This window comes from Perca fluviatilis, chromosome 13 (assembly GCF_010015445.1).
Source record: "Perca fluviatilis chromosome 13, GENO_Pfluv_1.0, whole genome shotgun sequence".
Classification (NCBI taxonomy): domain Eukaryota; kingdom Metazoa; phylum Chordata; class Actinopteri; order Perciformes; family Percidae; genus Perca; species Perca fluviatilis.
In genome coordinates this window covers 38,391,983-38,464,071 of record NC_053124.1, presented here as the reverse complement: position 1 = coordinate 38,464,071, position 72,089 = coordinate 38,391,983, and the positions used below count along the sequence as shown (strand labels likewise).

Here is a 72,089-nt window from a genome sequence, read left to right as displayed (position 1 = left end):
ATCAGCTTCTGTTTCCATCGGACCAACACATTTATGTCTTTTGAGTTCAGACCGCTGGGCAAATCGTCTGTTACAAACTGAGCAGCTGAAAGGTTTTTCTCCTGTGTGGACTACGGCCATGTGTGACTTTAAAGCTCCACACTGTGTAAAAGATTTCTTACAGACTGAGCAGCTAAAAGGTTTTTCACCAGAATGAGTCATCATGTGGGTCTTCAGGGTTCCACGTTCAGTGAAAGCTCTACCACACTCAGAGCAGCTAAAAGGTTTTTCTCCTGTGTGGACTATCATGTGTCTTTGTAAACTTCCACTTTGTGTAAAAGATTTATTACAAACACTGCAGCTGAATCTTTTCTCTCCTGTGTGGACTACGGCCATGTGTGACCGTAAACTTCCTCTCCGTGTAAAAGATTTATTACAAACTAAGCAGCTAAAACGCTTCTCTTCTGTGTGAGTTCTCATGTGTGACAGTAAATTTTCACTCAGCGTAAAAGATTTATTACAAACTGAGCATCTAAAAGGCTTCTCTCCTGTGTGGATTCTCATGTGTTTCTGTAAATATCCACTCTGTGAAAAATATTTCTTACAAACTGAGCAGCTGAAAGATTTCTCTCCAGAATGAGTTCTCATGTGTCTCTTCATGGTTCCACCATCGGTGAAAGCTCTACCACACTCAGAGCAGCTAAAAGGTTTTTCTCCTGTGTGGATTCTCATATGTGTCTTCAGACTATACTTGACGCCAAATCTTTTCCCACACTCAGAGCAGCTGAATGGTTTCTTACATCTTGAATCATGTTTCAGAGAGTTTAAAGCTGACTGAGGTTCTCTGGTCTCCTTCCAATCAGCACTGTCATCAGTGTCAGGTTCAGAAGAGTCTCCAGTCTGGTCTTCAGTCTCTGGTTGTAAAAGTGGATGTGAGTTCCTGGCTGGTTCTGGTCCTCCATAGTCCTCTCTATCAGCTTCGGTTTCCATGTGTTGAGTTTGTCTTTGATGAAGCTGTGAGGACTGAGCTTCCTCTTCATCATCTTCACTCTTCACAGGGACAGGAGTGAATGGGAACTTGGTGATATCAGCCTCCTCCAGCCCTTGAAGCTGCTCTCCTTCCGGACTGCTCCACAGTTCCTCCTGTTCCTCTTTAATGTGTGGGGGGGGCTCTGGCTCCTGCTGGTCCACACTGGAGCTACACTCCTGCTGCTCAGGGGGGACCTCTTCTTTAACCACCAACAGCTGCTCAACATCTGCAGGAAACACATACAGAGAAATGTTGTGGAACTGTATCTTATCACCTGGATTGTGATTGTTATAAAGAAATACTGGTTGTTCAGACAGTTACTTAGGTTACATCTACACTATTAGTCTTCCTTTTCAGCCTTGGGAAACTGTTGGAAAGGCTGTTGACTGACATATTAGGGTCCTCTTGTGGTGAAATAATGCAACTGCGCTGTTGAGCACAAATTGGCGCAGTCGGTAATTAAAGTGACTATAAGTAACTTTAGTGTTTCTGTAACTGTCATTTTTCATAATATGAACTTAAATGAGCTGTAACAGCAAATGAGACGGAAAGGAAGTGGAAAAAACACTATTTTTAGGTTGTTTTTATTAGTGCCGTTGCTGGTGCTCGTTGCAACAGTAACACATTCTTAAGGGTCACAGATGTTTTTGTAACACCGGAAAAGCCTGCGTTAGCGTATCAAGCCAGGTGAAAGGTAGCAGAAGATTTATTGGTTACACTTCAGACCCAGGGGGATCCATTTCACAATAATAATAAAAAACACACATTAAAACATAAAAATACAAAGCCTTCCACAATGTTGATTGTGTAATATACAGACATGTTCGCCAAATGGTTCCACAGTCTGGAAGAAAATCTGACAGAACTGCGTACAGGGTTAGCCAAAACAGCAATTAGGCATTTTCTGACTCAGATATGCTACACATAAATCTATACATCAGGTTACGTAAAACAGCAGAGCATGTAGGTACCCCGACACTGACAAACATATGGCTTGCACTGGAGCTTCTTGGAGCTCTCAGTAGCAGCCTCACATTGTCATAAAATGCCATTATGAGTTTTCTAATGCCCCCATGCTTATAACGACACCACAGGTAGGCAGTATACAAAGGTGTACAATACGCTCTAAAGAGTGAGATCTTCACAAGTAGAGAGCACATGCTAAACTTACGACACAGCATGTTCGCTTGAGCATACAGCTTCCAACGCTGCCTATAGATATCCTTTTCATTTGTAATAATATGGCCCAAATATGTAATTTCACTACACACCCTAAGTGCAGTATCAGACAGATAGAAGTCAGGGAAGGTTTACTGTCCGTCTTCTCTACTTCTGATGATCATGATCTTACTATTTTTAGCATTGTATTTTATATCAAAATCAGCACCATACTGTGTGCATATTCTCTGAAGCTGTTGGAGACCAGGAGTCTCATTTATGAAACTGTGCGTAGGATCCTTACTATAAGTGTACGTACGCCCAAAAGCCCAAAATGGCATACGCCAAAAAAAAGTCAGATTCATAAAACCGTGTGTACGCACACCTGTAAGCAATGTTCCCTTTATAAATCACAGATTGACTACAAGTGTAGTATGTTAATGACCCTGGCAGTTGTTCTTTCGTTACAGCGAATCATGCCAAATCATGACGACTGGCAGAGAAAAAGCAAAAAACCTCTCAGAAACTCGGGAATTGCTTCCAGTGTAGGGAAACCGGATCTATAGACTACCTTTATTAATAATATCTTCCAAAACGGCAGGTATTACGGCAATCGGGGACAGCTTTGATATACCAGACCTACTGTATATGATAAGATTTAACAGAACTATAAATTATGTCCAAACAAGCCTTAGTGATAAAGGTGAAGATTATATATAATATTTATATATATATATATATATATATATATAAAAAAAAAACACTTAGCTGTCTGACATTTCCCTCTGGAAACAGCCGGTTGCCCCAAGAAGTGGTGAGAACCTGTATTTGGACCGGGATGGCACGGTTCCGGCGCGTTGCCCTCTCTACTGGACACAATTCAGTACATAGATCCAAGAGCGCAGCTTTAGGGAATTTAAATCGGTATATTAGCCAGTCATCGTCATGGTCCAAAATCACAGCATCAACTAGTGGTATCCCCCACCCCGAGATGCAATTTGAAGACGAAAGTCTAATAGGCAAACACAATTTTCTTCATGCAGGTTTTGTTATGAACAGTATTAAAGTTTGGACTGATAACGAGGACATTAAGTGTAACGATTGCGCGAGAGCGTAACGGCTGCATTTCCAGACTTTGACATTTGATGATATATGCACAGTTTTAAAGACCGATATTTAGTTATTTACACTGTGTTCTCCCGTTATCTAATGGTAGGGTATTTGATGCTATCCTGTATTCCATGCAGTCGGGCCATCTCCTCCTCCTGCATGTGCTCCGTAGCGGACAATGTGACGGTGAGACATGCCTATTAAACATTAAGAACACATTTTTATTAAAGATTTGAGTTGGATTTTACAAGGTGTTTATGGAACAAGTATCACTAAGTACAAGCGCAAATAACACTGCTGGATTTAATCTTCATGGTAACGTGGATGGAGTGAAAAAATGTGCGTGAGGCATATCAATATTTGAAAATATTAAGAGTAATCATTTTTCCCATTTACTCTCTGCAGTCTGACTTCAGTTCACCACCTCACCATCTGCGTCGCCAATTCCTATTTTGTCTCCAAGTCAGAGTTTGCGTGGAGGACTGCACATTCTCTCGTCAAGTTTGTTTTTTCTAAATCACAACCTTTGCGTGGGAAGTGGCGTACGCATATTTTCAGCCCCGTTTTGTGCGTATTCCATGTTTATAAATGAGACCCCAGCACTGTAAAAGTGACCAAATCATTTGCGTACATAACGTGATTAATTAGTGAGTCACCAACCCTACAACCTGTACCAAAATCAAAGACAAATCATTCATATACTGTACATATTAGACAGAATTTCTCCCTGGCAAACACCATTGGTCACTTGGAAGGGAACAGATGTTACATTCCCCCATCTCACTCTCATTGTCTGATGAGAGTACCAATAAACCAAGATTCTAATTAAAAAACCAGGGACCCCACATTTAGACCATTTTAAAAATAATTTCTCATGATTAACACAATCAATGAAGCAGAAGAACATTGTGGAATTTTGCCTATTATATTAATCTAAAATTTCCTTTAGTGCAAAAATACATAAATCAATGGCATGCTTTCGTTTAAAACCAAATTGGTAATCTAAGACAGGACGTACCTCTCAAGTCTACACAACAGAACTGTCTCCAGCACTTTGGACATAACACTGGCCAGAGCTATTGGCCTGTAATTATCTGAGCTGTTTATCTTTAATAACTGGTACTAGCACAACAGAGAGCATAGAATCAGGTAACTCTCCATGAACAAAAAAAACCTGTGTAGCACATAGCCACCAGAGGGCACAGTTTCTTACTGGCAAGTTTAATATGTTCAGCTGTAATATTATCCAGGCCACAGGCCTTATATCTCTTAACTTCAATATTGCTTCATGGACTTCAGCAGAAGTGACAACATCATCATTAAACTCTACATTATCCACTACAAACAGATTACTTTTCACACAGTTTAACAGTTCACAATACTGTTTCCGCCATAACTGTGAAATTTCATCAGGACTACTCACACCATCTATATTAGATGGAACAGATGTTTTGCAATTATTAATAGTTTTTATTTCTTTCCATAAGTCATTAACATTCTTTTTCTTTGCAGCTTCCATGCCAGTGAATCTGACCTCATAGTGTTTTCATTTCTTTTAATATAGCGAAGCGCATATTTAAATCTAGCATTAGCGTATTTCTGCATTCCTGCTTTAGCCCATTTTTTAAAAGCATTCCGGGCCTCTGCATGGAGCTCTTCTACATGATACTTCCAACCTGGCTTAGCATTGCACACTTTTGTCATGTTAATATAGAGGCCTGCTGGAGATACCGAGCTCGAGATTTAGCTTCATAGAGGGAACATAAATCCTTACAGTGTTGTCCATTCTTACAGTTCATATCCCGACACAATAACTTAAAATTGTATTTTTCCATTGTTTCTAATTCAATATGTTTTTTATTCATTAAACATGTAGGCCAAAAATTACTGTAGAATATGACCAAACACAATTTTACCCTGGTCTTGCAGGCTTTTTTTCACATCAGTTTTTATTTGCCTATATTAATAAAATATGTATTAATAATACAAAATTATGTATTGAAGCAATTCAAAATATGCTAGTGCACTTTTTCTAAATTTGAATTCCGGAAAAAGTGGCTGGTAAAAAATATAAGTGGCTGGTAAAATTGGGCAAAAAAGTTAATTTCCCACCCTGAATGGGTAGTTGTAGCGCTTTGGCTGGACTGCAAAGAAAGTTAGAGATGAAAAGGATTAGGAGCGGGGGGCTAACGCAGACGCTTCACTACGCAGCCTCACCGGAAGTCCCCTTTCTTAGACAATTTTGACCAATTTATTTTCCCTACATCAATGCCATTAGCCACAGGCAACAACACTGGTAAATTGCCCGTGTTCAAAACCATGATAAAGGGTATACAGTTCGTAGTAGCCAGATCATAATCAATCTTCAGAATATTGATGGAGTCATGTGCATACAAAGGCAGTGGTCTAGCCAGGAAGTAGAGTGCCAGGCCTCGCTGATATAAGTATAACTATCATTTGGCAATAGTACCTTACTAGATAAAATCAATCCACTGTCTGTACAAAACTCCATTAAATGATTACCAAATAAAGAGTTGGCATCAGTTCTATCAGCATTCATGTCACCAACGACATAGATACAGGTAGAAGAATTGTCCTGGATAAAAGACATGATAAATGCCAATCTACTGAAGTACTAATCCTCATTTTGTATGCACTCATATGGCATATAGACATTAAAAATTATTATCTTCTTATCATTACAACACAGCTCAAGCCCAATAGCCCAGTCAACTCACAATCTTATAACATTAACCAACTGGCCATATTTTTTATTCCATATCGTGGCTACCCCCCCCTGGAATTCTCCCCTGGACAACTTTAACACTTAGGTCAGTTGTTGATTCACCCGCCCCATGAAAGTCCATATGTATAGAATTAAGTCCTTCCATATTGTATCCTTGTTTAGCCAGGAACGTCTCCTGGACACACAAAATGTCACATCTCTCCATCAATTTGTCCACAAAAACACACCGTGATTTATCAGGTTCACTGTGGCCAGAAAGATGGAGACAAGTACAGAATTGTATAATTCCAAACCCAGCCCGAATAGGCCCCTTAGGTAAGTAGGCTAAGTTACTGTAAGCAACACTTGAAATACAACGATGCATCGGTAATTTATTCTCTTATTGTACATTAATGATTTTTTGTCCAAGCAAAACATTCATCAAGACTATACGACCTCGCGGTAATGCTAACTCAGTAATACAGTGGGCAATAAAGCACCATGAAGAAAAGACCTTTACAAACGCAGATGTGGTAAAAACACTACTACTTGTGTCCAAAGCGGCCGCTAGAATCAACACAAACTGAAAGTTACATATAGCCACATTAAGAGGCATAACTAGAGACTTGTCAGAATAACAGAGTGCGAAGAGGACTTTACTGCATTCAAATGGTTGAAGTTGTGTGTGTCTCTGATGAACTGTGAGTAAAACCATTTTTGTCTGATCTGGACATTATTTGAGTCTTTCACTGTGTTTTGGTGAGACTTTTGTTGATGCAGAGCTAATCTAATCACCATGTGGCTTCCTAATGCTAATCATAGTTTAGCTGTGCCTTTATATTTCTAATAAGACTGTTGTATTTGGAGAATGTTGACATTCTCTTATGTAAATGACATAGATGTCTGTTTTTATAGCAACTTAATGAAGCAATCAGTGTTATTTCTTTCCCCAAGCAGTACATCCCTATATGTAACCATCACCTATACAGTCATAAGTGAATACCTATTGAATAATTGGTCCTTCGAGCTGGAAGTGAAGTTTTCCCCAGATCTCAGGATGCAGCCTAGTTTCATATACAGTGGGGCCTTACCAGAATCAATAAGTCCAAATGGGAAGTTACATCCTCTACCTAAGAGACTATGAAATGAGTTTTGCTGGCTACCGGCAAGCCATTACAACTCCAAGTTATCTGCACACAGCACAGTATGCAACAAATCTATAAGAGGACCACCTGGGTAAACTATCAGCATTGTCTGCCCAGTCAGTCCGTTCCTCCAACCCATTAAGTCAGACAGGCAATGCAAGCCAGCTTTATTTGTATAGCACATTTCAGCAATAGGGCAATTCAAAGTGCTTTAGATGGGGGGGGAGAGGGGGTTTAATCCAATCCTTCACCTTACAATAGACCTTGGAAAACATCGTCAGATGCTCATTTGCCACACAGTGTGGACTTCCCCCTGCAACCTTTTCACAATGCTAAGTTGGCTGGGGAGAGACTATTGCTTATCTAAGCTTGCAGAGCTAAGTTCTCCCCAACAGGTATTACCTCTTTATTCCACACAGCATGTTCAGCCAGGCAGCGTCCCTACCGTTGATCACTATGCAGTCAGGCTAGAGACAGGAAGGAGCCAGACTCTAGCGATGCCCATCAAGGTTACCAACGACATACACCTTGACTCCTCAAGCCCAGAGTGTTTGCTCTAAAGAGACTGTGATGCTTAACATGATGGATAAGATGATGGTGTAAATTACAGCTTTTAAAGGAGCAAATGCTGGCAGCTTCAGTAAGCCAACCCCCGCTGACAACAGCTATCTGTGGACTCTCCCTCAATTCACAACCCTGACCTTTAGTCATGATGACCAAAAGTCTCTCCTGCACAATCAGCCAGTCACCCATGCCAACCCCAGGTATCAAACCCCTGCAATTTTGCAAGCTTGGGACCAGCTTTGGCTGTAAGCATTGCCATCTTAACTATGAACAACCAGGAGCATCTTTCGAACTCTGGAGAGTCAGTATGACCTACTCGGGACAACCCCAGAGATTGGGATGATCCACAGTCACCTGATGCCGTGAGCTGGAATGAGCTAGAAACACGAAACTTGGTCCAGTGATTGGAAATGATGTGCATTAGGTTTACCAAGAAACATGACCCCAATCGGCCATATGGTGGCGCTATAATGAAGGCTTGAATACGCGATTTTTGAAAGACCACGCCACTCACACCTTAAGGGCCCTATCTTGCACCCAGCGCAATTGACTTTGTGACGCATGTATCATTCCTATTTTGCACCCGCACAGCAGACTTTTCACTCCACAGACACGTCGGTAAATTAGGGAATGTATTTGCGCTCCCGGGGGCAGTTCAAGAAAAGAGGAGGCGTGTTCAGGCGCAAGCGTTCCCTGTTGCTATTTTGCAGTTTCAGAAAACAATTCCGCCACTGACCAGGAAAAACCTGGTCTAAAGTCAGTGGCGCGTTATTCAGATGCTATTTTAGGGGCGCATGCTTGGCCATAATGTAGCGTGTGCACAACGCGCATACACTTTGCTTCCCTCATCTACACGGACGCAGCAGTTTCTATTTTTGCAAACCATACATAATTACAAAGGAAAATATTACTGAAAATGCGCTTCAGGTGTTTGGATAGGTCAGGAGGCACTTTACAGTACAGTCCTCAAAAAGTCCCAGCATTCTTTGTGGCTTGTTGTGTTTTACACATTTCCATGAATCATGGATGTGTTGATGACATAAATATGGAAATATTAAGAGAACGTAAGGATGATGGATTTCTTGCTAATTTGCATAATGTGAAAAATAGTTTAACTTTTTCAATTTTGATTCCATAAAGACCAAAATTTTTATACAGCTTTTTGGGACTGAGACACACATTTCTACTATAAATGAGAAACATTTGTCAAAAACCACGGCCGCCATCAATCAAAGAACTTCTTAAAGGGCGGGGCTAGCAGGGAGACATCTGACACCACAACTGAAACGTACGTACCAAGTTGGGTTAAAATCCGATTAAGGGAGCAAAATCGTGGGACTTGCATCTACAGTATAGCAGTGACAAAACAGGGGTGTGGTTGGTTTCACCACTTTTTCTATTGAGCATTAAACCATCTGAAGTGGTTTTGATCAGCTCTGTGAAGCTAGAAACCCGCTCAACGCTGCTTGCGGCTTTGACTTTGGTGATTTGGCTTCTGTTCAATGCGGCTTGCCGCTTTAACTTTTGGCGATTGTGCTGCTTCCTAAGCCTGCTGTAGTTCTAGCGGTAGAGCATTTGCCTAACAATCAGATGGTTGCGGTTCGATCCAAGGCCCTGCAATCTGATCTCAAATGTATGAATGTGAGTGAAAGGACTAGAAAAGGGAAATGCAGTCCATTTACATTCTTGTGTTGGCTGAGAAAGGGTTTGAACCCGCTAATTGCTGCTTGCGGCTATATTTGTGCTTTCTTTTGGAAGGCTGGCTGCCAATAATCAACACTTACTAGCTAATTAATTAGCATGAGGTAAACACCGTCTAACAGTTAACAGAAGTGACATGGTGGCTGGCGTCTGGTATGTGCGCCAGTGTTTGTATGTCGGCCGGCCCCAGCGAAGCTCGGACGTGTAGACAACAGAGGAACAGAAGAAATTAGCTGCAGCTTTACCAAGATGAAGGCTGAACAACAAAACCATTTTGGTACAAATATTTACTCGCCCTCTGAGATTTGCTCGCCAAACGGAAAATGTTCCCACCAAAAACAAAGAAGTTATTTATTTTCCCGATTATAACTGTCGCAGCGCTAACTGGGGCTCCGCACACACCCCCACACACACACACACACACACACACACACACACACACACACACACACACACACACACACACACACACACACACACACACACACACACGTATTTTTCATAGATGTTCTTTTGAACGTTCACATGTTCCACCAAGACTAGTGTGAAAGGAACCCTACTCCTAAAATAAAATAAACCAGGTTATCTTGAACTTTTATGCTCTTGACATCTGCAGATTTTTTTTTCTTTATTTCCCCTAAAAACCCTGTTAATATTGTTCCTACCTCTCTCTTCATCATCTTCACTCTTCACAGGGACAGGAGTGAATGGGAACTTGGTGATATCAGCCTCCTCCAGCCCTTGAAGCTGCTCTCCCTCCTGACTGCTCCACAGTTCCTCCTGCTCCTCTTTAATGTGTGGGGGGGGCTCTGGCTCCTGCTGGTCCACACTGGAGCTACACTCCTGCTGCTCAGGGGGGACCTCTTCTTTCACCACCGACAGCTGCTCAACATCTGCAGGAAACAGAATCAAATACAGATAACTGTTTAGTCAATACTTTTAGCCAACTATTTAATCTGTTTAGTCAGTACTTTTAGCTAACTATATAAAATGTTTAGACAGTACTATTAGCAGCTGAATGTTTTCTTACATCTTGAATCATCTTCCAGAGAGTTCAAAGCTGACAGACGTTCTCTGCTCTCCTTCCAGAAGTCACTATCCACACTGTCTCCAGTCTCTGGGGGGAGCAGTAGGTGTGGCTGGGAGTTCCTGGCTGCTTCCTCTCCATCAGCTTCTGTTTCCATGTGTTCAGTCGGTCTCTGGTCAAGCCCTGTTCAGGTGAGACAAAAGAAAAACATTTCAGGTTTTTTGACCGTGATGTAAGTGACAGATCCTTCAGAAACTGATGAGCCGTGTTTTAAACTCCTAAAATTAAATACACCAGGTTCTCTAGAACGTTCATGCTCTGAACTTTAGCAGATCCCCCAAATAGCCTGTTAATGTCGTTTCTGCACACACACACACACACACACACACACACACACACACACACACACACACACACACACACACACACACACACACACACACACACACACACACACACACACCTTCCTCCGCAGCGCTGTAGAGGAAGGTCTGGACATGCGAGACTAGTGTGAAAGGAACCCTACTCCTAAAATAAAATAAACCAGGCTCTCTTGAACTTTTATGCTCTTGACTTCTGCAGATCCCCCCCCCCTTTATTTCCCTTAAAAATCCAGTTAACGTTCTTACCTTCCTCTTCATCATCTTCACTCTTCACAGGGACAGGAGTGAATGGGAACTTGGTGATATCAGCCTCCTCCAGCCCTTGAAGCTGCTCTCCCTCCTGACTGCTCCACAGTTCCTCCTGTTCCTCTTTAATGTGTGGGGGGGGCTCTGGCTCCTGCTGCTCCTCTTTAATAACAATCTGGCTTTTGTCGTCTGGAGGCAAAGCTGAAACACGGACAGAAGTTAATGTCAGCTAAAGCTTAGAGATTGCAGGGTTTCCCCCAGAAAAGTTGTTTAGCTCGGTGGCCAGTGTGAAAATGAGACTCTAAAAAAGCTAGAAGACTCCATAGGGCCCTACATGAAGTCAGTGCTACAAGCTAACTGGAGATTTTAAAATATGATTACGTGTAAGTACCGGTTAAGATGACTTGAATTGTCATTATGATTTTGTATCTTTTATTTGTTCTTGTTATAGACACACACAGACACACACACATGCACGCACACACAGACACACAAGCATACACACACAGACAGACACGCACACACAGAGAGACACGCATGCACACACAGAGACACAAGCACATACACAGTGACACACACACACACACACTTTAAGCCTCAGTGGTTACAATACTGTGCTGTTGTGTTCCAAGGTGAACATCACTACTATGTAACAATCGCCTATACAGTCCTAAGTTATTACCTATTAAATAAGAACCTTTGTTTATCTAAAAAACAGCCCCGAAATCACCATCACCAAACCCACCAGACTCCATGTAAATAATCAGGACTTTTAGCGTGTATAGAACCAGCATATTTCCACATGTAAATCGGTGCATTAAGGGTTAATTTCAACCAAACCAGAGTGGTGATTGTTGGAACAGCTGGAAAGATGAACCGAGACGGCTTTTGATAGTTTTATTGTGTTTCTGTCCACTTTGAATGCAGTGTGTTTTACGATGATAAAAGTCCTGATTATTTACATGGAGTCTGGTGGGCTTGGCGAAGGCCTGTTAAAGAGCGAAGATTACAATAGATCTTATGAACAAATGCTTATTTCCATACGTCCTATCGTCATATCGTTGCTGAGAGAAGAGATCACAGGAAGGAGAGAAAGATCAACTGAAGGTTTAATGACCAAACCTGCTCTGTGTGGCCGAAGCTGAGGGTTGAAAACAGCGTCCAGTAGCTCCCGTTGTCGCTCGTTCTCCTCTTTTGAACGACAAAGTTCCTCCTCGTACTCTGCTATCGTTCTTTCAAACAGCCCAAATATCTCTTCAGCAGCCGCAGTTAGTCGCTGCTCCACCAACGCTCTCAGCATCTGGACTTTACACATTTTACCTCTTTCTCTACACAACAAAGACACTCTGCTAACACTCCTTTCTGCTAGACGCCATCTTGTTCAAAGTGTGAAGTTAGCCGCAGTGAAGACAACAGCTTCCGGTGCAGATTAGTTGCTGAGCTTCAAAATAAAATTCCGGAAGTGTTTTTGAAGAAAAATAACAGGAAGATATGATTAAAATAATAAAATATCCACATTAGGGGATCATGTGTCGCTGCTGGAACAACGTGTCTGAGAAAAAGAAGACAATCTGACCGATCTCTCTACCCGAGTCAAACAACTTGAAATTGATAATAAATATCTGGTTGATAGACTTGCAAATCTCTGCTTTCTCAGGACACCAGAGGCAGCAGAAGGCCGCGACATTCTGGAATTTATGGCTGGTCTGATCCCTCAACTCCCTGGCAAAGATGACTTTCCCACACCACTGGCTATCGAGAGGGTACACTGCACTTTTGTCCACAAAGTCCGCTCACACGGGAGTCCCAGTCTTTGGCCTATCCTGATTAAGTTGCTCCACTTTGAGGATAAATTAAAGATCCTTCGCCTAGCTCGTGGAAAAAAAGATCTGACTTTTATCGGCAGCCGCATCTTCATCTACCCGGACTATAGCGCTGACGACGAGGAAACGTAAAGCTTTCGAATATTTTTTTCGTTATCCTTGCACTCTGAGTGTTGTAGCCGATGGAGAAAAACATCTATTCAACGACCACGAAGCGGCTGAGGCTGCCTTCATGACACCCACGGACTCCTCCATGAGCTCTCCTGGAAAGGTAGCCCAGAAAACCTTTTTCTTGTTGTTATTTGCTTTTCTCTTCCCTCTTCTCTTATTCTGTTACGTTGTTTCCGCAGCCATTCTATTATGAACTAATTATGGTTATTGACTTAATTCAATTGTATCTAAAACGTTTTCTTTGGTATTTTGGCTAATCTAAGTTCATCTAAGTTAATGTATGAAACTGATGCGGTAGTGTTTGCCCTAAACTGTCTAACTACCAAAAAATAGAAGTATACATACCTGTCAAGTTTTGGATTTGAAAATAAGGGAATAAGGTGGGACTGCCCACCTCGAGCAGTCCTACCACCCCAACCAAGCTCCAGTATCCCTTACATTTTAAGACAGGTGTACAAGCTAAAATCACCACTTGATGCAGAATGCTGAAAACATTAACAATGTATAACATTGCTTGTCTTTACATTTTATTTTCATTCCACACATTTTTCATTTCATATTGCTTTTCTTTTACAGTTTTTCTTTTAATTTTACATAACTTTTCTTTAGTGAGTTATTGTACAAATTTGTTGCAGACTTTGCATTCTTTAAGACTGTTTTGGAAGGAGTGTATTAGTGGGCTGGGCCAGAGTGGTTCATTTTACATGAGAGTAGAGCGCAGACAGTTCTGTTGTCTAACGTCCTCCTATTCTCTGGAACAATCTTTCGTACCATGCTAAACACCTGTGGTATATGTGGTGTATTTTGTAGCGATGCTGCGTGGAAAGGAATCCGTCGACACTGTTTCTTGATTATAAAGGTTTATTTACATCAAAGAAATCAGCATCAAATTACAAGCTCTGCAGAGCTCGGAGAGCGACAGCTACCCAGATTCTCAAAAGTCACTCTGCCTTTTCTTTGTTTGAACATGGTATATATCTATAATATGTGTAACATAGCTGGGGGAGGAAACAATACTCTGACCAATGGCTATCATCCTTTTGGAACCAAGCCAACAAGGGCATCCCTAATTCTTTCCAGATGTTTCCAGAGAAGTGTCCAGCGAATGTAGGCTAAAGTTCATACTTGTTTCTTTGTTACCCAAAGCTTACATACAAATCATATAGAATATGCAGATACAATAAGATGAAAATACACCTCACACCCTTTCTCAACTTGCATTGCTATGAGGAATGCATAGTAAAGCCTTCATAAGTTTTGGCAGCGCACCGTCTCTGTCGTAGCGTCCATCATCCGTCTCGGTTTTTTTTCTTCTTTTTTTCCCCGCGTTGTCACTCATCATCTGACCTCACACACTAACCTCGCGACTACAGCCACCTACAGTAGAGCTGAAGATCTTTGACCGAACCCGACGGGACCCGTCGGGTTCAGTCTTAATTTCTATTATTTTACACGGGCTCGGGCCGGGCTCGGGCCGGGCTCAGGCCGGGCTCGGGCTTGCGCTTCGGGTTGCATGGTAAATGAGCAGTCAGCTGATGCGTTTCGATTAGCGTGAAAATGGATCCTGAGGAGGTGAAACGGAGGCTGGTCTCTGGAGGACTTGGCCGGTTTCTTTGTTCCAACTTCCAAGTGGCCTATAGCCTCCGATAGTCATGAATAAATGATGTTAAAACATGTAGAAATGACTCATTTTTTACAGCTGTGTGCGTGTGGCGCAGTCTCTTTTTTCTTTCTCTCCCTTTTCCGGGCTGTAAACGGTTTACAGTCGGGCTGTAAACGGGTTCGGGCTTTTAAAAAGCTGTCAATCAAAATGTACTTGTCGGGCTCGGGCCGAACTCGGTCGGGCTCGGGCCTTTTCGGGCCGTACTTTTAAGGCCCGATTACAGCTCTAACCTACAGTACCTGTAGTAGGCTACTGCAGGTGGCAGTTATCGCGAGGCTAGTAACAGAGCTCAGATTGGGAATGTTTTTTTTTTCTTTTTTTTACTCCGCTCGGGCCCGGGGTATTATTATTTTTAATAACGCAGGTTAAAATACGGGAGATTTACGGGAAAATACTACTACGGGAGGACGGCGGGAAAGAAGGGTAAAATACGGGACTTTCCCGGCCAAAACGGGACACTTGACAGGTATGGAAGTATAGTGTCGTAAAAAGTCATACTGACTGTACTATGTATGTCTCTCCTGTATTTGGGAGCCATATCTTGTTGCTCCTGTTAAGGATTAATGATTCTCTTTTTGTTTGTCTTACTTTGATTAAACTAATAAGCACTACATAAAAATATGCATTTTCCATTTTTGTATTTATTTTCCTATATGAAGTCATAAGTAGTAGGCTACTCTTAATAATTTCAAAATGACCTGTTAAATGCATCTGATTTAATATCTCGTTTGGTTTGGTTTTGAGCCACTCTTCACTTTGAAGCAGGCCAAGCTCAGAAATGATTTCTTTGTTTTACTCACCAAAAACCTGGGCATGGTGACCTGGTTAAGTATTTCACTTTGTTTGAGCGTGTCGCAAACACTTTAAAGTGGCCCAGGCATGTTTGGCCACTGCTTATGCAGTGTGTGTTCACTGGTAAGGCTCAAGACGCCTATGCATCTTTGTCACCGGAGTTGAGTATAGATTATGCCAAAGTCAAAGCAGCTGTGCTGAGGGCATATGAACTGGTGCCCGAGGCATATCGCCAAAAGTTTCGGCGATTCAAGAAAATTGACAGCCAAACTTATGTTGAGTTTGGCTGTGACAAGGAAGTTATGTTTGATCGTTGGTGCCAGTCTCAGAATGTTATTGATTTTGGTGGTTTGCGTAATCTGTTATTGCTGGAAGATTTTAAGAATTGCTTGCCAGACAAAATTGCTTCTTATATTAATGAACAGAAGGTATCCAAGGTCTCTGATGCCACTGTTCTAGCTGATGAGTACCTCCTTCTGCACAGAGACACCTTTGTAAAACCTCACTTGTCTTTTGATCGTGGTGTTCCTGCAGCCAAACCTTATGTGCTCCCTGTAAAATCAAACTTTCAGGGCGAGATTAGGGCTGACAGTAGGGAAGTTGTGGACGCTAAAGACAGACCAGTCTGTTTTTATTGTAAAAAGCGTGGCCATACCATAAGTCACTGTTTTGCCTTGAATAAATGGAATAGATCTCCAAAGGCAGTAAATTTGATGAAAACAGAATATTTGCCAGAACACCAGGTTTTGCCCATACAATCCACTTCAGTTAAACCTGATTTTGACATGTATGCTCCCTTTATCATGAAGGGTTTTGTGTCATTGTCAGAGGAGGACCCCAAGGTCCCTGTTACCATCCTAAGGGATAGTGCAGCCTCGCAATCAGTCATTCTGGAAGGCGTGCTGCCATTTTCAGATAAATCCTCTGTCAATTCTGAAGCTCTGGTTCGAGGCTTTGGTATGCAGTTTGTGGGTGTGCCGTTGCATGCTATTCACCTTGACACTGAGTTGGTGAATGGGCGTGTAGTGGTAGGAGTGCGTCCTCAATTTCCTATTGAGGGGGTGTCCTTCATTTTGGGCAACGATTTGGCTGGGGGAAAAGTGCTATTGAATCCTGAAGTAACCGCTGTTCCCCTTTCTGAACACCCAGATGACCTGGGGCAGAGGTTCCCAGAGGTTTTTTCAGTTTGCGCTGTCACTCGTGCGATGTCTACGAGACAGAAGCAAGGGTTGCTTGATGACGGGGGCGAGGTGGAGTTGGCAGACAGTTTCCTAGCGGACTCTGACTTTTTGGCTTCTTTGTCAGCAGTCTCTTCTCCCGCTTCGTCTCTATCAGTAGTCACTCCTGTGGCATCGGCTGTTTCCTCTCCTGATATGGAGCCTAGCTCTAAAGTATGCATGTCAGGGGAGCAGCTCATTGTTGAACAAAAACATGATTTGTCATTAGCTTCTTGTTTTGATACTGTTGTTTCAGCGGATGAAGTTGAGAAAATGTCCACCGGTTACTTTTTGAAGGACGGTGTGCTTGTGCGTAAATGGCGTCCGGGATACTGCCGCATCTGTCCGCACAGGATGATTGGGGTGTGGTGACTCAAATTTTAGTACTGAAAACTCACCGGCATGAAATTCTCAAACTCGCTCACGATAATCCGCTAGCGGGCCATCTAGGAGTGAATAAAACATATGATCGCGTTTTGCGGTGTTTTTTCTGGCCAGGATTGAAACGTGATGTGCAACAGTACTGTAAAACATGTAATTTCTGTCAGATATCAGGTAAATCGGGCAACAAGTTTCTTTTGACTATTATGTGTTCAGCAACTTGGTTTCCTGAATCCATTCCATTGCGTAATATCACGACTAAGAACGTTGTGAAAGCACTGCTGAAGTTCTTTTCTGTGTTTGGGTTGCCTAGGATAGTACAAACTGACCAGGGTTCCAATTTCATGTCGAGAATTTTTGCACAAGTAATGAAGCAGCTTGACGTCCCTCACTGTTGCTCTAGCGCATATCATCCAGAGAGTCAGGGGGCGATTGAACGATTTCATCAGACTTTGAAGTCTATGCTCCGCACTTACAGTCTTGAGTCCAGTAAGGATTGGGATGAGGGTGTTCACCTCCTCCTTTTTGCTACCCGTGAGGTGGTTCAGGAGTCCTTGGGCTTTAGTCCAGCGGAGTTAGTGTTTGCACATACTGTGCGTGGCCCTCTTAAACTCTTGCAGGAGAAATGGTTGGGTAACGATACCTCACAAAACTTGTTTGATTTCGCTTCACCGTGCTTGTGAATTGGCAAAGCAGAACTTGTCCATTGCGCAAACAAACATGAAAAGGTGGTTTGATTCGGATGCTAAAAATAGATCTTTCAGTCCAGGTGACAAGGTTTTGGTATTATTGCCCATTCCTGGGTCTGCCTTGCAGGCTCGTTACGGCGGCCCTTATGTAGTCCAACGTAAAGTGAGCGACCGGGACTATATAGTTGCCACTCTGGATCGTCGGCGACAAAGTAGGTTGTGTCACATAAATATGTTGAAGCCATATCTGGACAGAGAAGCGGACCCTCAGTCCTCTGTCCATCCCATGCCGTTGTTCAGGGACGGTTGAAAAATTCTGAAATTTTGTCCAAACTTGATGAGAGTTTTCCGCATTTGACTCCGATTCAGCACGAGGATGTGGTCAGTTTAATAAGTTCTCATATCTCTCTGTTTTCAGATGTGCCAACTAAAACCCATGTGCTGCAGCATGACATTGATGTGGGTGGTTCACCGCCAATAAAGCAGCATCCCTACCGAGTCAATCCCAGCAAGCGCCTCAGTTTGCGAGAGCAGGTTGATTATATGTTGGAGAGCGGCATTGCAGAGCTTAGCTCTAGTCCGTGGAGTTCGCCGTGTCTCCTAGCTGCTAAGTCCGATGGCTCTGACCGATTCTACACAGATTTTAGAAAGGTGAATGGGGTCACGAAGTCAGATTGTTATCCTCTTCCCCGGGTTGAGGACTGTGTTTACAATGTTGGCAGTGCCAATTATGTGACAAAGCTTGACTTGTTAAAAGGGTATTGGCAGGTGCCCCTAACTCCTCTGGCGAGGGAGATTTCTGCATTTGTGACCCCTGATGCTTTCTTGCAGTATACGGTGATGCCATTTGGCGTGCGTAACGCACCTGCTACCTTTCAGCGCTTCGTAAACTTAGTCTTATCGGATTTTTCGGGGTGTGAAGCCTATTTGGACGATATTGTAATCTACACACACATTCAGCAGCTTCATGCAGTGTTTGGGAGGTTGCGGGATGCTAATCTCACACTCAATTTGGCGAAATGTGAATTTGGCCAGGCTACTGTACAGTACTTGGGGAAAATTGTGGGTTGGGGTCAAGTCAAGCCGCTCCATTCACGTCGCTCGCTGCGTCGGTTTTTGGTGATGGCGGGGTATTACAGAGGCTTTTGTAAAAACTTCTCCGCAGTTGCCGCCCCACTTACCGATCTGTTGAGTCCGAAAGTACGTTTCCATTGGTCTGAGAGTAGTCAGCGTTCGTTTGATTGCGTAAAGGCTTTGCTGACTCATGCCCCAGTCCTGGCTGCGCTGGCATTTGACCGTCCGTTTAAAATGTCTGTTGATGCGAGTGATGCAGGGGCGGGTGCGGTCCTTCTTCAAGATGGAGACGATGGCATGGAGCACCCAGCTTTCGAGCCTTTGTTTGTTCCTTTTAATGGAGGCCGTAACACCTGGGTTAAAAGGCTAGTCTTGTTTTTGTTTCTTGTTGTCTTGTCTTTGTGTGTATGAATCTGTTATGTATTATTTTTTTTGTGTCTTATTGTAATTATTTATTTAGTAATTTTGAGTCCTACAAATTACTTCCTTTGACATTTTTTGTTTCACTATGTCTGATCAGTGGTTTTATTTTCTTAAACTTTAAATATCAAACTTGACGGTGATAATAATTTTAATAATTTATACTCTTTATTGATCCCCAATGGGGAAATTACAATTTATACTCTGTTGTTATTACACACACACACACATGCTCAGGTCCTTTTACATGCACTAATGGAGAGATGTCAGATGTAAGTGGGCTGCGACTGCTGAACAGGCGCCCTGAGCGGTTCGGTGATTTGCTCAAGGTTCAGGAGGTGAACTCATTAAATTATGGAATAATTTAAAAGATTTTTTAAATAGGCCTATTTGTGGAAAGAAATATGTAATATTTGAGTTACATAAAAGCTTTTTATTAGTTTTCTTCCTAATTGTCCTTGAAATATTGGTCAAGAACCCCCCCCACCCCAACACAAAAATGGTTTGGCCACTGATCAAAATTTGATGTTAAGAGTAGATTTGAAGTTCAGTACGCTCAAAATGTCCGGTTAGCATAAGTCCATTGCTCAGAAAAGGAAAGAAAAGAGAAGAAGAAAATAAGAGGCCTTAGAGATTTTCTAAACAAATATTTAAAAAAAGGTGGTGATGTTGAAGCTGGAACTAGTAAAGTCAACTTAGAGCAAGGTAAGAAATAGCGCAGCCAACGTTTACGAGCCTTGTAACGTAAGCTAACAGGCCAGCTCTAATGTTAACGTCCATTAGCTTGTAAAAAGCCTTGACACAACACGTTCTCTTTGACAGAAACAGTTGAGTTTGGTAGCTCCATCAGTAAGGATGAGACAGAGAGGAGAGAGATCCAGCTGCAGTCAGGTGACAGAGAGAGTGATGCGGGAGGGGCCTGCTGCCCCGCAACGGAGGGACAGAGTCAGGCTACCAGAGAGAGAGAGAGAGAGAGAGAGAGAGAGAGAGAGAGATGCGGGAGGGGCCTGCTGCCCCGTCTGAGAGCCTGAACAGGATCACACACTTAATTTCAGTGAGAGATGTGAGGAGAGGAGAGGAAGAGCAGGGGAGAGGAAGAGCAAGGGAAAAGGAGCGATCTGGGCGCGGCGGGCCCATCTAAGATTATCTCGTCACGGGGCCCAGGCAAGACTGTCAGCTGGCCTGATGTCTTATAGGGTTGATAGAGGTGCAAGAGGAGGCAGTGCATCCACATATGCGTCCTCTGATTTGGTCTCAGAGTTAATCACTCCAGATATTGAGGCCCTGCATTTTGAGTACATTTTTGTAAAAATAACTCGGCATGTGAATAAGTACAGAACTATTGGAAATATATATCGACCTCCATCTGCACCAATTGAATCTATAAATTACATGATCTCTACCACTAATTCTATTAAATTCACTAACTAAATTATACCATTATGTGATTTCAACAAAAAATGTCTGATAAATCTGCTGCTAAAGATAAGAACAGCTTTGGAAATCTGAATCTAACCCAGTTAATCAGTGAACCCACCCATGTCACACCAACGTGTCAGTCTCTGCTTGACTGGATACTAGTCTTTCATCCAAACAGATTCCTAAAATCAGGAATTATGTCCGATTATTTTAGTGATCATGCAATTGTGTACTGTATATGGAAAATCAAACTGCCTACATTACCTCCCAAACTAATTACTATTACACAATACAAAAAAACTAAATTTAGATCAATTGATTAATGATATAATTTCAATTAACTGGGATAGGTATCAGTTAATTCCAATGTGCGTGGGATTTTTTACATTTTGAACTGACTAGTTATTGACAAACATGCTCCTCTGAAAACTATTTAAGTAAAAGGCAGGCACCTTCCCTTAATAAGCGCTGACTTAATTAGACATTTCAGGCCTGGGCCACATTTCATAAGTCTAAGAACCCTGCTGATTGGAATGAATATAGGAGGTTACGAAATCTAAGCAAAACTATGACAAGAAATGCCATATCTAACTATTACAAAGGATCTCTTATTGAAGACTTCAAAAATCCTAAACAATTCTGGTCTAAGATCAAAACAATAACTAATGCATCGGACAAATATGTACCTAAGCAAATTAAAGTTAATAATGAAATCTTACAAAAAACACTTTTACTGGCCCCTTTGGATAAACTTCACGCTATTGGCCTTTCACGCACTGCATTACTCTGGTTTAACTCATACCTTAACAAAAGAAAACAATGTGTTACAAATGGAAACAAATCTGACACTAACTCAACAGTATGGTGTGCCTCAAGGATCAACGCTTGGTCCACTTCTTTTCTCCGTATTTATTAATGATCTTCCCTCTATTTGTAAGTGTTCTGTTCAGCTTTATGCTGATGATACATTTTTAATATTATATTAAAATATTATTTATTTATATATATATATATATATATATATATATATATATATATATATATATATATATATATATATATATATATATATACACACATACATACATACACATACATACATACACACACACTTCACATACAAATTTAGTACAGATTGAAGGAGATTTACAGTCTGATTTTAATAACTTACAACACTGGCTTGCAGTTAATAAGTTACTCCTCAATATAACTAAAACACATACTATGATTTTTGGCACTCGACAGAACATCAAACTCAAATGCAAAACACAGTCATGTCGTATTTTCTGTCTGGACAGCACTACACTGCAGAAGGTTGACCATATCAAATACCTGGGTCTATACTTTGACTCTGAGCTTTCTCTTAACTACCATATTAATCACATTGCACATAAATTGAATTATAATCTTAGTCACCTTTTCCGTTCCAGAAACTGTTTCCCACTTAAGGTCAGAAAGAAAATTGCTCTTCAACTTAATGGATTATGCTGATTCTGTGTATTGCATTGCTTCCAATACCTCTCTTGCTCCTCTTACAAGACCTTGTAATAGATTGTGTAGATTTATTCTTAATTGGTCATTCACAACTCACCACTGCTCAATTTATGAACTTCTTGACTTGCCCACACCATGTATAAGAAGACAGATTCATTGGTTGCAATTTGTCTTTAAGTGTGTTCATTTCAACTATCCTTTTTATTTAAGACAGTTTTTGGTTCCTTTTTCCTCCACTCATCATTTAAGACATACTGTACAGCAATTCTTTTCAGTACCTAATGTTTCTAAGTCCATATCAAAAAAAGCTTTTATGTTTAAAGCACCTTCTAACTGGAATAACTTACCAGTAAATATTCACTCCATTTCATCATTCAGAATGTTTAAACATGGCAACACACGTTCATACTAACTGTACATGTAGACTTTAATACCCTTCCAATTGTATCTCATTCCTCACTCTTCTCTCTTTACTGAACCACTTAATCTCACTGACATTCTACAGTAACGCTTGGCTATATTTTGAATGATCATTATTCCCTGTTATTTATTATGCTGTAATTGTAGACTCTGTGCCTGTGCCTACAAACTATAAAAAAAAAAAAAATCCAGAATCCACTTTGTTTCTATGTCTAGCTGGTGGAAATGAAGAGTTGTATGAGGCGCCATCAGGGGCCATTATTCCCAATTACCACACACACACACACACACACACACACACACACACACACACACACACACACACACACACACACACACACACACACACACACACACGTGAAATGTGCTCACTTCTTCACTATCCTGTGCAAAAAGAAAAGCAAACTAGATTCTTTATATAAATAAGAGGGCCTATGTTTGACCCTACACAAAATGTTTGCTTTGTCAAAAGAGAACTTTTGATTGTGTTTACGATTACTTAAGTACTCACGTAACCATTGAATAACTGAACCTTGAAAGCCACAGGAACTTAGTTAAGTAAGTTCATGATTAACTTCATCAATGCCGATTTAATCATTTCAATAATTGTAAAATAGCCCCAAAAATAATGTTGTTGCTTGTATAAAATGTTGTTTTCTCTGTTCAGTTCAACTGCTGACTGAAAGTCCTTCCAATCAGCACTGTCATCAGTCTCAGGATCAGAATAGTCTCCAGTCTGGTATTTCAGTCTCTGGTTGTAAAAGTGGATGTGAGTTCCTGGCTGGTTCTGGTCCTCCACAGTCCTCTCCATCAGCTTTTGTTTCAATGTGTTGAGTTTGTCTTTGATGAAGATGTGAGGATTGATGACCTACACACTGATGGGTTTGAGTCTGGTGCACCAGTTGAATCTTTTGTCACAAACACTGCAGTATGAGTTCTCATGTGTGTCTTCAAGTGTCCATTTTGAGTGAAAGCTTCACCACACTCAGAGCAGCTGAAAGGTTTGTCTCCTGTGTGAACTCTGGGGTGTATATTCAGATAATGCTTATCTGCAAATCCTTTATCAAAAAATGAGCAATTGACAGGTTTTTCTTCTGCATGAGTTAGAAGTTTTGTCAGATGTGTCTTGCAGCCAAATCTTTTCCCACACTCAGAGCAGCTGAATGTTTTCTTACGTCTTGAATCATGTTTCAGAGAGTTTAAAGCTGACTGAGGTTCTCTGGTCTCCTTCCAATCAGCACTGTCATCAGTCTCAGGTTCAGAAGAGTCTCCAGTCTGGTCTTCAGTCTCTGGTTGTAAAAGTGGATCTGAGTTCCTGGCTGGTTCTGGTCCTCAACAGTCCTCTCCATCAGCTTCTGTTTCCATCTGACCAACACATTTATGTGTTTTGACATCAGAACGCCAGGCAAATCTTTTGTTACAAACACTGCAGCTGAATCTTTTCTCTCCTGTGTGGACTACAGCCATGTGTGACCGTAAACTTCCTCTCTGTGTAAAAGATTTCTTACAGATTGAGCAGCTGTAAGGTTTTTCTCCTGTGTGGATTCTCATGTGTGTTTGAAAATTTCCACTATGTCTAAAAGATTTATTACAAACACTGCAGCTGAAAGGTTTTTCTCCTGTGTGGATTCTCATGTGTAACCGTAAATTTCCAGACATTAAAAACGTTTTCTTACAAACTAAACAGCTGAAAGGTTTTTCACCTGTGTGAGTCATCATGTGTTTCTTCACGTGTCCACTATCAGAGAAAGCTCTACCACACTCAGAGCAGCTGAAAGGTTTTTCTCCTGTGTGGATTCTCATGTGTCTCTTCAGACCTGCCTTGTGGCAAAATATTTTCCCACAATCAGAGCAGTTAAAAGGTTTTTCTCCTGTGTGAGTCATCATGTGTCTATTAAGATGTGACTTGAAGCCAAATCTTTTCCCACACTCAGAGCAGCTGAATGTTTTCTTACATCTTAAATCATGTTTCAGAGAGTTTAAAGCTGACTGAGGTTCTCTGGTCTCCTTCCAATCAGCACTGTCACCAGTCTCAGGTTCAGAACAGTCTCCAGTCTGGTCTTCAGTCTCTGGTTGTAAAAGTGGATCTGAGTTCCTGGCTGGTTCTGGTCCACCACAGTCCTCTCCATCAGCTTCTGTTTCCATCGGACCAACACATTTATGTGTTTTGACATCAGAATGCCAGGCAAATCTTTTGTTACAAACACTGCAGCTGAATCTTTTCTCTTCTGTGTGGACTACAGCCATGTGTGACCGTAAACTTCCTCTCTGTGTAAAAGATTTCTTACAGATTGAGCAGCTGAAAGGTTTTTCTCCTGTGTGGATTCTCATGTGTGTTTGAAAACTTCCACTATGTCTAAAAGATTTATTACAAACACTGCAGCTGAAAGGTTTTTCTCCTGTGTGGATTCTCATGTGTAACCGTAAATTTCCAGACATTAAAAACGTTTTCTTACAAACTAAACAGCTGAAAGGTTTTTCACCTGTGTGAGTCATCATGTGTTTCTTCACGTGTCCACTATCAGAGAAAGCTCTACCACACTCAGAGCAGCTGAAAGGTTTTTCTCCTGTGTGGATTCTCATGTGTCTCTTCAGACCTGCCTTGTGGCCAAATATTTTCCCACAATCAGAGCAGTTAAAAGGTTTTTCTCCTGTGTGAGTCATCATGTGTCTATTAATATGTGACTTGAAGCCAAATCTTTTCCCACACTCAGAGCAGCTGAATGTTTTCTTACATGTTGAATCATGTTTCAGAGAGTTTAAAGCTGACTGAGGTTCTCTGGTCTCCTTCCAATCAGCACTGTCATCAGTCTCAGGTTCAGAAGAGTCTCCAGTCTGGTCTTTAGTCTCTGGTTGTAAAAGTGGATGTGAGTTCCTGGCTGGTTCTCGTCCACCACAGTCCTCTCCATCAGCTTCTGTTTCCATGTGCTGAGTTGGTCTCTGATGAAGCTGTGAGGACTGAGCTTCCTCTTCATCATCTTCACTCTTCACAGGGACAGGAGTGAATGGGAACTTGGTGATATCAGCCTCCTCCAGCCCTTGAAGCTGCTCTCCCTCCTGACTGCTCCACAGTTCCTCCTGTTCCTCTTTAATGTGTGGGGGGGGCTCTGGCTCCTGCTGGTCCACACTGGAGCTACACTCCTGCTGCTCAGGGGGAACCTCTTCTTTAACCACCAACAGCTGCTGCACATCTGCAGGAAACAGGGAAACACACATTGAGGAAAACCGGGACTACATGCTTCTGCATACTAACTTCCAGAGTGCTCAAGCTGTACAGCCCATGGATGTATTCATTTTGTAAGAATTTTGGACATAGGACCTCATTTCCAAGTTAGCCAGGGTGTTATTTATCATTGGAGACAGTTTGCAACACTTTTCATCCAGTCCTTCCAGTTGCAGAGTTCGCTAGTGCTAGGCTAGCGCAAGTCAACAGTATCTGCTAGCCTGCCACTGAAAACAGTCGTACCCACTCCACAGTACACCCAAAGCAAATAAATTACAATGCCAGACTATCGATATATATGTCTGTGTTTATAGAATAATGTTAGAATTAAAACTACCCTTGCTTCGCATTGCAATATTTATACTTTGTTCCCTGTAGTTGGTAGCATAGGCTACAGCAGCGTCAGATGCTCATTTGCCACACAGTGTGGACTTCCCCCTGCAACCTTTTTACGATGTCAAGTTGGCCGGGGAGAGACTATTGCTTATCTAAGCCTGCAGACAGAGCTAAGCTCTCCCCCACAGGTATTACCTCTTTCTTCCACCAGCATATTCAGCCAGGCAGTTTCCTTACCGTTGATCACTATGCAGTCAGGCTAGAGACAGGAAGGAGCCAGACTCTACAGCATGAAAGTGCTGTATAGCGATGCCCGTCAGGATTACCAACGACATACACCTTGACTCCTCAAGCCCAGGGTGTTTACTCTAAAGAGACTGTGATGCTTAACGTGATGGATAAGATGATGGTGTAAATTACAGCTTTTTATGGAGCAAACGCTGGCAGCTTCAGTAAGCCAACCCCCACTGACAATAGTGGACTCCCCCTCAAGTCACACCCCTGACCTTTAGTCATTATGACCAAAAGTCTCTCCTGCAGAATCAGCCAGCCACCCATGCCTACCCCAGGTATCAAACCCCTGCAATTTTGCAAGCTTGGCACCAACAACCAACTGGTACACAGACCAGTGACAAAGCAAAGACACATGAGTCAATGGCCAAAGTATGCGGCCAAAGAGGCTATTTTACAAATAGCAAAGTAAGAAAAAGTCCTGCATTTTAGAGGGATGAATGTCAAAATCGGCAGAAGTGTCCAAGAGAAGAGCGCAGTTTAAAGATCTGAGAATGAAACTACATCAGGCAGGAAGAAAACATGGTTTGATTCATCCTGCGACACTGATTATAACATTTAATGGAGACACAAAATACTTCCAAGATCAGAAATCGAGAGACATCTACTACAATCAAGTGATTGGACCGATACTGTCTGGCAATTAAGAAGGCTATTGATGGGACTTCGGACCAGAAACAAGTGCATCAGATGCAGGTATGATGAATTGAACCGAATTGAGAACTGCCTGACATACATCTCAATGAGTTGAGAATTGGTATATGGACATAAACTTGAGGACATAATATATTGTATAATTACTGATTCCATAGCTTATATATTATGTTGATTAATCTATTATTGAATGGCTAAAAAAATTCAGGAACTCGAGAAAAGAATTTATGTTAATTAAATATAAATACAGTGGAAAACTAAAATACAGCTGTATCGTTTCACTAAGGGCTGTTGATTTTTGCCTAAGTTGTTAGCATTATAAGTATGTCAGATAAGATATTTTGCAACGTATATTAGGAACTCAAGGAAATGGAATTCAAGAGGAGCTCAGCTCACTTATTGCAACCTTGACAACTAGACTGGCAATACAAATTTGTATGTTTGAATTTATGTGTATGAATGTATATATGTGGTTTAATTTAGTCAGTCATTTTTTGTAAAATTGTTTTGCTCCGACATAGAATGTAAAAATATGAATCCAAAGAAAGATAGTGATCATTGGTATGTTACATAAACTACCAAAGAAAGGTCTTAAAATTGCCCATATTAATATATGCAGTCTCAGGAATAAATTGAGTGATTTAACAGATATACTGCAACTAAATAACTTGCAAATATTGGCAGTGTCTGAAACTCATTTGGACTCTACATTTGATGATGCAACTTTAATGATTGATGGATACAGCATTTTTAGGAATGATAGGAATGCATATGGAGGAGGAGTTGCTATCTATATTCAACATCATATACCTGTCAAAGTGATGACAGATTTAATGTATTCTAATATTGAAGTAATTTGGTTAAAAGTTAGCCTGAAACATCTTAAGCCAATACTTGTAGGATGCTGTTACAGACCTCCAAATGCTAATAGTGAGTATTTGGACAAAATATGTGATATGCCAGATCATGTTAGTAGTATGACTCTTGAAACTTACTTAATGGGTGACTTCAACATAGATTGGAATTATTCTGACTGTCCTAGGAAAATTAAATTAATGAGCACAGCAACGGCATGTGGACTATTACAGGTAATTAATAAACCAACTAGAATATGTATAAAAAGGGATGGCACTCAATCAGCTTCCTGTATTGACCACATGTTTATAAATAGACTAGAACTTTGCTCAAATTGCTTATCTGAGCCAATTGGTTGTACTGAACACAATCTTTGCTATTGTAAGGAAAACAAAAGTTCCTAAATCAGGTCCAAAAGTAATAATGAAAATGTCATTTAGAAGATTCAATCTATTACAGTATGAAGATGTTAGAAATGCAAACTGGTCAGAGGTATTTTTACAAAAGGATCCAGAGAAAGCATTTCAGCTTTTTGATCAAACTTTAATGACATTGGTGGAAAATCATGCACCAATAAAAAAGTTTACTGTTCGAAATGTCAACACCCCGTGGTTAGATCAAGAATTAAAAGATCTTATGAAAGAGAGAGATCTAGCTAAACAAGCAGCAATCATATCTAAATTCAAATCGGACTGGCAAATATATTGTAAACTTAGAAATTTTGTAACTAAGTTAAATAGGAAGAAAAAGAAATTGTACTATAATAAGAAAATTACAGAAATAAAACATGATAGTAAACAATTATGGAATACATTGAATAATATATTAAGAGGAAATAAGTCAACTCCAGCTTATTTAGAAAATGAAGGTGAATTTCTTACTAAACCAAGTGATATAGTCTTCATCTTAACGATTATTTCATAAATAAAATAAATAAGCTTAAAAATACTACACAGCCACACAAGACATATTTATCAAATACATTGATAAATAAGATGATGGAAGGTAAAACATGTAGCTTTAAATTCAAGAGTGTCAGTGGTTCTAAAGTGGAATTACTTCTGATGAATTGTAAAAACAAACCACCTGGTGTTGACTATCTTGAACATAAGTTGCTTAAGCCAATAGTTGCTCCTACTATTGGTCATATAATTAATATGTGTTTTATGGATAATGTATGTTTGCAAGCATGGAAAATATGTAAAGTTGTGCCAATACCTAAAAATAAGAAAATGCCTTTTTCTGGATCAAACAGTAGACCAATAAGTTTATTACCAATTCTAGGTAAAATAATGGAAAGAATTGTTTATGAAGAGATTCAGTCTTATTTTTTAAATAATGCTTTAATTACACATTTTCAGCATGCATATAGAGGAAAACACTCAACAGCCACTGCCTTGACTCAGATGGTTGATGACTGGTTCAAGGATATGGAGGAGAGCAAAATAATAGGTGTTGTGATGCTTGGTTTCACTGCAGCATTTGATATAATTGACCACGACTTACTGTTACAAAAATTGGAATATTATGGTTTTTCACGAACCGCATTATTATGGATGAAAAGTTATTTGACACACAGAAGACAATTAGTTTACTTTAATGGAAGCTTTTCAAAAGGTAAGGGTTGTGGAACATGGCGTGCCTCAAGGAAGTTGTCTTGGGCCACTCCTCTACACAATCTTTACCAATGATCTTCCATCTGTTTTAGATAAAGCAAGCATTTCAATGTTTGCTGATGATTCCACTATATATTTAACAGCAACTGATATTGGTGATTTAAATATAAAACTACAGAGAGAGCTACAGTCAGTGGTGGACTGGATAAGGAGTAACAAATTGATTCTCAATGTATCTAAAACTACCTGTTTAGTGGTTGAAACTCATTTTTCTTTACGTTCCGAACCGGAACTTGAACTCAGCATAGAGCAAAGAGAAGAGGTTAAACTTTTGGGAGTGATGATTGATAACAGATTGTGTTGGGATAGACATGTTCAGAAACTGGTAACTAAAATGGGCAACACTTTGTTATTAAAAGGTGTGCAAAACACTTTACACCACAGACCGTTAAACAAGTACTTCATGCTTTGTTTTTTTCACACCTTGATTATTGCTCTGTGGTTTGGTTCAGCACTTCAACAATTAATATAAAAAACTGTGATTCAGAATAAAGCGGCACGTGTGGCTCTCTCATGTGGGTTTAGATCAAATGTTGATAAAATGCATGAAAGCCTCTCATGGTTTAAAGTAAAAAATAGATTTGTGTATTCACTAATGTTTTTTTTACATGTTACAACAAACAAAACACCTTTTACTTTATATACTGTTGAACGAGAGTATGTGAAAATCCAAAAAAACTATACTTCTGCTTTTGAAATGTATCAGCTCAAGAATAGTTGAGACTGTGCTTCTGCTTTTGACATGAGTTAACCCAAAAACAGCTAAAATATATTTCTGCTCTTGAAACTATAATACTGCGTTTGATTTTGGTTTGTGAGTGCTGACGTGCCTTTAGAATTATATGACTGCTTAGAAATATAATCATGCTAAGTTTTTGTGTTACTGATGTTACTATAAACATGCTTAGAGACATTTTAGTGTGAATTACTGTATGAAGCTGCCTGTCTGACCCCGCAGTCGTGTAGAGGAAGTGTCTGCAAGAGGCTTCAGACGCATAAATTGCTTTGTATAACTGTCTGTCTGAACCTGCAGAGCTAGAAAGAGGAAGTGCTGTTGGGGCCTTGTATACATGCACTTGGGGACTAGGCTCTGGGTGCACATAGGGGTGAAAAAGGTTACTGCATTGACCTAGTGATGAACTGAGGCATTAGATTGTATGTTAGATAGCAAAATGCATATGCATTTAGGAAATATCGTCATATGAGATGTTTCTACATATATCCAACTTGATGCTTGCTTTTAGACTGTATTACCATGTAAGGTCATATAAAGTGGTTGAACACCCCCAAGCTGCATCTATGAAGGGAGGGGGATGAATTGTGTATAAAAAGAGAAGCTTTGCAAGTCAAAGGTCTCTTTTTTAGGGCAGCACCAGACTCCTCGTGCTCTCAGCACAGGGGTTCAGTACCTCCCTGGATGGCCAGGAAAAGGGCCGAGCGGCACCTCACTGGGGGACCAGGAAAAGGGCCGAGCGGCACCTCACTGGGGGACCAGGAAAAGGGCCGAGCGGCACCTCACTGGGGGACCAGGAAAAGGGCCGAGCGGCACCTCACTGGGGGACCAGGAAAAGGGCCGAGCGGCACCTCACTGGGGGACCAAGAAAAAAATAAAAAAATAAAAAAAGGGCTCTCGCTCTGCTTTTTGCCAGGGGCTCTTGGGCGTATTTTCTGCTCTCTTGACCTGAACCCTTGCTGTAGGGACATCCTGTGTCTTAGAGCATTTTTGAGTGCTTGAACTTTGTTCATTTTTTCATTTATTTTGTTTTCTTGTTAACTATATGCTTTTTAAAAAACAAAATAAAACCACCTGTGTTCGTCTTGAACAAGGTGACCCAAAAAACCTTGTCAGTCTTTTTTTGCCGTTTTAGAAGACTTTTTTCCTTTTTCTACTTTTTCTCCACTTTACCCGTGTGAGCGGGGACACCCTGAAAGGGGAAGTGGTTGCCTCCTCTTTAACCGAGCGGTTTGCAGCGACCCCGGGGACCGACCTGACAAGCAGACCTTTGGTCCTCCAGCTGAGCGGAAACCTCGGTGACCAAGGCAGAGGCAGCTGTCAGAGTGTGAGTAATCAATTGTAATTGTTTGGTTTTAAAGATCTTCTGTGTGCTGTGTATTTCACATACGGGGACATCTAGGTCGTCAATCAAAAGCCTCTTGTCTCGTCATCGGGTTTCCTCCGTAGCGAGAACCTGTGAATGTGGGGGTGTGTGTGTCTCTTCAAAAAATAATCTAAAAACCATAGGGAAGTATTTAAACTAATTCCTTTGAACCAATTCATATTTATAATACAATATTTATAATATTTGAACCTATAATGTTTCAATACCTACGGTATTAACTATAGGGAAGTATCTCAAATAACTCCTTTAATATAGGCTTAACCATCCGCCCCGCTGACAGTATCTGTAACGGCTGTACGGCAAAAGAGGGCTTAGAGGGCGAGGGTTATCGGGGGGGAGAAAGGGAGTTGGCTTTAAAAGAAAAAAGTGATATTACGCCTCGATAACTGTCACATCGTTCCACAATACAAAACTATCTTTTAGTACTGATAGACATCATTATCCAATGAGGCATGCAGTAGGAGGTAGTTTTATTTTACCTAAAGTGAAAACCAAATCAATTCAACGTTCAGTTAGATACAGAGCAATGTGTGAATGGAACTCTCTCCCAAATATTATTAAACGACAAAACACTCAGTATGGTTTTAAAAAAATCACTTAAGAAATATTACCTTCAAACAGACTTCAATGTTTAATATCAATTCAGGGGTGTGGTTGGTTTCACCACTTTTTCTATAGAGCATTAAACCATCTGAAGTGGTTTTGATCAGCTCTGTGAAGCTAGAAACCCGCTCAACGCTGCTTGTGGCTTTGACTTTGGTGATTTGGCTTCTGTTTAATGCTGCTTTAACTTTTGCCGATTGTGCTGCTTCCTAAGCCTGCTGTAGTTCTAGCGGTAGAGCATTTGCCTAACAATCAGATGGTTGCGGTTCGATCCAAGGCCCTGCTGTCTGATCTCAAATGTATGAATGTGAGTGAAAGGACTAAAAAAAGGGAAATGCAGTCCATTTACATTCTTGTGTTGGCTGAGAAAGGGTTTGAACCCGCTAATTGCTGCTTGCGGCTATATTTGTGCTTTCTTTTGGAGGGCTGGCTGCCAATAATCAACACTTACTAGATTATTAATTAGCCTGAGGTAAACACCGTCTAACAGTTAACAGAAGTGACATGGTGGCTGGCGTCTGGTATGTGCGCCAGTGGTTGTGTGTCGGCCGGCCCCAGCGAAGCTCGGACGTGTAGACAACAGAGGAACAGAAGAAATTAGCTGCAGCTTTACCAAAATGAAGGCTGAACAACAAAACCATTTTGGTGCAAATATTTACTCGTGTGGCGAGTAAATATTTGCGAGTAAAAGAGATTTGCTCGCCAAACAGAAAATGTTCTCGCCAAAAACAAAGAACTTATCTATTTTCCCGATTACAACTGTCGCAGCGCTAACTGGGGCTCAGCACACACACACACACACACACACACGCACACGCACAGAGAGACAGACACAGAGAGAGAGAGACACAGACACACACGCACACAGATGTATTTTTCATAGATGGTCTTTTGAACGTACCACCAAAAACAAGTTCCTTCCTGAGATTATTTAGCAGAGGCACTGTGACTCCGTCTGGCGCTTAATGCCGCCCAAGACGATTGTGATTGTTTTAAAGAAATGCCAATAATCCAGAGCACGTTTTTCTCCCATCCAGGAATGCTGTGTGGACTAATCAGACCCTCCTCCACAGCTCTGTGGAGGCAGGTCTGGACATGCAAGACTAGTGTGAAAGGAACCCAACTCCTAAAATAAAATATACCAGGTTCTCTTGAACTTTTATGCTCTTGACATCTGCAGATTGTTTCCGCCTTTATTTCCCCTAAAAACCCTGTTAAGGTTGTTCCTACCTTCCTCTTCATCATCTTCACTCTTCACAGGGACAGGAGTGAATGGGAACTTGGTGATATCAGCCTCCTCCAGCCCTTGAAGCTGCTCTCCCTCCTGACTGCTCCACAGTTCCTCCTGTTCCTCTTTAATGTGTGGGGGGGGCTCTGGCTCCTGCTGGTCCACACTGGAGCTACACTCCTGCTGCTCAGGGGGAACCTCTTCTTTAACCACCAACAGCTGCTCAACATCTGCAGGAAACAGAATCAAATACACACTGTTTAGTCAATACTTTTAGCTAACTACTTCAACTGTTTAGTCAGTACTTTTAGCTAACGATTTAATCTGTAATCTGTTCCTCATCGCCATCGACTGGACAATGAAAATGTCAGTGGATGGTTAAAGGACAGGACTACAGTGGAACCCTTTTGAGCAATTGGAAGATCTCGATTTTGCTGATGACCTGGCTCTGATCTCAGGAACACATACACACATCCAACGCAAGACCACCAGATTGCATGAACACAGTAAACAGATAGGCCTCAGGATAAACGTTGGTAAGACCAAGGTCATGAGGCTCAGCACCAAAACCCACCAACCTATCACAATCGAGGAACAACCCCTGGAAGATGTGGTCGAGTTTGTATACCTGGGAAGCAACATGAGCACAGATGGAGGAGCTGATAAAGATGTCGAGCTGCGCCTCAGCAAAGCAAGAAATGCCTTTAGAACACTCCGACCTGTATGGCTCTCTTCCCAGCTCTCTAGAAACACCAAAATCTGAATTTTCAATACAAACGTAAAATCTGTCCTTCTATATGGCTGTGAAACCTAGAAAACCACCAAATCATGGTCTGGTCACGCGTGGGTGGTGATGGCGCAGTGGATATGACACATACCTTTGGTGTGGGAGACCTGGGTTCGATTGCCACTGTGATACATCAACCAATGTGTCCTTGAGCAAGACACTTAACCCATAGTTGCTCCAGAGGCGTGCGACCTCTGACATATGTAGCAATTATAAGTCGCTTTGGATAAAAGCATCAGCTAAATGACATGTAATGTAATGTAATAAAAATCAATCATCTATTAAACTCCAAGTGTTCATAAACAACTGTCTCAGATACATACTGAAGATTTGGTGGCCCAACAAGATATCAAATGTAGACCTGTGGAGACGCATGAACCAGGAGCAAATCCACATTGAAATCAAATACAGAAAGTGGGGATAGATTGGTCACACACTTAGGAAGGATCCGAGGAACATAGCAAGACAGGCTCTGGACTATAATCCCCAAGGCAAGAGGAAGCCAGCGAGACCTAAATCCAACCGTCCACACTTGATGAACTGTCCAAGACGGGGACCTCCTGGCAAGAAGTAAAGACCTTAGCGCAGAGGAGAGTGAGGTGGAGATCCATGGTGGCCGCCCTATGCTCCCAAGGGGGCAAAGAGGATTAAGTAAGTAAGTAAAGTAATTTAATCTGTTTAGTCAGTACTTTTAGACTATATCAAATGTTTAGACAGTACTATTAGCAGCTGAATGTTTTCTTACTTAATACACACACACAAAAACACACAAATACACACAGAGAAAGAGACACACAAATACACATGTATTTTTCATAGATGTTCTTTTGAACATACACATGTTCCACCAAAACAAGTTCCTTCCTGAGACTATTTAGCTGAGGCACTGTGGCTCCGTCTAGTGCTTAGCACCGCCCAAGATGATTGTGATTGGTTTTAAAAAATGCCAATAATCCAGAGCACGTTTTACTCCCATCCAGGAATGATGTATGGACTAGCCAGACCTTCCTGTGCAGCGCTGTGGAGGAAGGTCTTGATCTTGTGAGATTATCGTTGCCCACGTGTGCATGACGTCAGAGCAAGTTGGGATAAAGTCGGACACAAATCCAACTAGCATGCATTGGGCGGCGATCGCCGGTGATCGATTCTGCGCAGACCTGGCTCATCTTGAACGAGCCTAAGGTCAGCTAAAGCTTAGAGATTGCAGGGGTTCCCCCAGAAAAGTTGTTTAGCTCGGTGGCCAGTGTGAAAATGAGACTCTAAAAAAGCTAGAAGACTCCATAGGGCCCTACATGAAGTCAGTGCTACAAGCTAACAGGAGATTTTAAAATATGACTACGTCTAAGTACCGGTTAAGATGAATTGAATTGTCATTATGTTTTTGTATCTTGTATTTGTTCTTGTTGTAGACACACACACACAGACAGGGCTGACTGGCCATCTGGCATACTGGCATTTTCCGGTGGGCCGACGCACTTTTGGTCCGAATCACCGATATAAATAGGCCTTTTTTTTTGGGGCCGCGCCAGCCCATAAAGAACTCACAGGGGCCCATTGGTTAATTTTCTTTATTGGCACTGGCCTGACCCAATCAAATCCAGGAATATATCAAAAATATATTATCATTGATTGATATTATTAAAAATATCAAATATCAATAATAAAAAATAATAAAAAATGCCATAAATATCCAAATCATAACTCTAAGAATGAATGAATTATTTAAGTGTAAGAGCAACAGATAAGTCTTGAGACCCCTCTTGAAGGATCCAAAACGATCACATGAACGCAGAACACTAGGCAACTCATATTAGGGCTGTGCAATTAATCGAAATTTAATCATGATTATGATTTCGGCTCCCAATGATCACAAAAACAGAATAATCGAGAAAAACAATTATTTAGCTCATTATGTTTTGCAAGTAAACTCTTATTTTCTCAAGTTTAAATAGGACAAGTATTAAGGCAAATTTCACAGTTGTATGCAGGTTTTTTTTTTACTGTTGATTTATTTAACTTTTTCCACTGTTTAAGTTCAATAATTACAACATCTTTCCAGAAGTCAACGAGTAATCGTGTTAAATTATCGTGATTTCAATATTGACTGAAATAACCGTGATTATATTTTTTTCCATAATCGAGCAGCCCTAACTCATATCGTAGAATGCACGCATATTTTAAGAGGACTGTCTGCAGGGAATGTGTCTGACCAATCATGGTGGATGTGGGCCGCCTGGGTCAAAAATGCCAGGGTCGATTTTTTGTCCCAGTCCAGCCCTGCACACAGACATCCGCAGGCACAGAAACATGCGCGCGCGCACACACATACACACAGAAAAACACAAGCATGCACACACGCGCGCGCGCGCGCACACACACACACACACACACACACACACACACACACACACACACACACACACACACACACAAAGCTTCAGTGGTTACGATACTGTGCTGTAAATAATCAGTACTTTATTTACATTTAGTCTGGTGGGTTTGGCGAAGGCCTGTTAAAGAGCGAAGATTACAATAGATCTTATGAACAAATGCTTATTTCCATACGTCCTATCGTCATATCGTTGCTGAGAGAAGAGATCCCAGGAAGGAGAGAAAGATCAACTGAAGGTTTAATGACCAAACCTGCTCTGTGTAGCCGAAGCTGAGGGTTGTAAACAGCGTCCAGTAGCTCCCGTTGTCGCTCGTTCTCCTCTTTTGAACGACAAAGTTCCTCCTCGTACTCTGCTATCGTTCTTTCAAACAGCCCAAATATCTCTTCAGCAGCCGCAGTTAGTCGCTGCTCCACCAACGCTCTCAGCATCTGGACTTTACACATTTTACCTCTTTCTCAACACAACAAAGACACTCTGCTAACGCTCCTTTCTGCTAGACGCCATCTTGTTCAAAGTGTGAAGTTAGCCGCAGTGAAGACTACAGCTTCCGGTGCAGATTAGTTGCTGAGCTTCACAATAAAAGTCCGGAAGTGTTTTAGGCTTCTTTAGGAAAACACACAGCAAGATAAATGATTAAAATACACTTTTGAAGAAAGACAAATATCTTATTGCATTTTCACAGCTCTAAGAAAATGTATACATATTATGGTACTTAGTTTCCCTACCCCACTAACACAGAACGTTTAGGGAACGTTGGGGAACGTTAGTTTTTGATTCTCTAAAGGTTAGTTCGAACCAAACCAAAAACTAACGTTTAGGGAACGTTCCCTCATGGTTATAACGTTCCCTAAACATTAGGGGAACCAACCAACTGAAACGTTCTCCTGTGGTTGCACTGTTACCTCCACACAACGTTCCCGTTTGGTTGTTTTTGGTTATTTTTGGTTGTTCTGAGTGCGGTTTTGAAATGTTTATTTAAACCAGCTCCATTTACGTTTTTGAAGTAGCATATAAAAGGTTTGCAGTCACTTGATTTAGATTCACTCAAAAATGATTGGTCTTATAAAATCTAAGTAAGATAAACAGCATAGCAAGATAATATATTTACTTTTAGGCTGAAATCAATTTTGCTAAAAACTATACTTTTGTGCTTGATTTTGTTTTTTTTAACTGTATTAGGTGAAAATACTTAAAACAAGAATCTATCGATTTTCACAACTAAGACAATTCACTTCTTCCATTTCACTTCTAACAAGTGGCTCAATCAGTGTTTAAATCCAACCGTACCCGCCAGTAGGGAAGACCGTGCCTCTGCTCTCAGGTGACCGATTCAAGTCCTGTCCTCCGGACTTCCGTTTTGTTGCTTTGATACGCTACACCAACGGACAAAGAAAGAAGATTTTATTTGCTTCGCCAAACGATCTCAACGAAAAGTAAGTGAAATACGTTACAGTTTCATGATGTTATGGTTGTAGTGCAACGGTTTGGGGTCTAACCGTAAGCCCTTTCCCTCGTAGTGCTTTGTTATATTCCGGTTTTAATCAGGTTGACCAAAAAAGGTTCAACAACTCACTTCAGCATTTGTTTTTCCCCTCGTCGCCATCTTGCCAGTCAAGCAGCGACTTGTTCAAAAAAAATTTATTTTTAGTAAACTCTTTGTGCACAAACAATGTTCTCAATGCTGGAGTTCATGTGTAAATCCCCTGGTGAGACTTCGTGTAAAGTTTCATGTTGTGTCGAGCCTTCTTAGTGTTTTACATTTAGTGATTTTGATGCGATAAAAGTAGCCTCTAGTTCTCCCATTCAAAAGGCCGTTTGACCAGAAAACGACAATACGATCAATCTTAAAAGTGGCGTTTCCGTCCTAATTATGCTTTTAAACGAAGTTTGACTCGGGTACATTCACAAAAAGATCCTAGGTTGCATTGTGCCGAGAGTTACGCTTTAAATGGATTGCATATATATTGCGCTTTGTTTGCTGTTGTGCACGACATGTATGCTTTGCCGCATTGTATGTTTTGTGTCATCGTGTTAACCTGCTTGCGTTGTTGTTACAAATAAGACATATCAGCTCTTTCAATTAGTTTTAGTGTACAGTACATACTACAGTACATACATGATAGCCAGTACAATCAGTCATTTTAGGCAAGTCACTCGGCGGCCACCTTGCAACGTACTTTGGGCAGTTATCGGCAAGCTATTTTCCTATTGAAGTGAATGGGGAAGCATACAGGAAGAGAGGGAATATGTGTAGGCTGCACAGCTGCCATACTGGCTTTACAAACTAACCCCATGCATTTCTATGGATGCTGTGTCTCCCCATTAGAAAGTCTCTGGGCTACAATGCAAAAGTCCTGAGAAATACCGTCACATACAATGTTTATGTTGTAATGTTTATGTTTACACTGTATACATTTAAATATTATATTTGCAATCAGCTGCCATACTGGCTTTACAAACTAATAAAACAGCGATTTTAATTCATTTTTTTAATTCATTTTTTACGGCCAATTACAACGAGGTACATTCAGGGACCGTCTGAATTTTGACCATCCGACAAACAATTCGTTTTTTTACAGCTCCAAAAATCCATTTTCTATTTTCACTTTCTTTAATGCAGCCGCATAACTGGATTCAAGTTACATGAAAGTTTATGTGCATATGTGTGTGTACGTAAGTGTGTGTGTGAGTAATGTATGGACTGTATTTATATAGCGCTTTTCTAGTCTTAACAACTACTCAAAGCACTTTTACATAGTACAGGAACCATCCACCATTCACACACATTTGTACGCTGCGAGGCTCCTGTACAAGGTGCCACCTGCTCATCAGAAAAACATTCACACACATTTACACTCTGACGGCGTGTGTGTGTCTGTGTGTGTACATATGTGTGTCTTTTCAGGTTCATCATTGTATTTAGAGGTTATATCAGAATAGGTTTACATGGTGTAATTTTCAGAAAACACCATATTTTTGTTGTACTGCACATTGCTGCAGGTCCTCTTTTCACCCTGTGTGTTGAGCTCTCTGTTTTAGCTACAGAGCGAGACCTCTCACTTCTGTTCCATCTTTGTTGGGAGTCGCACATGCTCAGTACCTAGGTCAGGACTACTAGCCAGTCAGAAGCAGAGTATGAGGGCGTGCCCTGACAGTACCTAGGTAAGGACTACTAGCCAGTCAGAAGCAGAGTATGAGGGAGTGTCCTGACAGTACCTAGGTAAGGACTACTAGCCAGTCAGAAGCAGAGTATGAGGACGTGCCATGCTACAGTGCCTTGCGAAAGTATTCGGCCCCCTTGAACTTTTCGACCTTTTGCCACATTTCAGGCCTCAAACATAAAGATATAAAACTGTAATTTTTTGTGAAGAATCAACAACAAGTGGGACACAATCATGAAGTGGAACGAAATTTATTGGATATTTCAAACCTTTTAAACAAATAAAAAACTGAAATATTGGGCGTGCAATATTATTCAGCCCCCTTAAGTTAATATACTTGTGGAGCGCCACCTTTTGCTGCGATTACAGCTGTAAGTCGCTTGGGGTATGTCTCTATCAGTTTTGCACATCAAGAGACTGACATTTTTGCCCATTCCTCCTTGCAAAACAGCTCGAGCTCAGTGAGGTTGGATGGAGAGCGTTTGTGAACAGCAGTTTTCAGTTCTTTCCACAGATTCTCGATTGGATTCAGGTCTGGACTTTGACTTGGCCATTCTAACACCCGGATATATTTATTTGTGAACCATTCCATTGTAGATTTTGCTTTATGTTTTGGATCATTGTCTTGTTGGAAGACAAATCGCCTCCAGTCTCAGGTCTTTTGCAGACTCCATCAGGTTTTCTTCCAGAATGGTCCTGTATTTGGCTCCATCCATCTTCCCATCAATTTTAACCATCTTCCCTGTCCCTGCTGAAGAAAAGCAGGCCCAAACCATGATGCTGCCACCACCATGTTTGACAGTGGGGATGGTGTGTTCAGGTGGTTAAGTGGTGTTGCTTTTTACGCCAAACATAACGCTTTTGCATTGTTGCCAAAAAGTTCGATTTTGGTTTCATCTGACCACAGCACCTTCTTCCACATGTTTGGTGTGTCTCCCAGGTGTCTCCCAGGTTTAAACAACACTTTTTATGGATATCTTTAAGAAATGGCTTTCTTCTTGCCACTCTTCCATAAAGGCCAGATTTGTGCAGTATACGACTGATTGTTGTCCTATGGACAGAGTCTCCCACCTCAGCTGTAGATCTCTGCAGTTCATCCAGAGTGATCATGGGCCTCTTGGCTGCATCTCTGATCAGTCTTCTCATTGTATGAGCTGAAAGTTTAGAGGGACGCCGGGTCTTTTAGATTTGTAGTGGTCTGATACTCCTTCCATTTCAATATTATCGCTTCGCACGTACTCCTTGGGATGTTTAAAGCTTGGGAAATCTTTTTGTATCCAATCCGGCTATAAACTTCTCCGCAACAGTATCTCGGACCTGCCTGGTGTGTTCCTTGTTCTTCATGATGCTCTCGTTGGCTTACACGGACCTCTGAGACTATCACAGAGCAGGTGCATTTATACGGAGACTTGACACACAGCTGGATTCTATTTATCATCATTAGTCATTTAGGTCAACATTGGATCATTCAGAGATCCTCACTGAACTTCTGGAGAGAGTTTGCTGCACTGAAAGTAAAGGGGCTGAATAATTTTGCACGCCCACTTTTTCAGTTTTTTATTTGTTAAAAAAGTTTGAAATAGCCAATGAATTTCGTTCCACTTTATAATTGGGACCCACTTGTTGTTGATTCTTCACAAAAAATTACAGTTTTATATCTTTATGTTTGAGGCCTGAAATGTGGCAAAAGGTCAAAACGTTCAAGGGGGCTGAATACTTTCGCAAGGCACTGTAGCAGCTAGGCGAGCATTATAACGTGTGTTCCAAAGTGACCACGTTAGTCTCTGAAGTAAAGGCTGGACTACAATAGAGCTGTTTGGAGCAGTTGGTGAACAGTGTTTTCTGTTGGAGATGGTAAGTCCCTTTGGGGGGGACTTTGGCCGTTTTCACTTTGTAAACATATAATGTCCAGAAAAAGATATATAACGCATTAAAGGAAAGGGGGAAACCAAAAAGCATAATATGAGCACTTTAATAAGAAACAGAACAATAGAAGACAATAAAAATTATTCTTGCTGCAGGTCTGATGGTCCCGAAACAATATTCAAATCAATAATGATTACACGTATCCAACATTCAACAGTTCTCTCCATTTCATAATTCCATCAGTCAGTCTGTTGAAGAATAACTCCAAACTGAAATATAAAAGAATTAGTCACAAAGAACTGAACAGCTGATTAAATTGGATTAGATTCTTCTGGAGATAAACAATCTTAATAGTTTGGTCTATAAAATGTGGATCATTGTTCCGCTAAATATTTCAACTGTTCAGACAGTACTTTTAGCAGCTGAATGTTTTCTTACATCTTGAATCATGTTTCAGAGAGTTTAAAGTTTTGGCACCCCTTAAAGAGGTTTTAGCCAGCGCCAGAGGAATATCACGATGCACCAAAACGTCTGATTTTCAGCAGCCAGTGTTTGCAGAGTCAGTTCAGTTCAATTTTATTTATATAGCACATTTAAAAACAACCATAGTTGACCAAAATGCTTAACAAGCTCCAAAAACCAAAGAGATAATATACACAAACAATACACAATATACAATACAAAATAACTAACAGTAGAAAAAGGTAAAGATATCAAAGCTCAACTTGAATTGAAAGCCAATGCATAGTAGTGGGTCTTAAGCAAGGACTTGAATGTTTCAGCGGTCCGGGATGTTCTTATATTAATAGGTAAACTATTCCAGAGGTTTGGAGCAGCCAATGAAAAGGCTCGGTTACCTTTGACTTTTAACCTGGACCTGGGCACATCGAGGAGCATCTGATTGGAAGACCTCAGTGCTTTGACAAGTGTGTGGACATGTAAAAGCTCTGATAAATAAGAAGGCGACAACCCATTTAAGATCTTGAAAACAATTAATACAATTTTAAATTCAATCCTGAAACAAAAAGGAAACCAGTGGAGCGTGGCCAAAACCGGTGTAATGTTTTTGGTCCCGGTTAAAAGCTGAGCTGCTGTGTTCTGGACTAAGTGTAACCGACGAAGGGATGACTGATCCAATCCAACATACAAAGAGTTACAGTAGTCTAAACGGGACGTAATTAATGCATGTATGACTCTTTTGAAGTCTTTGCGTAGCAGAGACTGTGATGTTGTTATGGTGTGGGGAATAAAGGACCCAAATGCAGGCAGAGGCAGGCAGGAGAGGGGTTGAACACGAAGATTTATTGAAGGACAAAAAAACAAACCAAGGGAGTCCTGTACGTTGCAGCAGGCAAAAAAACACTTCCAGAAACATCCAAAGAAATCCAAAAAACCAAGAAGTACAAAAAACTGAAAACGCTCAAACTGACGGGAGCTGACACAGGCACATACAAACTGACAAAGACTAGCAGGGCAAGGACACAAACTGACTGGGTAAAGGCACAAGGACGCAAAAGGATCTGACCAGAGACAAGGGAAGCACAAGGACTAAATACACTGGGTAATGAGGTAACAAGGGGCAGGTGACACAGCAGGTGAAACACATTAAGAGAGACAGGGTAATAAACAAAGGCGGGAAAACACAGGAAGTAAAACTAGACTAGACAAGACAGGAAACCACACTATCAAAATAAAACAGGAAACAGAAATATACAAAACAGGAAACATACAAAATAACAGGCAACAGAAATGTCTATAACCATCACAGATGTGAGCCATTTGGGAATAGCCTACGCATGAAAGTCAAAGTTGTGAGTGCATGCATGCCGAACTGTAGGGGCGGTCTGTTACTCTACATCAGGGACAATTTATTCATCAATATTTCAAAATAGAAAATATTACACTTCATAATGTTTTGTATTCATAACACTATTGTATTATTGTACAAATTAGCTACAACAGTAATAGCAGTTACCTTATGTAAGTCACTCCAACATTTTTTAACTGAGGAGCAAAACGTGCTCCTTGGGAAAAGTATACGGTTATGCCCTGTTCATACTAATCTAATGAACTGGACTTTGTTTTCAGATGCGAAAGCCCACTTCCCTAATTTGAATGGTATAAAAATATTTGCAGTACAACTATTATAAGAGGTCTGCACCTCTCTCTGACCCCCACCCCGGGTCAGCTACCACCACAAATGGAATCTAATTCTGTGGGAAAAACTGACAGTCCTCTCCATCAGCTTCCGTTTCCATCGGACCAGCACATTTATGTCTTTTGACATGAGAACGCCAGGCAAATCTTTTGTTACAAACACTGCAGCTGAATCTTTTCTCTCCTGTGTGGACTACAGCCATGTGTGACCGTAAATATCCTCTCCGTGTAAAAGATTTATTACAAATTGAGCAGCTGAAAGGTTTCTCTCCTGTGTGGACTACCATGTGTGACCGTAAACTTCCTCTCTGTGTAAAAGATTTCTTACAAATTGAGCAGCTGAATCTTTTCTCTCCTGTGTGGACTACCATGTGTGACCGTAAGCTTCCTCTCTCTGTAAAAGATTTATTACAAACTGAGCAGCTGAAAGGTTTTTCTCCTGTGTGAGTTCTCATGTGTGTCTTCAGGGTGCTACGTTCAGCGAAAGCTTTATCACACTCAGAGCAGCTGAAAGGTTTCTCCCCTGTGTGAGTTCTCATGTGTCTCTCCAGATCTGTCTTGAAGCCAAATATTTTCACACAATCACAGCAGCTAAACTGTTTTCCTCCTGTGTGAGTCATCATGTGTCTCTTCAGCTCTGCCTTTTGGCTAAATATTTTCCCACACTCAGAGCAGTTAAAATGTGTTTCTCCTGTGTGAGTCATCATGTGTCTCTTCAGACCATACTTGAAGCCAAATCTTTTCCCACACTCCGAGCAGCTGAATCGTTTCTTATGTCCTGAATCATGTTTCAGAGAGTTTAAAGCTGACTGAGGTTCTCTGGTCTCCTTCCAATCAGCACTGTCATCCGTCTCAGGTTCAGAAGAGTCTCCAGTCTGGTCTTCAGTCTCTGGTTGTAAAAGTGGATGTGAGTTCCTGGCTGGCTCTGGTCCTCCACAGTCCTCTCCATCAGCTTCTGTTTCCATGTGATGATGATAAAGCTGTGAGGACTGAGCTTCCTCTTCATCATCTTCACTCTTCACAGGGACAGGAGTGAATGGGAACTTGGTGATATCAGCCTCCTCCAGCCCTTGAAGCTGCTCTCCCTCCTGACTGCTCCACAGTTCCTCCTGTTCCTCTTTAATGTGTGGGGGGGGCTCTGGCTCCTGCTGGTCCACACTGGAGCTACACTCCTGCTGCTCAGGGGGAACCTCTTCTTTAACCACCAACAGCTGCTCAACATCTGCAGGAAACAGAATCAAATACAGATAACTGTTTAGTCAATACTTGGAGCTAACAATTTCAACTGTTTACACTGCATGAAAAGTGGGATTCCCGTCCCCGTAAATGCCTGGAAACGCCCGGAAATCCCCCTAATTTTCGGCAGTTAGACAATTTACAGGCTGTGAAATGTCACGTTCACATGTGCCACATATTGTCGGAAACGAACCATGACGTATGTGGAGAGCTCCCGCAGAGGTGTTAACGGATCTAATTAGAATATGAATAGCAGCGACACCGCGCCTGGCCAGAGAACGTCTGGCCTGGCTGGAATTTCCTCACTCAGGATTGGATGAAACCACTGCTTTTAAACATGAAAACCCTGGGCCATTGTGTGTGTGTGTGTATTATATATACATATATAAAAAAATGCTATTCATGTCATTGTTATCCTAAGGAAAATGATTTGCCAGGAACGTGCTGTTTATTCAAAGATAGAGCTTTATTGACACAAAACACAATCGCAATCAGAAAACTATGTACAAAGCATCGGAGACACACAGCACACACAACAAATATCCCTCGCTCACGAGAAGCAGCACCGTCCACATCTAACCCGCGGCCGCCTCGGAGCTGGAGGTAACCGGCAGCATTCGGTCTGAATTCGGTCCAGTTAGTAGACGTCTGTGGGGCGTTGTTCTGTATTTCTATGGTGGCACACTTCCAAATGCCCACCTCACCCGCAGGCAGCACACTCTGTCTCGCTCCCAGCAGCTGTAAAATCAATCAATAAAGACAATCAGTACTGCGTGATATACTGCTTATGGACACAACACACCTATGAAGACACCTGAAAAATATTCACATTGACCAAAAATGGATCTAGTCTTACCCTCTTTTCTTCTCGACCGACTCCGAGCTGAACTCTTCACAGCTTCTGCCCGCGATGCCACATCTGGTTGTTTCTACCTGAAGCTCCTGCGTGCTGTCTCGTAGTTTACAGGCAGCTGGAAAACAATTAAACGAGAGCGGTATGAATAAAAAAATAAATAAAAAACATAAGTCACAGTGAAATTAACCCTCATGCCCTCTTCGGTCATTTTTGTACATTTTTACAAGTTTTTTTTTTCATTTCGTGATCATTTTTGCTGTGTTACTTCTTATGGCATGAAATTTTGTAGGAATCCTTCTTTTCAGTCAAATTTTTTAAATCCAGTGTTTTTTACTCTTACATGTCTTTTATACTTAAATGATTCATTTTGTACCCTCTGGACACCTTCGAGGCAAAAATGTCCCACGACCAACAAAAACTGTTATTAAATCATCATATATCAATATTTTTTTCTGCTTTTTTCATGAATCACTTAAACAACTTCTTACCTAATCAAAACGACCAAACATTCAATCATTTTCAGGATTTTAACCCTTTAAATGCCAGTTTATGTATTTGAAGTATGTCATTTTTATAAAAAAACACACAAAAATATTTTTTCCCATATAATGAATAATATGTAGATGGGGCTTTGGTGGTGATTAGAGGCTTGGATATGTCAAAGATAAGCAACAAAACTGATTTGATTGCATTAGTATTTTTTATGTAATTCCAGATACTCCCTCTGGACACCTTCGAGGCAAAAATGGCCCCATTGACTTCCATTATAACCACATGTTTTGATCTCACTGCCTTTACAGTATAAAACCATGCATTCTGTAATGTCAGCATTTCATTTGGAAGAAAACTAGTCATATTTGACATTTTTACAGTATTTCACCAGATTCAACCATTTTGCCCTTGGAGCCCGATGCATGAAATTATAGTTATATTATGGAGCTGTGTGTGTGTGTGTGTGTGTGTGTGTGTGTGTGTGTGTGTGTGTGTGTGTGTGCACGCGCGTGCGTATGTATGTATGTATGTGTATGTATGTATGTGTGTGTGTGTGTGTATGTGTGTGTGTATATATGTATATTTGTGTGTGTCTGTGGGTGTGTGGGTGGGTGTGTGTGTGTGGGTTGTGTGTGTGTGTGTGCGTGTATGTATGCACGTGTGTGTGTGTGTGTGTGTGTATGCGTGTGTGTGTGTGTGTGTGTGTGTGTGTGTGTGTGTGTGTGTGTGTGTGTGTGTGTGTGTGTGTGTGTGTGTGTGTGTGTGCATGCATGTATGTATGCATGTCTGTGTGTGAGAGAGAGTTTGTGTAAATCTGTAAACAAACAATGATAATTTTAGTGGTGAAAAAAGCGCACCTTACTTTAGCCAGTTATATTATGGAGCCGTGTGTGTGTGTGTGTGTGTGCATGCATGCGTGTCTGTGTGCGAGAGAGAGTTTGTGTAAATCTGAGTGAAAAAAGGGCTTCTTTTGAAGGATGCATTTCATGTGTTTTGAAGACGTGCTTGAATAAAAACATTGTCTCCTGCATTTGTTGTAAACAAAACCAACTATTAGTGTGTTGATGCACCTGGCTCTAGAGAAGGAGAAAGACCTGGAGCAAAGAGAAGGAGCCTTTATCTTCCAGCCAACTGCAGGACTCATCTGAAGATGACACAAGTTTCTGGAGTCTGACAAAATGGTCACTGGTGTCCTCCAACTCTGTGAGTGCCTCTAACCCTTCCTCTGAAAGTGGAGAGGACACTGAAGATCCTGTCCATCCTGACATTGAATGGACAGTGAAGAATTGGCAAGTCTGGTCTCCATCTAATACTGAGACGCTGCGCAACATTCAAGCACCGACCGGCATGATGTCAGAGCCCACGAGATATGCCATATCAAGAATCCATGATGTGGCATCCTCTTTCGACCTTTTCTTCACTCCTGACATGATCAGCTGATTCAGGAAATGACAAACCTACACGGGAGGTGTTCAATCTCAGGATGGAGTGATGTGGATGCTCAAGAGATGTTAACATACATGGGACTTCACACTTGGCTGGTGTGTACCGGTCCAAAGGGGAATCCACCCGGAGCCTGTGGGATGTCCATAGTGGGAGACCAGTCTTCAGGGCCACCATGTCCCACAAACCATTTGAAATGATAAGCGCCAGTTTACAGCACATGCAGGAGACAATGTTTTTATTCAAGCACGTCTTCAAAGACACATGAAATGCATCCTTCAAAAGATGCCTTTTTTCAGCAATAAAGTGATCATTGCTTGCTTACAGGTTCACACACACAGCCCCATAATATAACTATAATTTCATGCATCGGCCTACAAGGGCAAAATGGTTGAATCTGGTGAAATACTGTAAAAATGTCAAATATGACTAGTTTTCTTCCAAATGAAATGCTGATATTACAGAATGCATGGTTTTATACTGTAAAGGCAGTGAGATCAAAACATGTGGTTATAATGGAAGTCAATGGGGCCATTTTTGCCTCGAAGGTGTCCAAAGGGAGTATCTGGAATTACATAAAAAATACTAATGCAATCAAATCAGTTTTGTTGCTTATCTTTGACATATCCAAGCCTCTAATCCCCACCAAAGCCCCATTCCCCTATGATTTATTTTATGGAAAATAATTAATGTTTTGTTGGGTTTTTCATAAATAATTGTTACTTCAAAGATTTAAAACTGGCATTTAAAGGGTTAAAATCCAGAAAAATTATTAAATTTTTGGTAGTTTTGAGCAATTTACAAGTTGTTTAAGTGATTTATGAAAAAAAGCAGAAAAAAATATTGATATATGATGATTTAATATCAGTTTTTTGGACATGTACATTTTTGCCTCGAAGGTGTCCAAAGGGAGTATCTGGAACTATGTAAAAAAATACTAATGCAATCAAATTAATTTTGTTGCTTATCTTTGACATATCCAAGCCTCTAATCACCACCAAAGCCCCATCTAGATATTATTCATTATATGGAAAAAAAATATTTTTTTGTGTTTTTTGTAATAAAAAATGAAATACTTCAAATACATAAACTGGCATTTAAAGGGTTAAAATCCTGAAAATGATTGAATGTTTGGTAGTTTTGATTAGGTTAGAAGTTGTTTAAGTGATTTATGAAAAAAAAGCAGAAAAAAATATTGATATATGATGATTTAATAACAGTTTTTGTGTGCGTGGACATTTTTGCCTCGAAGGTGTCGAGAGTAAGTTTTTTTAAGGAGGGCATGAGGGTTAAACAAGGAAAGATGAAAAAGTAAAAAATACTTACACACAATGGCGTCATTATCAGCGTCATGTAAATCTGACTTGCAGACGTAGCTCTGAGCAAATATAGGTCACAGCCTCGTTATGAGGCGAGGTTAGTCTGTATAAAAAAAAGAAAGAAAAAAAAAAAGAGATTGGTATCTATTAACGTACCAGCCTGGTCTCACTGAACTCCATAAAATGGGCACGGACTGGAAACAGCTCATTCCGTGGTGGTGGTACGGAAAACCATACCAATGTAAAGTCAACGAGAAGATGACGTAGCGCGGTAGTGAGCAGTATGTAAGGCCGGAGTTCCGCGCGAGGACGTTGGTTGGTGTGGTGGATAGGTGGTAAAACACAGGACTTTCACCCAAGGGAGCAGAGTTCGTGTCCCACGTGCGTTTGTCAGTTGTGTTTTTTTTTGTTTTTTTGTTTTTTAAGCATGTCCCGCGTATGGCACGGAACCATAAGCCCACCCACGACCTTTTCCTGAACCCAACCGCTCCGTTCTTCTCGCATGTCACTTAACCCTTGTGTGGTCCTTCGGGTCCCGGTGACCCCAAGGACAAAACAAAAGTTAATGCAGCACCTTGGTGCTCATTTGTACAGCATTTTGGTCAGCTTAAACGGTGTTTAAATGTGCTAGGAAACAAACTTTACTTACTTACTTTACAAGAGACAGGGTTTAGAGAGCAATTCTCAACAAAATAAAACGGAAGTACATAATCCTTGTGTGGTCCTTCGGGTCCCGGTGACCCAAAGGACCACACAAGGGTTAAGACCGTGTTTGTTTTTCGTTTAACGGCGTTTCTTCCGTGGGCCCATCACGGAATTTGGCGATCCGTTGGCGATCCGTGTTCATTTAACGGAATTATTCCGTGGCAGTTTCACGGATTTTGAGTTAAGGGCCCGTGTTCATTTCACGGAATTCTGTGAGATCAGGTTGTAACGTATCTATGTCCTTATACAGAAGAATGAATTAAATTAATTAAAGCATATTCCTAAAATCTTACCCTTGCTCCAGTTCGTAGCGCCCGCTAAAGTTGGTCTCCGAGTTGTGTTACAAGGCCAAATAAATACACTTTTATAAATCAACTCACCCGCTTAGATCTGTAATGAATCGCACTGAAAGCAGCCAGGCACACAAGCTGTGCTGCTTTACATTTAGCACGGGTTTAAAACATTACTGCCAAGTCTAAGTAGCCTGTTTAACATCCAAATACAGTCATTGTACGATCAAAAGTTAATAAACAGTACAGACTAGCTCTCCATTTCATTAATAATCATATACTTACATTGTCTTTGCCTTTTCTGTGAAAGGATCTCTATTTGGAGCCCCGGAGGATCAAAAACCACTCCTGTGTGTTTCCAAGTGAAGTTTGACAGAGTGTACAGACAACTCTTTTACCAGTTGCCTGAAATATTCCCATATTTCGGAAGTTTTTGCTCTAACTCTCGGAGTCATCGCCAGAGTCCCGCCACTATTTTTCAAATCGAAGCAGTGAAGGCGGGGGTAGGGGGGAGGGGGGGCAGAGTGATAGAGAAAGACAGAGGAGCAGATTAACCAGCAGGGCGCGAACAGCGCACACACTGGTGTGGAGGTGAATTACAGTGAGATTTAATGGAATACTGGGAAAGCTTAATAACAATAGGACAATTGAAGTCTAGATTATGAGGCCATTTCAGCAGAACGAGAGCTAACAGCTTGGCCATGGACATGTGAATATGGTGCTGAATTTGCTGCAATATTTTAAGAAGACAAATGGTTGGGACCTTGTCATACAATGACAAAGCTGATATGCTTTGTGTGAAGCACATTGTTTTTGTGTCAGCAGAAAGACTTCTCTTAAAAGTACTGTACAGTGGAGCCTCTGTCTCCATTCCACCAGACAATGCTGGATGAGCAAGACCAAAGAAAGGTCACTGTAGTCATGTCACTATGGACAGTGGCTGAGCTCTAGGAGACTGGGAATGAATCATGGAACATTTTACCTTTGTGGCAAAGCCTGATTAAAACTAAATATTATTATAACTAAATTATTTTGTGTATCTTTTTTACGTAACATTGGTCATTGCTAATGACATACACAGTAATTAATCTAGCATACTTTCATTAAATAAATCAATTAAAGCTTAAATTTAAGAGTCTACAATAAAAAGATCTATTTTAAGAGATTTTCTTAAAATGAAGTTAATACCTTTTAGAAAAAGGTCACCTGGGGTAAAACTCCCCCTGCTGCTACCCTGATTTGCATTTGTATAGCTTTTCCCCCTCCCTCCCCTAGAATTGGAGGGAGGGGGGGGGTCATGGGGGGACAACTGCCAAGCAAGGCCCACGCCAATTTCCGACAATTTACGGCAGTTTTCGGAGTTGCCTGTAAATTGCTGTGTACAGTCGTAAACATGAAGTTCCACGACAAACTAGTGCCGCATACTGACGAAAATCCCACTTTTCATGCAGTGTTAGTCAGTACTTTTAGATACAATTTCAACCGTTTAGTCAGTACTTTAAGCTACTATTTGAACTGTATACTCTGGATGGTATTGCCCTGGCCTCCACAGCACTACTGGCAGAAATCTAGGACTTATTTTTGATTCAATTCAATCAAATTTTATTTATAGTATCAATTCATAACAAGAGTTATCTCAAGACACTTTACAGATAGAGTAGGTCTAGATCACACTATAATTTACAAAGACCCAACATTTCCAGTAATTCCCCCAAGAGCAAGCATTGTGCGACAGTGGCGAAGAAAACTGGGACAGACCCAGGCTCTTGGTTGGTGGTGTCTGACGGGGCTGGTTGGGGGTGTGATGAACAATGGCAATAATATTCACAATAAAGATAATGGAACAGTGACTAGAAATAGTAGTTGTAGTAGATCATGGCACTGCAGGGTGTCACAGGATGTAGCAGAGTATAGCAGGGCGTAGTAGGACGCAGCAGGACCTAGCAGGGCGTCACAGGGCTAGCAGGGCACTGCAGAGCGTAGTTCTAGAGGTTTGTTTTAAGTAGGCGTTAAAGGATATGCAACATGTGCATTGGCTTCCTGTAAAATCCAGGATTGAATTTAAAATCCTTCTCCTGACCTACAAAGCTCTAAATGGTCTAGCACCATCATATCTAGAAGAGCTCATAGTACCTTATTGCCCCACTAGATCACTGCACTCCCAGAATGCAGAGCTACTTGTGGTTCCTAGAGTCTCTAAAAGTAGAATGGGAGCCAGAGCCTTCAGCTACCAGGCTCCTCTACTATGGAACCAGCTCCCAGTCTGGGTTTGGGGGGCCCGACCACACCATAACGCATTTAGAGTAAACTTAAAACCCTCCTCTCGAAAAAGCTTATAGTTAGAGAGGAGGGAGTTGCAGCATCCACCTAACCCTGTCCCACCTGCTTCCGTCATAATCGTCAGATTCCTCTACCATATAATCAATAATATAAAAAGTAGAGGGAGACAGGCAAGTACGGCCGATCAGGTTGGGAGAGTTCTAGCCCGACCAGGCTTTCTCTCTTTAACCCCCTCTACGTTATGTTATGTATATAACCTGCTGTTATTTATAACCTTCTCTCTCTTTCCATTTGCTTCCATTTGTGTGCATCCTTGTCCCAGAAATGCTTGTTACTAACCTTACTAGTTACTAGTGTTACTAGTCCTTATGTTTTTGTCACCCAGCATATTTCCTCGGATTAGGATGGCACCAAGATCTTGGTTGCAGCTGTTGCCGTGCTCCCGCGCACTCCCGCTACACCCTGCTGCATCCTCCTACATCCCGCTATGCTCTGCTGTGCCACGCTACATCCTGTAACGCACTGCAGTGCCCTTATACCCCCCATGACATGAACTACTACCATTTGTAGTCACTGTTCCATTATCTTTACTGTGACTATTATTGCCACTGTTCATCACACCCCCAACCGGGAGGAAGCACTTTTAACTTTACTATATCTCTTTACATACATATTTTGTTCTACTACCATGGACTAACAGTTCGATAGTTTATTCTCAATAATAGTTTATTAGTTCTATAAAATGTGGATCATTGTTACGCTAAATATTTCAACTGTTCAGAAAGTACTTTTAGCAGCTGAATGTTTTCTTATGTCTTGAATCATGTTTCAGAGAGTTTAAATCTGACTGAGGTTCTCTGGTCTCCTTCCAATCAGCACTGTCATCAGTCTCAGGATCAGAAGAGTCTCCAGTCTGGTCTTCAGTCTCTGGTTGTAAACGTGGATCTGAGTTCCTGGCTGGTTCTGGTCCTCCACAGTCCTCTCCATCAGCTTCTGTTTCCATGTGTTGAGTTTGTCTCTGATGAGGCTGTGAGGACTGAGCTTCCTCTTCAGCCTACGCATGAAAGTCAAAGTTGTGAGTGCTTTAGCGGCCTTGACCTGACTCCCTGAATATGCTGCAGAGACGTCATCTCCCTCCCCCTCTCTGCTGAGGCCCGTTCATGTAACAGCAGCAGCTAAACTGTATTTCACACTATGACGGTTACATTTGCAACAATCTGCGGTTCATATGCCTGCCGAACTGTAGGGGGCGGTCTGTTACTCTACATTAGGGCTTTGACTTTTGCCCAAAAATCATATTCGAAGTTCGTTTGTTTATTAATATTAATATTAGAACATATTCAAATATTTATTAATACCATTTTGACCATTAAATGCGTTCAGTTTTGTAAAAAATTAAAAGTCAGACCCTGGATGAAACACAAACAGTATGCTTTCCACAGGAAGTTCAGAGCTTTCACCGCAGCCTACGTAAGTGGTCTGATGTTTATACTTGTGTGCTGGTGTGTGCGTCGAGCCAGTGTGTGTGTGTGTGTGGGCAGTGTTGCCAACTTAGCGACTTTTCAGACCCCCTTAGCGACTTTTTTTCACAAAAGCGACTAGCGACAAATCTGGCGACTTTCTGTACAAGAAAAGTATCGTCGCCAGTATTGTCCAGCGAGCATGCGAGGTATTTTTCTCCTGTGGCGCTGAAACAGTCACCTCTCTCTTCTGTTGTGTGACTGAGGAGCCTTTAGCTTAGATTTAAAAGAACTGAGAGTTGCAGCGGACCTACAGGTTTCTGGGAGTTTGTTCCAGATATGTGGAGCATAAAAACTGAACGCTGCTTCCCCCTGTTTAGTTCTGACTCTGGGGACAACAAGTAGACCTGTCCCAGACCACCTGAGAGGTCTAGGTGGGTCATAATGTAGTAGCAGATCAGAAATGTATTTTGGCCCTAAACAGTTTAGTGATTTATAAACCAGTAAAAGTATTTTGAAATCAATTCTTTGAGGCACTGGAAGCCAGTGTAGAGACTTCAGTACTGGAGTGATGTGATCCACTTTCTTGGTCTTAGTGAGGACTCGAGCAGCAGCGTTCTGAATCAGCTGCAGCTGTCTGATTGAGTTTTTGGGAAGACCTGTAAAGACTCCGTTACAGTAGTCAAGTCTACTGAAGATAAAAGCATGGACAAGTTTTTCCAGATCCTGCTGAGACATAAGTCCTTTAACCCTTGATATATTTTTAAGGTGATAATAGGCTGATTTTTTAATTATGTTAATGTGGCTTTTAAAATTCAGGTCTGAGTCCATGACTACACCAAGATTTCTGGCTTTGTCTGTTGTTTTTAACATTGTCGTTTGAAGCGGCGCTGACTTTCACGTTCCTCCTTTGCTCCAAAAACAACCACCTTCGTTTTTTCTTCATTTAATTTAAGAAAGTTCTGGCACATCCAGTCATTAATCTGTTCAATGCACATATTTAATTGTTGTATTGGGCTATAGTTCCCTGGTGATAAGGTTATGTAAATTTGGGTGTCATCCGCATAACTATGGTAACTTATTTTGTTGTTTTCCATAATCTGAGCCAGTGGAAGCATGTAGATGTTGAACAGAAGAGGCCCCAGAACTGAGCCTTGGGGAACTCCGCACGTCATATTTGTATGCTCAGATGTATAATTACCTATAGACACAAAGTAGTCCCTATTCTTTAAATAGGATTCAAACCACTTGAGTACTGAGCCAGAAAGACCAACCCAGTTTTCCAATCGGTCAAGCAATATGTCATGGTCTACCGTATCAAATGCAGCACTGAGATCAAGTAATACTAAGACTGAAATTTTGCCACTATCTGTGTTTAAGTGGATGTCATTGAAGACTTTAACAAGAGCCGTCTCAGTGCTGTGGTGTGGTCGAAAACCTGACTGGAAGGCATCAAAACTGTTGTTTAACGATAAGAAAAGGTTGAGTTGTTGAAAAACCACTTTTTCTATGATTTTACTTAAAATTGGAAGGTTTGATATCGGCCTATAGTTGCTCATTAGTGTCGTGTCTAGATTGTTCTTTTTTAGGAGTGGCTTGATGACTGCAGTTTTCAGGGCCTGTGGGAAGATACCTGAGAGCAGAGATGTGTTTACAATCTGTAGAAGATCTGAAGCCAAACAATTCGAAACATTTTTGAAAACACCCGTTGGTAGAATATCAAGGCAACAGGAGGAGGTTTTCAGATGTTGTATAATGTCCTCCAGGTTTTTAAGGTTGATTGTATGAAATTGTGTGATGTTGGAATTTGTTTTGCATGCACACTGTGACAACACATATCCTGTACTTGATATGGAAGCACTGACTGTTTGTCTAATTTTCTGAATTTTGTCTGTGAAGAAGGAGGCAAAGTCATTGCAAGCCTTGGTAGACAACAGTTCAGATGCTATTGGTACTGGAGGGTTAGTTAATCTATCAACAGTAGCAAACAAAGCACGTGAATTATTATTGTTTCTGGCAATAATGTCAGAGAAGAAGGACCGCCTTGCATTTCTTAGTTCCAGATTATAAATGCGAAGTCTCTCTTTATAGGTGTTATAATGGACCTGGAGATTAGATTTTCGCCAACTGCGTTCAGCTTTTTGACACTCTCTTTTTTCTGTTCTCACAACTATAAAATTTCTCCATGGAGATCTTTTCTTACCAGAGACAGCTTTGATCTTAGTGGGAGCAATAGCATCAATAACATTCGTAATTTTACAGTTGAAATTATCTACAAGCTCAGTGACTGAGGCCCCAGTAAGGGTGGGTGTAGAGGAGAAAAGCTGAATGAATTTTTCACTGGTGTTTTCAGTGATATACCGTTTTCTGATTAACTTTGTTTGAACACTTTTTGGCACAGAGATAGTGCCGTTAAAGAAAACACAGGAATGATCAGAGAGAGCAACATCAGTCACCACAACCTTGGGAATGTTCAGACCCTTTGAGATAATCAAGTCCAGTGTGTGCCCCTTATTGTGCGTGGGCTGTGTCACATGCTGAGTCAGTCCATAGCTCTCAAAAACACAACACAGTTCTTTGGTCCCTCGGTCCTGGGGGTTGTCAACATGAATGTTAAAATCACCAGCAATAATTACACGGTCAAAGTTAATACAAATTATAGACAGCAGTTCATTAAAGTCGTCAAAGAAGGATGCACAGTATTTAGGTGGCCTGTAGATATTTAGAAGTAGAGCTTGAGGGGAGGATCTTAGCTGAAGAGCCACATATTCAAAAGAAGCAAAATTTCCGTAAGATAATTGCGTACATTGAAATGAGTCATTAAACAAAATGGCGACTCCACCTCCTTTCTTATTCACTCTATTCTCACTCATAAAACTAAAGTTAGGGGGGGCTGACTCAATGAGAACAGCAGCACTGTTATTATGGTCCAACCAGGTTTCAGTTAAAAACATAAAATCAAGATTGTGCTTTATAATAAAATCATTGATTAAAAATGATTTACCCGCCAAAGATCTAACGTTTAGTAGGGCTAGTGTTAATGCGTTTTAATTTTTTGGGACAGACTGTGGCTGACGAGGAATGGATGCTAAATTTGCAAAGTTTGCAGTTACGTGCTTATTCACCATTCTTTTTCTATTACCTATCACAACATAAATTGTGGAAGAACCTAATACGCAGGGCCCAGGCTTGTCTTGGAAAGAGTTATGAGTGCTACTATGCATGCAGCCTGGACCCGGCCCATATCAGTTAACGCTTGCTGCATTTTGCACACAAGCATCCTTATCAGTTTGGGGAGGAGTTAGCTGCCGTCCTTGAGGGGGCAGAGGTGCCTGGCGTTTTACGATGGGAGAAGGAAGGGGGGCATACTTGGTTCCAGCATTCACCAGCTGCTTCATCTGGTCTGTGAACTCCAACATGGGGATGGGGGAAAGAGGGGAGAGCGACGTATCCTTAAAGAGGTCCTCATAGCTGTTGTGGTTGTCACAGGGGCTTGAGGAGTGTTGGACGGGTGAGAAGGGGTGTTGAGATTTCTCATCTCCGCTCTTTGGTCTCCCATGGTCAAATCTTTGCTCAGGTGGGGGCTGTGGTGGCTCACTGCCGCACTTTGTTGTGTCTTCCTCTTGTTTTGGTTCATCTTGTCTCGTGTCCTTGGCCAAGGGAGCAGATGTGTGGCGCAGAAAGTAAAGTAGGCTAGAGGTGAACAGCTTTACTCCTGACTTGTTAAGGAATAGTCCATCTGCTTTAAAAAGATGTCTGCAGAAAATGTTAAAATTGTCAATGAACTGCAGAGAATGGTTGGTACATGCAGTTGAAAGCCATCTGTTCAGTGCCAGCAGTCTGACGAATCTCTCAGCTCCTCCTCTGACTGGCGGTATAGGGCCACTGATAAACACCTTTGCATTTAGGGAGCTGACTGCGTTCAGCAGATTCATAAAGTCACGATTCAGCACTTCAGACTCTTGCTTTACAACATCATTTGACCCTATATGCAGTATAATGTTCTTCACAGTTGGGTGTGCTGCTATGATATCCTGGATTCTTTGGGCCAAATCAGACACCATGTCTTTGGGAAAACAGAGTATTTTGGTGTTTTTTACTGCTTTTATATCTTTCACAGCAGAGTCACCCAAAATCAGAGTTTGGGGCCCAGTTGTTAGCTTTCCCTGTAGCTTTTTACTTTTAGAATTGCTCTCAGTCCTTACCCTGCGTGTGGGGCGATGAGACGTAATCCAGGTCATGTCCAGGGTCCTGCAGCAGAGGAGCAAATCTGTTCTTCACCTGCACACTCCGTTGTTGGGGAGGCATTTTGTTGCTGATTTTCCTTTTGCCGCCTGTCCACGGCTGTGTCCTACTGAGTACAGGGGTTGAAGAGGCACTCTGCCTGGGTGGTAACGCAGGCCAGCCGGTCGTATCACAAATCTCAGGGCGCTGTGCTCTGCCCGTTAGTCGTCCTCCCATTTCCCAGGAAAATGATTTACTCTTAGGTTTTGCACCAAAAGAGTTCCAGGGAGGACTGCCACTTGTTGATTTATTATCCGTTCCACAGCCCTCTTGTTTCTTTGTGGTCTTGCTGGTGCTAGTTAGCCGTGTGTTAGCATGCTTTTGTCCATTGTTTTGGGTCACTGGTAAAGTGGGGTCATTTCCACATGATCCGTTCACTTCCAGGTTTACTTCTAACCGGTAAATTTTGGTTTCCAGAACTGCAATCTTCTGAAGGAGTTTGTAGTAGTCCTCTATGGAGAAGGGTGGCATCTTGCTGCTAATTAGCTTTAGCTACAGTCACTTTAGGACAGGCTTAAGCTATTGGTAGGCCACGCTCACGCAGAAAAATGTTCAAAAATGACAGTAGCCTACTATGTCTACAAAAAATGTATAGTCCAGTGATTTATAAGTATCCAAGAGCCGCTGCTCATAGTTTCTCTCAGAGGAAAAGCAAGATTATCAGCAGAAATATGCAAGCAGAAGCAGGAGCAAGCAGTAGAGCGTCTGCACTGTAAGAAGCAGGAAGCAGTGAGGCGGTGTAGGTAGGAGAGACAGCGGAACGCCACGGGAGAAAGACGCCGTTGACCTGGTCTGGCCCTGGGCATGCCTGCCTTCTTTTAGAATTCGGGGGGAATGCACCGCTACCTCGCCACGGCCGAGAGACATGCTTCGCCGCAACGTGTGGTTACATTTTGAAATGCGTGAAAAAGCCTCCTTACAAGCAAACACATTCACAAAAAATAATGCCCATAACAGGTTTGAATATTAAGGGCTGCCTAATATTCGTTCGAATATCATTATGTTTTTAAATATTCGAATGATATTCTTTAGGGCTGTGCTCGATTGAAGAAATTCTTAGTCGACTAACACTCATTCAATTGTATCGACTAATCGATTAGTTGATTTAATCGACAGATCTGTAAATCTGAGTTTCTCCGTAAAGAGTCATGCAAAAGCACCACTTTAATTCTTGTGTTTACCAGAGATGTGCTCGTACGTTTCTTGGATATGAGTCATTCAGCATGAAAAAAAGCATAAAACATGACTAAACGACTAAAGAAATCTAAGTTGACTAAGACCAAAACGACCGATTAGTCGACTAATCGCCTAAGAGGGAGCAGCCCTAATATGCTTGTTTCCATGTGTTGAGTTTGTCTCTGATGAAGCTGTGAGGACTGACCTTTCTCTTCATCATCTTCACTCTTCACAGGGACAGGAGTGAATGGGAACTTGGTGATATCAGCCTCCTCCAGCCCTTGAAGCTGCTCTCCCTCCTGACTGCTCCACAGTTCCTCCTGTTCCTCTTTAATGTGTGGGGGGTGCTCTGGCTCCTGCTGGTCCACACTGGAGCTACACTCCTGCTGCTCAGGGGGAACCTCTTCTTTAATCACCAACAGCTGCTCAACATCTGCAGGAAACAGAATCAAATACACACAACTGTTTAGTCAATACTTGGAGCTAACTATTTCAACTGTTTAGTCAGTACTTTAAGCTACTGTTTCAACTGTATACTCTGGATGGTATTGCCCTGGCTTCCACAGCACTACTGGCAGAAATCTAGGAGTTATTTTTTATTCAATTAAATTTTATTTATAGTATCAATTCATAACAAGAGTTATCTCAAGACTTTACAGATAGAGAAGCTAACTTTAGCCATCAAACAATAATAGATAGCTAAAACAGTTTTGAAATTATTTCCATCTTCTGTCATCCATTATGACTGTGAAGATGGCTGGCATCGAGCCACAGTGCTTCCAGTGGGAGCCCCCCCACCCCTGTCATCTAGGCATCAAAATGTGCAAAAAACAAAACAATACAGTTTTCATAAGCAGACACACAGACTATAATATTACTCAAATATGTCCATTTGTCCACAATGTCCCACCACCCTAACTGCACCCTTCTACCATTTCTACTCCACACATTCAAGATGCAAAAATATTTGTTTCCTCTAACTGTTTGGAGCATGATGCAGTAGGTTAAGTGTTATTTTAATGCTGCCTGCATCATTTTTTTTTTGGGTTGCAGCAGCCAGGTGATACACAAGCAAAGCCTAAATAGACATAATGAGCACAAAGCTCTAACCTACACACACACACACACACACACACACACACACACACACACACACACACACACACACACACACACACACACACACACACACACACACACACACACACACACACACACACACACACACACACACTCCAAGCTTTTGATAAAACTTGAGAACCCTTCCTACAGCATTTCTGTTTAGTTACCGTAAAGCTGAGAATAGAGCCGCTCTGCTGCGCAGATGTCAGTATAAACAGAGAGAGAACAGAGAGAGAGGAAGAAGTAAAGGGACCAAACCTGCAACCGAAGCTGAAGCTTTTATATTCAATAAGAACCTTTGTTTATCTAGAAAACAGCCACGAAATCACCGTCACCAAACCCACCAGACTCCATGTAAATAATCAGGACTTTTAGCGTGTATAGAGCCAGCATATCTCCACATGTAAATGGGTGAATTTCGGGTTAATTTCAACCAAACCAGAGTGGTGATTGTTGATGAACCAAGACGGCTTTTGGTAGTTTTATTGTGTTTCTGTCCACTTTGAATGCAGTGTGTTTTACGAGGATAAAAGTCCTGATTATTTACATGGAGTCTGACGACGCTGAAGTTGGCATCCGATTCGCAGCTTCCGATTCGGCAGTTAAGGGGAAATTTAAGGGAAACTTAAAACTGTCCGATTCAGCAGGGAAACACGATTTACATTGCTGATCCTCCGTTTTTTTAACCTATTACTGTATTGAATGAGTGTTAGTCATTACGATAAATTATTAATTATCTCTAAAAAAAACTTTTAGATTTGTGAAAGCTTTATTGTCTTTATGAGAACACAATAAAAGTAGGTTTCACCGTTTTTTTTCATATGTAGACCACATTGGACCAGGTCTATATCCAAAACCGCAATACCTAGACTTGTCAAACCTGGACTAAATTATCCCAGAGAGTCTAAGGAGTCTTAAAAACACAGTTTGAGATTTGTGAAAGCTTCATTCTAGTTGTGAAAATGCAATAAAGGGAGATTATACTGTTTTTTTTTGTATTTACACATAGACCACATTGGACCAGGTCTAGATCCAAAACTGCAATACCTAGACTTGTCAAACCTGGACTAAATTATCCCAGAGAGTCTAAGGAGTCTTAAAAACACAGTTTGACATTTGTGAAAGCTTCATTCTATTTGTGAAAATGCAATAAAGGGAGATTATACTGTTTTTTGCATATGTAGACCACATCGGACCAGGTCTAGATCCAAAACTGCAATACCTAGACTTGTCAAACCTGGACTAAATTATCCCAGAGAGCCTAAGGAGTCTTAAAAACACAGTTTGACATTTGTGAAAGCTTCATTCTATTTGTGAAAATGCAATAAAGGGAGATAATACTGTTTTTTTTACACATAGACCACATAAGACCAGGTCTAGATCCAAAACCGCAATACCTAGACTTGTCAAACCTGGACTAAATTATCCCAGAGAGCCTAAGGAGTCTTAAAAACACAGTTTGAGATTTGTGAAAGCTTTATTCTATTTGTGAAAATGCAATAAAGGGAGATTATACTGTTTTTGCATGGCACCACATCGGACCAGGTCTAGATCCAAAACTGCAATACCTAGACTTGTCAAACCTGGACTAAATTATCCCAGAGAGTCTAAGGAGTCTTAAAAACACAGTTTGAGATTTGTGAAAGCTTCATTCTATTTGTGAAAATGCAATAAAGGGAGATTATACTGTTTTTTTTACACATAGACCAAATTGGACCAGGTCCAGATCCAAAACCGCCAACCACTTGTCAAAACTGGACAAGAATTATTCCAGAGAGACTAACGAGTCTTAAATAAATTTTTCAGATTAGTAATGCTTTTATAGCAGGTCTGCTGTTGCTAGTTGACATTCAACGTATAAGTCCACGTCTCTCCATGTCATTTCTTATCTCCATGAGCAGGTCTTCCTTCTCACTTCAAAAAAAAAAAATTTGAAAAAAACATCATCAAAGATTTGCTCAATGTTTTAATCTCTTCAAATCCTTCTCCCTTCAACATCATTGTTGTTTTCTCACCTTTCCTTAAACTGGCCTTTTTAAACCCTCTTTATTCTTTTACCACATTTTTTTCAAAAAAAAAAAAAAGTTTTTTTATAAAAAAAATATTATTTTATTTATATATTTTTTTTTTTTTTTTTTTTTTTTTATTTTTATTTTTTTTTTTTACAATTACTTTTGTCAGTTCTTATTCACAGTTATGAAATCTTGTTTGATTCTCACATCTGCCGCCATTTCAGACCCTGCCCTTCAACTTCTGCCCACCAGGTGTCCATTGTGTTCCTACTTTGCCAGTCACCTCACAACTGCCTGCACTCATGATCTTCATTGTCCTCGTAGCATTGCTAACATTTTGTTTTGACTAAATCTGCCTGCCTGCAAATCATGCCTGTCTTAACATTTTGCCTGTTTTTCTCTTTTTTGTGTCTACATATGCAAAAAACGAATGAAGCTTTCACAAATCTCAAACTGTGTTTTTAAGACTCCTTAGACTCTCTGGGATAATTTAGTCCAGGTTTGACAAGTCTAGGTATTGTGGTTTTGGATCTGGACCTGGTCCAATGTGGTCTATGTGTAAAAAAAACAGTATAATCTCCCTTTATTGCATTTTCACAAATAGAATGAAGCTTTCACAAATCTCAAACTGTGTTTTTAAGACTTCTTAGGCTCTCTGGGATAATTTAGTCCAGGTTTGACAAGTCTAGGTATTGCGGTTTTGGATCTGGACTTAGTCCAATGTGGTCTATGTGTAAAAAAAACAGTATAATCTCCCTTTATTGCATTTTCACAAATAGAATGAAGCTTTCACAAATCTCAAACTGTGTTTTTAAGACTCCTTAGGCTCTCTGGGATAATTTAGTCCAGGTTTGACAAGTCTAGGTATTGCGGTTTTGGATCTGGACTTAGTCCAATGTGGTCTATGTGTAAAAAAAACAGTATAATCTCCCTTTATTGCATTTTCACAAATAGAATGAAGCTTTCACAAATGTCAAACTGTGTTTTTAAGACTCCTTAGGCTCTCTGGGATAATTTAGTCCAGGTTTGACAAGTCTAGGTATTGCAGTTTTGGATCTAGACCTGGTCCAATGTGGTCTATGTGTAAAAAAAACAGTATAATCTCCCTTTATTGCATTTTCACAAATAGAATGAAGCTTTCACAAATCTCAAACTGTGTTTTTAAGACTCCTTAGACTCTCTGGGATAATTTAGTCCAGGTTTGACAAGTCTAGGTATTGCGGTTTTGGATCTGGACCTGGTCCAATGTGGTCTATGTGTAAAAAAACAGTATAATCTCCCTTTATTGCATTTTCACAAATAGAACGAAGCTTTCACAAATGTCAAACTGTGTTTTTAAGACTCCTTAGACTCTCTGGGATAATTTAGTCCAGGTTTGACAAGTCTAGGTATTGCGGTTTTGGATATAGACCTGGTCCAATGTGGTCTACATATGAAAAAAAACGGTGAAACCTACTTTTATTGTGTTCTCATAAAGACAATAAAGCTTTCACAAATCTAAAAGTTTTTTTTAGAGATAATTAATAATTTATCGTAATGACTAACACTCATTCAATACAGTAATAGGTTAAAAAAACGGAGGATCAGCAATGTAAATCGTGTTTCCCTGCTGAATCGGACAGTTTTAAGTTTCCCTTAAATTTCCCCTTAACTGCCGAATCGGAAGCTGCGAATCGGATGCCAACTTCAGCGTCGTTGGAGTCTGGTGGGTTTGGCAAAGGCCTGTTAAAGAGCGAAGATTACAAGAGATCTTATGAACAAATGCTTATTTCCATACGTCCTATCGTCATATCGTTGCTGAGAGAAGAGATCCCAGGAAGGAGAGAAAGATCAACTGAAGGTTTAATGACCAAACCTGCTCTGTGTAGCCGAAGCTGAGGGTTGAAAACAGCGTCCAGTAGCTCCCGTTGTCGCTCGTTCTCCTCTTTTGAACGACAAAGTTCCTCCTCGTACTCTGCTATCGTTCTTTCAAACAGCCCAAATATCTCTTCAGCAGCCGCAGTTAGTCGCTGCTCCACCAACGCTCTCAGCATCTGGACTTTACACATTTTACCTCTTTCTCTACACAACAAAGACACTCTGCTAACACTCCTTTCTGCTAGACGCCATCTTGTTCAAAGTGTGAAGTTAGCCGCAGTGAAGACTGCAGCTTCCGGTGCAGATTAGTTGCTGAGCTTCAAAATAAAGGTCCGGAAGTGTTTTAGGCTTCTTTAGAAAAACACACAGCAAGATAAATGATTAAAATAAACGTTTGAAGAAAGACAAATATGTTATTGCATTTGCACAGGTCTGAGAAAACTTTTAAATATTTAGAATTAGTTACATATTTACAAAGGTAACACCAGTGTTGGATTGTAACAGCTTTAGTTACTATTTTTGCATGGATTACTTTTACTTTTAATATTTAGACTTAGACTTAGACTTCTCTTTATTGATCCTTTTGGGATGAATCCCGCAAGGAAATTAGATTTCCAGCAGCAGATTTTAGCATCTTACAAAAAACACTCTTTAAATAGAAAAAAAGATAGAACAGAAAAACAGTTTAAGAATAACCATTCAACTTTTAGCTAAATATTTTTACAAAAAAATAAACAAACAGTAAACAACAATAAACTACAGATAAATAAAGATAGATATATAGGACTGTGTATGGTATTGTGTTATTATACAGTTAATAAATAAATGACATTTAGCATAAATTAGCATAAATTAGCAGCTAAGAGCAGTTAGAGTGTCCAGGTATATATGTGAGTAGATTATTAATAATTTATTGCACAGTGTTCTGTTCTGTCATCTTCACCCTATTTCCTCCTCCCCCCGAGTGAGGAGTTGTACAGTATGATGGCATGAGGGACAAAGGAGTTCTTGAGTCTGTTGGTCCTCCACTTTGGAAGGAGCAGCCTTCCACTGAACAGGCTCCTCTGGTTGCTGATGACGGTGTGCAGGGGGGGGGCTGCCATTGTCAGTAACGTCCAGCAGTTTAGTGTCCTCTGTGCCACCGTCACCAGTGAGTCCAGCTTCATGCCGACCACAGAGCCGGCCCACCTGATCAGTTTATCCATTTAAACTACATTTTCCTGATAATACTTATGTACTTTTAATGAAGTCAAATTTTAAATGCAGGACTTATTGCAGTGTAGTATTAGTACTTTTTTTTGCAGTAAAGGATCTGAATACTTCTTCTACCACTGTTCACCGCTAGGCTGTGCTGTGTTTTGGTGCTTGTCTCAGTCAGTTTGGATGAATTTTCATCACGTGGCTATGCCTCACAGTAAACACATCTCTGTGTCCTCCTGTAAGTTAGAAGATGCAGAATTTTATTCATTTTACAGATTCTTGATCATGCAAATTTGATGATTTTTGACTTTTTTTTTTAAAGAAAGGCATGTTCAATGCAAGTTCTTTATTCAATTGGCGTTTTTTTGGGCTTAACTTTGGAGCTTTGTAAAGCGATTTAAATTTTTTACAGCCGATTTCAGCGAGGCACATTCAGGGACCGTCTGAATTTTGAGAATCCAACAAACAATTCGGTTTTTTACAGCTTTATTCTAGGGTAAGTGTTTCTTCATTGGCAATCTTTTAAAAAAATAAGTGTTTTTTTTCGGTTTTGGTGTTAAGAGAGTTAATGTTCATGTTTTTGATAGTTTATTGTCATATAAAAATATACTAATCTGTCAAACTTCAACTACTTTGACCCACCCATGTTCCCACTGTTTTCAAGTATTCTTACTACTTCACCTCCTTCTTTTACATTTCAGACATCACTCCAGTTTAGCTTTTCAGCTTTCAGCAATCACATGCATTTTCTGCAGGAAATCCATTTTCTATTTTCACTTACTGTCATGCAGCCATATTAACTGGATTCAAGTTACATGAAAGTTTATTTTAGACTCCCTCTAAGCAGAACAGAAACTATTCTCATAGAAATATAGAGCTATTGTTCTCATCTCCAGTCCATTATCCTCAGATTTGTCAATTGGAACCTGATAGACGATATTATTAGAAGGTAGACAGAAGGTAATACAGTTTGATTAATGCTATTAATATATTATCATGTGCACAGCAATCACAAAGAAGCCGTCATTGGAGGTTAAAGTCTCCGATCTCAGGCTCACTTCAACAACGCTTTTGCAAAAATATAAAAGCTCACAGGGTTTTCTGTACAGGGTATATATAGTCCTGTCTTTCAAAAACCTAAAAAAGGGTTAGTCACTGGCCTAACCCTTTTTTATTTTTACAAATTTTTACAAACATATTATACAGTGTTTAAACAATTTGGCATCATACTTACAAAAACTCCAGAAAAGATATTCATTTCCATCTAAGGAGCATTACAGCCTTACTTAATGATAACAAAATAAAGCTCAAGAAGAAAGGCACTTCAATACATAAAGAGAGAAAAAAGAATACAATACAAAGACAAGGTGAAGTTGAATATAGGCTATATAATCATGTTTCCTTGAAAAAGTATTGCAGTACGGCAGCTATATAAATACTTTTCTTATTGTTAATAATTTGGATAGACGCAAAAAAATTCCGAAATTCAATTCTGAAGTGAGTAAAAGCTGACCGAGATTTAGAAAATGTCGCTTTATAGATATAAAATTTCCCATGTAGAATTAATAGGTGGACAATCCTATGTATTGTTTTGTTTTTGTTATCATGATTAAGAATAACATCTTTAGCTTCCAATTTAATTACGTGCTTCTTTTGAATATTGAAATAGTTTTCAATTTTTTTTCAAAAACTCCCCCGAATAGATGTATAATAGTTTCTTCTTCAATTTTACAAAATTCAGATTCATTGTCCAGAGCCACACAATCTTGAAACAAATTTGTTAGTAGGATAAATATTGTGCAGTATTTTAAAATGTAATTCTTTCAGTTTATTGGGGATAGGTACGGTAGAAGCCATGTTGATTCCCAGTGAATGTTAGAATATAAAGAGTTCCAAACAAATTACCCTGTGGAGTGATTTTCCTTTTGCTGTAGAAGTAATTCCTTATATGTTTATTAGTACATTTATGACTTTTAATATTTATTCCATCAACAAAGAAGGTCGGATCCAACTCTTGTCTCTCAGAGTGACATTTCATTAGTTGAAGAATTCCACTAGGTATAGCAGTTATTACAAAAATCTTTTTTAAATGATGGCATTTATTTTTCCAAAATATTTAAAGGGGGTTTGATGGATAAACAGAGATTGGGTAGGGTAAATAAATCTAGAGATACCGTCCGCTTTACTCAGAAGAACTCTACCTAACATGGACCGATCTCTCTGAAGCCATATATTGAATATATTTTTGTTTTTTTGTATTTTGGGCTAAAAATTCTTTTGTTTTTCCTTTAGATTTTTAGAGATATGGAGTCCAAGGCATTTAATACTTTTTTTTCACTGGTTTATGACACAAAAAGTTTCTGGTCTCTCTGGTCTCTTTCCAATCAGCACTGTTGTCAGTCTGGTCTTCAGTCTCTGGTTGTGTAAGTGGATCAGAGTTCCTGGCTGGTTCTGGTCCTCCACAGTCAGTGTTTCCAATGAATTGATATATTTGTGGCTGCCCGTCCACTCAATCAATGTTGACCGCCACATACTGCCTCTGTCTCTCTCTCACAAACACAACAGAACCTACTCCTCCATGCAGATTCATTAATGCCATTGATTATTCTACACACTCCAATACAGTAATGTAGGTGGCAGTATGAGCCTCAAACTTGGTTTGCGATCTGCTAATTAACACACAGAAGACATCGACCGCCATTGATCTTTTTCTCCGCAGAGAAGACGGCTAGAGTCAATCCAGTTTAATGGTTAGTATTATGAAGTTATTAGCGGTATTAATTCAGGGTTTATACTGCTTAGAGAAAGTTTTGGCAACCCTTAAAGAGGTTTTAGCCAGCGCCAGAGGAATATTACGAGCACCAAAACGTCTGATTTTCAGCAGCCAGTGTTTGCAGAGTCAGTTCAGTTCAATTTTATTTATATAGCACATTTAAAAACAACCATAGTTGACCAATGTGCTTAACAAGCTCCAAAAATAATATACAAAAACAATACACAATATACAATACAAAATAACTAACAGTAGAAAAAGGTCAAGATATCAAAGCTCAACTTGAATTGAAAGCCAATGCATAGTAGTGGGTCTTAAGCAAGGACTTGAATGTTTCAGCGGTCCGGGATGTTCTTATATGAATAGGTAGACTAGTGATGGTCAAATGAAGCTTCGCGAACCAGTGTCTTTACTTTCTGAGCTCACTAGATGGCGCTCTTGGTTCAACAAAGGGTTTGAAATCCCATTGAATTGCCATTCATTTAACCTTCTTCTTTGAACAGAGAGCGCCATCTAGTGAGCTCAGAAAGTAAGGACACTGGTTCGCGAAGCTTCATTTGACCATCACTAAGGTAGACTATTCCAGAGGTTTGGAGCAGCCAATGAAAAGGCTCGGTCACCTTTGACTTTTAACCTGGACCTGGGCACATCGAGGAGCATCTGATTGGAAGACCTCAGTGCTTTGACAAGTGTGTGGACATGTAAAAGCTCTGATAAATAAGAAGGCGACAACCCATTTAAGATCTTGAAAACAATTAATACAATTTTAAATTCAACCCTGAAACAAACAGGAAGCCAGTGGAGCGTGGCCAAAACCGGTGTAATGTGGTCGCGCTTTTTGGTCCCGGTTAAAAGCTGAGCTGCTGTGTTCTGGACAAACTGTAACCGACGAAGGGATGACTGATCCAATCCAACATACAAAGAGTTACAGTAGTCTAAACGGGACGTAATTAATGCATGTATGACTCTTTCAAAGTCTGTGATGTGAGCCATTTGGGAGTAGCCTACGCATGAAAGTCAAAGTTGTGAGTGCTTTAGCGGTATTGACCTGACTCCCTGAATGTGCTGCAGAGATCATCTCCCTCCCCCTCTCTGCTGAGGCCTGTTCACGTAACAGCAGCAGCTAAACTGTATTTCACACTATGACGGTTACATTCGCAACAATCTGCGGTTCACATGCATGCCGAACTGTAGGGGCGGTCTGTTACTCTACATCGGTTACACAATTTATTCATCAATATTTCAAAATAGAAAATATTACACTTCAAAGTGTTTAATATTCATAACACTATTGTATTATTGTACAAATTAGCTACAACAGTAATAGCAGTTACCTTATGTAAGTCACTCCTACATTTTTCAACTGAGGAGCAAAATGTTGTCAGAAGCGACGCGATTTTAACACTAATTTAAAGAAAACTTCAGTTAAGAAATATGACTGAGAAAAATAGTCTTTACTCAGAGAACCAAGGTTACAAGCTAGGGGTGTGACGAGACGCTTACTCCACGAGACGAAACACATCACGAGATTGGGTTCATGAGAACGAGACGAGATTTCTCGTCGAGGTGAAAAGTTGTCTCGTGAGGCGATGTGATGTCAGCGTGATGGAGCGTGGAATTACTATTGAATATCCCCCTGCCACTTTTAAATCATTTGTGTGGCAACATTTTGGTTTTCCTGCGGAAATAATAAACGGCGAAAGAGTGACAGACAAGACGAACACAATATGTAAACATTGTAAGAAAGAAATGCCGTATACCGCGGCTAACACGAGCACTATGCAAAAACACTCACAGCACCACCACAGCTCTCTACTAACTACTGCGGTATACGGCATTTCTTTCTTACAATGTTTACATATTGTGTTCGTCTTGTCTGTCACTCTTTCACTCTTTTCACCTCGACGAGAAATCTCGTCACGCGAGATCTCGTAAAACGAGATCTTGTCACACCCTTAGCAGTTACCTTATGTAAGTCACTCCTACATTTTTCAACTGAGGAGCAAAATGTTGTCAGAAGCGAAAGCCCCCTTTCCTATTCGTGGAATCTAATTCTGTGGGAAAAACTGACAGTGCTCTCCATCAGCTTCTGTCTCCATCTGACCAACACATTTATGTGTTTTGACAAGACAATGCCAGAAAAATCTTCTGTTACAAACACTGCAGCTGAATCTTTTCTCTCCTGTGTGGACTACAGCCATGTGTCTCTGTAAACTTCCTCTCTGTGTAAAAGATTTCTTACAAATTGAGCAGCTGAAAGGTTTTTCTCCTGTGTGGACTACAATGTGTGACCGTAAACCTCCTCTCTGTGCAAAATATTTCTTACAAATTGAGCAGCTAAATCTTTTCTCTCCTGTGTGGACTACAGCCATGTGTGACCGTAAACTTCCTTTCTGTGTAAAATATTTCTTACAAACTAAGCAGCTAAAAGGTTTTTCTCCTGTGTGAGTTCTCATGTGTTTCTTCAGGGTTCCACCTGCAGCGAAAGCTTTATCACACTCAGAGCAGCTGAAAGGTTTCTCTCCTGTGTGAGTTCTCATGTGTGTCTTCAGATGTGACTTGAAGCCAAATCTTCTCCCACACTCAGAGCAGCTGAATGTTTTCTTACGTCTTGAATCATGTTTCAGAGAGTTTAAAGCTGACTGAGGTTCTCTGGTCTCCTTCCAATCAGCACTGTCATCAGCCTCAGGTTCAGAAGAGTCTCCAGTCTGGTCTCCAGTCTCTGGCTGTAAACGTGGATGTGAGTTCCTGGCTGGTTCTGGTCCTCCACAGTCCTCTCCATCAGCTTCTGTTTCCATGTGTTGAGTTTGTCTCTGATGAAGCTGTGAGGACTGAGCTTCCTCTTCATCATCTTCATTCTTCACAGGGACAGGAGTGAATGGGAACTTGGTGATATCAGCCTCCTCCAGCCCTTGAAGCTGCTCTCCCTCCTGACTGCTCCACAGTTCCTCCTGTTCCTCTTTAATGTGTGGGGGGGGCTCTGGCTCCTGCTGGTCCACACTGGAGCTACACTCCTGCTGGTCCACACTGGAGCTACACTCCTGCTGCTCAGGGGGAACCTCTTCTTTAACCACCAACAGCTGCTCAACATCTGCAGGAAACAGAATCAAATACACACAACTGTTTAGTCAATACTTGGAGCTAACTATTTCAACTGTTTAGTCAGTACTTTAAGGTACTATTTCAACTGTATATTCTGGATGGTATTGCCCTGTTTCCACAGCACTACTGGCAGAAATCTAGGACTTATTTTTGATTCAATTCAATTGGAGGAAAAACTCCCCCTCAGGAAGAAACCTGGGACAGACCCAGGCTCTTGGTAAGCAGTGTAGGACGGGACAGACCCAGGCTCTTGGTAGGCGGTGTCCTCGCCTCTGTCACACTGAATGAATAATATGCTTGCTCTTGGGGGAATTACTAGAATTGTTGGGGCTTTGTGTGGTCTAGAGTGTGGTCTAGACCTACTGTATCTGTAAAGTGTCTTGAGATAACTGTTGTTATGAATTGATACTATAAATAAAATTGAACTTAATGAATGCAAATAAAGAAGTATTTAGGCCTCATTGATTCATTTTCTTTATAAAGGTGACCGGTTTGAGCAGA

The 72,089-nt window shown here is 40.8% G+C and overlaps 2 protein-coding genes and 3 long non-coding RNA genes across 5 annotated transcripts in view; all 5 read right to left on the bottom strand.

Moving 5' to 3' along the window:
- LOC120571053 (gastrula zinc finger protein XlCGF8.2DB-like) overlaps positions 1–1,063 on the bottom strand; it is a 2,277-nt gene extending 1,214 nt beyond the window's left edge. Inside the window, exon 1 of the mRNA XM_039819754.1 lies at positions 1–1,063. This exon is cut by the window's left edge and continues 1,214 nt beyond it. Within this exon, the coding sequence (XP_039675688.1) occupies positions 1–969 (969 nt within the window). The 5' untranslated portion in view covers positions 970–1,063.
- A 22,518-nt stretch (positions 1,064–23,581) lies between these two features.
- Positions 23,582–25,400, bottom strand: LOC120571002 (gastrula zinc finger protein XlCGF71.1-like). Its single transcript, XM_039819686.1, has 2 exons — positions 24,794–25,400; positions 23,582–23,652 (listed from the first exon to the last, which is right to left on the bottom strand). Exons 1-2 carry the CDS (start codon positions 25,296–25,298, stop codon positions 23,582–23,584), a joined length of 576 nt encoding a protein of 191 aa, XP_039675620.1. The 5' UTR covers positions 25,299–25,400.
- A 20,264-nt stretch (positions 25,401–45,664) lies between these two features.
- LOC120571099 lies at positions 45,665–46,105 on the bottom strand. Its single transcript, XR_005641190.1, has 2 exons — positions 46,074–46,105; positions 45,665–45,955 (listed from the first exon to the last, which is right to left on the bottom strand). It is a non-coding gene; the product is annotated as an uncharacterized LOC120571099 (long non-coding RNA).
- Positions 46,106–46,145: 40 nt separating this feature from the next.
- On the bottom strand, positions 46,146–59,768 carry LOC120571098. The gene is made up of 3 exons (XR_005641189.1): positions 59,728–59,768; positions 49,335–49,430; positions 46,146–46,188 (listed from the first exon to the last, which is right to left on the bottom strand). It is a non-coding gene; the product is annotated as an uncharacterized LOC120571098 (long non-coding RNA).
- An 8,835-nt stretch (positions 59,769–68,603) lies between these two features.
- On the bottom strand, positions 68,604–71,327 carry LOC120571083. The gene is made up of 2 exons (XR_005641173.1): positions 70,453–71,327; positions 68,604–69,820 (listed from the first exon to the last, which is right to left on the bottom strand). It is a non-coding gene; the product is annotated as an uncharacterized LOC120571083 (long non-coding RNA).
- Between the last annotated feature and the right edge of the window lie 762 nt (positions 71,328–72,089).

Excerpts from the sequence above, each read along its gene's own strand:
- LOC120571002 (XM_039819686.1), bottom strand. The coding sequence starts at position 25,298 with ATGATGACTCACACAGGAGAAAAACCTTTTAACTGCTCTGATTGTGGG. Across the intron at positions 23,653-24,793 it reads GCATTCTGATGTCAAAACAC|AGTTCACACAGGAGACAAAC; the intron begins ATAAATGTGTTG and ends TATACACCCCAG.